At 34.5% G+C, this 72,089-nt stretch overlaps 2 protein-coding genes across 5 annotated transcripts; both read left to right on the forward strand.

The window, feature by feature from the left end:
• The first annotated feature begins 8,534 nt into the window (after positions 1-8,534).
• On the forward strand, positions 8,535-48,118 carry LOC105051345 (uncharacterized). Of its 2 annotated transcripts, XM_010931718.3 has the most exons (20): positions 8,535-8,766; positions 8,862-8,948; positions 9,674-9,742; positions 10,161-10,293; positions 10,388-10,434; positions 14,183-14,269; positions 16,363-16,424; positions 21,652-21,694; positions 21,887-21,967; positions 27,988-28,104; positions 29,206-29,311; positions 30,045-30,108; positions 33,561-33,603; positions 34,452-34,718; positions 34,795-34,956; positions 36,292-36,426; positions 39,123-39,275; positions 42,701-42,787; positions 47,729-47,797; positions 47,881-48,118. In XM_010931718.3, exons 1-20 carry the CDS (start codon positions 8,635-8,637, stop codon positions 47,986-47,988), a joined length of 2,052 nt encoding a protein of 683 aa, XP_010930020.3. In that variant the 5' UTR covers positions 8,535-8,634; the 3' UTR covers positions 47,989-48,118. The 2 variants fall into 2 exon arrangements, with proteins under 2 accessions (XP_010930020.3, XP_073099356.1); XM_073243255.1 differs by lacking the exon at positions 14,183-14,269.
• An 11,532-nt stretch (positions 48,119-59,650) lies between these two features.
• LOC105051344 (protein WVD2-like 7) lies at positions 59,651-63,359 on the forward strand. 3 transcript variants are annotated; one of them, XM_073243480.1, is made up of 10 exons: positions 59,651-59,907; positions 60,175-60,778; positions 60,867-61,271; positions 61,360-61,418; positions 61,667-61,741; positions 61,847-61,946; positions 62,108-62,179; positions 62,338-62,448; positions 62,546-62,656; positions 62,889-63,359. In XM_073243480.1, exons 1-10 carry the CDS (start codon positions 59,873-59,875, stop codon positions 63,051-63,053), a joined length of 1,737 nt encoding a protein of 578 aa, XP_073099581.1. In that variant the 5' UTR covers positions 59,651-59,872; the 3' UTR covers positions 63,054-63,359. The 3 variants fall into 3 exon arrangements, with proteins under 3 accessions (XP_073099581.1, XP_010930019.2, XP_019708305.2); XM_010931717.4 differs by having other exon boundaries at positions 59,652-59,907; positions 60,194-60,778; positions 62,889-63,358; XM_019852746.3 differs by lacking the exon at positions 61,667-61,741 and having other exon boundaries at positions 59,653-59,907; positions 60,194-60,778; positions 62,889-63,358.
• Positions 63,360-72,089: the final 8,730 nt, after the last annotated feature.

The following is a 72,089-nucleotide window of genomic DNA, read 5'->3' on the forward strand; positions in this document are numbered from 1 at the left end:
CTCTAATACAAATATCATTAGCACGATCATTATCTAATGTTAGTATAAATAACTTATGATTAATATTCTAATTTATCATATTTTTGATAAATATATTGCACAAATTGACTCCCGTATGTCTCCCTTTTATATATATAAAGTTAATTATTTTATTTTTTAAATTTTAATTATCATTAATAAAATATATTGTCATACATAAATAAGATTTATTTTATTTAGAAGTTCATAAATCTATAATTATACTTATCCGATAAGAAAGTAAACTGAATATATCATAGATCTTTTTTTTCTCCTCTAAATATATCTTCATAATCTCCTTTTTAAGAGTTGTGTGACTCTTTAATTTGAAGGATGGCGCAAGGGTTTAATAAAATCAATAAATCTATTATGCTCAATCATAGAAAATAAATATTCATGCATAACAAATATTTATATAAGCTTTTTATGGCTAACCTCTTGATCATATGTATGTCTGTCCAAGAGCAAATATGATTCTCTCTTTTCAATGATGTATGTAATATTTGTTGATCTTTAGTGGTAGTATTTTTCGAAAATGGATGACACTTATCAAGATGGATTTTTAAATGTATTATTCCTAAGCTACTAGCTTGAATTATTCTTTTGCAGTGGTTACATTTTGCTCCTTCTTTTTTAATAATTTTTTTATCTACTTTTTGTAATTCATATTTTGTAAAATCATTCCAAATTTTAGATATTAGCTTTTCTCTTTTATCCCTCTATTTGATTTGTAGGCTCAATTGATTTACTATTTGCATCTTTAATTGTCCTACTAGAAGATATGATGTATAACAATTATATTCAAAATATAAAAAAATTATCTTATATATCAAGTTATGATCAAATAAAGTAAAGAATAATTTTTTAAAAAAGAATAAAATATCTATGTACAAATTATTAACTAATAAAATATAATAAATTATGTAATACTAAAAAAAATACAAGATACCATCATATATTAACAAGATCCATGTTGGTGTCGTACAGTATCATATAGTTTACATCGAAGTCTTTGTTATCCATATTATAAGCATATCAATTAGTGTTAATAGAGAGTGCTAATACTAAATGTTAGATATTAATAATTATTTCATGCTATTGTATTGATAATAAATGGCATATCAACATCACATTTATGTAAAAATTTTTATTTATGTAAACATATCCAAATTGATGAAGCATTAGGTATTATTAAATTTCAATGTATAGAATACATTTAGAAGCTTTCACCAAGCTCTTTTTTATTTTTAGAGTAGTGGCACTAAAGCAAAACAACAATAGATATACAAATATAGGCATAACTTGTTTCGATTATTTTTCTTCTAAGAGAGAAAATAGTTTTAATTTGTAATTACCTGTAAAAATAACAAGATTATTTTTTTCTTAAATTTATGATGATTTATTAATATTTATCATACTTTTATGAAGCAGTAATTTGTTATTTCAACAGGTATACAGAAAATCTAAATCTAACTTATTAATCAAGAAAGACAGAAAGTCTTAGATTAGCTTAGTGGCATCTTTTTCCATCGAAGAGAATGTGAGCTTGTGTTGGTGGCAAGCCCACCATATTTCTCTAATCTCTTATCCAACCAATAACACTGACACCACTACCAATAGCAATAACAAAAATAATAAAAATTGCTATCCATGGTAGCACACGATCAAAGTCAAAAGCAATAATCTTAAGATTTTAAAAACTCATAACTAATTAATCATGTGAATATCCATATAGATTCTAAAATATTAGAAGAAAAAAAAATTAGCATCAGATCTGGCAAAAGATTTCGATACTTAATCAACATATAAAAAAATAATGATTAAAGATCTTGGAAGTAAAAAAAAAATTCAATTGATTAATATAAAAAAAAAGTACATTACAATGAATCAGATCGAACTGATTAAGAAAATGAGAAAATCTTTTAAAAAATCATACCTGACAATCATGAAAGATCCCAACAAAAAAAATTTTACTTCTTGCTCTTCTCTTCTAATATTAGATAGTGATCATTAAATATGTTAGCAAGTAAAGACAATCATCGATTGCCGATTGAGGATCACTAATGGATCCATTGAAGAAATAAGAAAGAAATCCTAGCCACCGCTCTCACCTCTCAAAGCTCCGAAAGGATCGTAATGAAAAAGGGATGAAGAGTCGAAAAGTCACAGTCACAGAATGGATCGATGGATTTTAGAAAAGATATAGATGCAGATGAAAATCTGAGATGAGATGAATAAGGACTCCTATCATATAGATATCTAGAATCATATCCAAAAAATATAAAAAATTTGGATTCGTATCCATATCTGACTATTTTTTATGCTAAATATTCGAATATGTATCTGGATCTGATCGAACCAGATAATATACATCTGAATTCGGATCAATTTGAATGTGGATATGGATGTGGTCGGAGTTTATCCGACTCATTTTCAGCCCTAACTGAAATGCAACAACTTCTTTCTTTTAATACATATATCATTTATTAATAATATTTGAGTAATAATATATATGTGTGCAGAATATCAATCATCTTACAGTTTTCTGAAATAGGCAAAGATCATTCTGTATATAAGGATATCATGTGTTTCGAAAAAATTATATGTAAGAGTCATGTACTCACAAAACTACAAGACTTCAAACTTTCGTTATTTGTTATGGAATTCAATATGTGTTTTATTAGTTTCATGCATTTGAATTTTATATAATTTGAACATATAACATATATAGACTTTCAATTGCAAATCGTCTAATGCAAATAGCAACTAAATAAATTACTGAAGTCAGGTTCTATAATTTTAATATTCTACTCTCAATGTGGGAAGTATATCTCTAACATATCTTTCTTAAGAAACAATCAAATATCAGCAAAAAAAATAAATAAAAATCAAACATCAGCAAGAAGCATTTGTAGTTTGTTGGAATAATTACACATCACAAAAATTAATATATTCAAATCCAAAACTACTGATAATACATTTATAAATTGTTGGAACAACTATACATTACAAAAATTAATATGCTCATACCAAACTACTATAAATAATCTAACCAAACAATCACAGTACCAAAGATAATCATAACTAGCAAAATAGATATCCTAACTATGACTCAAATCAAGAACATCTAATACATGATATTTTCTCAACCTCTGAGGTCATAAAAAGAAGCAAGTCAGATTTATACTATCACAAGTAATTATCAATCCAGCTTTAACGATTAACGACTCATGTAGCTCTAAATCTTCAATCTCAGTTATTTCCTCATAAATCTTCTTCAATTCATGATCATCTATAAAGAACTAAAAATAATCTGTCAACTTATCAATACCTTTACTTGAAGCTTTATATATTGCTCCAATATTGCTTACAGTTTCAATCAAGATGTCTATAAGAGCAACTTCTTCCTCATTAGAAATCTTTCTTTTTCTTGACCTTGACTAGTTCTGAGATGAAGATGTACTCTGTTGAGGATGACCAATAGGAGTTTGAGGAATGAAACTATTACTCTCAAATCCGATAGGATCTATAAATTGAATTTTCTCTTTACTATTCATTGCTTCTGCAAAAAATTCAGTAGCTGCATCTACAGGGTCCTCAATCCTTTGATCTGTTACTCAATCTTTTCCAAATATGATCGAGAGTTTCTTTAAGTGTAAGAATGGTTTGTTCCAAAAACTAGATATTTGCGGATAACTTTATTATACAGAACCAATATAAATTGAGCAAATTATACCTAAAGCATCAAAAATTAAACAAAAATAGAGAATTAATTAAAATATTATGAATTTATCTTGATCCAGTTGTCTCATATATTTTGATCATAAGTAATACATTTTCTCGCATCATCCCATCCATATTCTGATATATTCAATATATCATAAATAGCACCATATTGTTGTTTCAACAATTTGAATCTTGAAAAGACGTGTCACTGAGCTTTGATGCCACAATTAGGTATTTTGTTTGCCATCTTATTCTCCAACTAGAGTAAGAATCCAGGCTTGAAATTGTCACATTCTTCTTTCCATATAGGATCATTCTTCAAATCAAGTATACATCCAAATATTATAGCACTTGCTCCATATTCTATTGATGCTTCTTTCTGTGGTTTCTTCTTTGACTTGAAAAAGTATCTATATCTAAAAGATGATTATTTAATACAAAAGATAAGAGATGTTCATATTGTAAATCTAAATGATAATAATAATAAGTTAAATAAAAAATTTCAAATGATAGTAACAAAGTTCATATCAAGATAGACAATCTAAAAATAATATTCAAAACATAAAATATTAAAAAAAATCTTAAATACATCAAATAGTAATACAAGATATAAAATATATAGCAAAATTTACAACAATATTGAGCATTTCTTCAGATTCTGGATTGGTTCCACATTTCTTTCACAAAGTCATCCCTAAATTAAGTCCAAGCATTGGTACTCCCAATGTGATCAATCATTTCTCCTTCATTGTCATTTTCTTTTATCAGAAGGACATCAGGCACCTCATTATTAATCAAGTCTGTTGACATCTTTTTTTTTAATATGATTATGAAGAAAAGCACATACATTAACAATTTTTGTTTGCATTTTTACTGGATAGAATAACTTTCCTCTAAGAATTGCCTATTTCATTTTAAGAAATCCGAAGCATCTTCAATAATATTTCTAGCGGATAAGTACCTATAGTTAAAATATTCTTATGGTATTGTCAATTGATGATTTTATCTCCAATCATTCAAATGATATCGTTGACACTTATATGGAGTTAAAAATCCATCTCCATTTGTGTATATATCATCACACTTGTAATAAAATCTAATATAAATAAAAATCATATTAGAAAACAAGTTCGACATATGCATCAAAAAGTAAGTTCGAAATAACTAGAACTATTATTTTATGGTACTTTTAAACCACTTCTTTTTGATAAAGCATCCTTAGTACTCTATCATCTACAGCTGATCTTTCCTAATCAAGTAAAATAGATGAATTACATATCTTAACTGCAAACTCTTAGAATATTCATAGCTATTTTACTTTGTTCTGTATCTTGACTTGTCAATGTCAAGGATAGTACATCTAATGTATATCCCATTTAAAGCACCTAGATAATTCTATAGCAAAACAAATATATTATTGTTATTATTATATTATTATAAAATATTTTTTAAATAATTTAAAATTAATATAATATTTATTCATCTAATTAGAAAATTTATCTCGAACCATTTTCATCTATAGTCGGTTGAGTTATCATATACGAGCTCTGATTTTTTGAGTAATATTTTATGGTAAAAAAGAATAGACTTCAATATAACTGTAAACTGTCCACTAATTGTCTCACCAATCTTTACAAATTATCTTTTAATTACTCTACTCTTAGCATACTGAGTATATATATGCAAAAATATAGCAACCATCTCCTATCTATGCGCATATTTTCTATACATGCCAGTTCAGAATCAAATACAATCCTCCTTAAACTAATTTTATTGATCTTATGTCTATTATACTTACCAAGATCGATCATTCTTCTATTATTTCTTCTTCTAATCAACAAATAAGTATAATATATATGTAATACATCAGCTAACAAAACAATGGCCCTATGAAGATTGATGTATATTGCAATGATAGATGCCATTATTGGAAGCAACTCCTCTAACAATCGATCCATCTAAATTATAATATTACCATAAGAAAAATAATATGTTTTAATGATAATTTTTAAGCACTATAACAAGTATTAAAAAATCTAGCAAAATATTCTAGCAAAAATATTGAGCAAAATATTTCAGCAAATTACATGTTAAAATATGGAGGCAAGTAAAAAAAGAATTCATTATAACAAATAAAAATGGGGCATTGTTAAAATCATAAAGCACCAGCACTGGTGCTTTGTGATTTGTGGGAGCATCAGTAGGTTGGAGCTCCTACACCAGCCGCCTGCACCCCTCCACGAATGGTACTGTAAATGCCACCATGTCATCATTCACTTTGAAGTACCACCAGTACCAAAACCCACAGTCCTTGGAACTTCACTCGATGAAGGAGCTTGCCGGGGTGACGCTCTCATTCGCCACTTGTGAGAGCACGAATGTCATGTTTACCACTAGGGCCTCTCCGAGCTCGCACCCCAATGCAGCCCCATCCAACTCCACCGCCCTCTGGCTCACGGAGACAATCGACCCCCAAAAATAATAGGCTACAGTGATAAAAAAAATATGACTTATCAGTCTAAGAGCAGTCACCGATAATGAGTTGAACGACGGTGATTTGATCGAAGGTGACATGAGAGATAGAGATTTAGGTGGCTAGGATTTATGATGAGGTTGAGGGGAGAAAAGGAGCGGCTTTATGCGAAGAAAAAAGAGGAGTTTTGTTTGATTTTTTTGATGAGGATAATTTTATCTAAAAAATTTATTACAAAATTATTAAAGATGTGATAATCTAAATAGCCACCCCTCTCCAAGACTATCTAGATTGCCTTATAGGAGGCAATGTGAACAGCCATCCAAAAAGCATATCAAATGTAGCAATCCAGTGGGCCCACTTTAAATTATCAGCAATCTGGATAGATTGCTAGCTACCAAACGCAACCTTACTGTCCATGGGTGAGGTTATATGAACTTAAATTGGTCACGGGGAAAACCTGCTAGTCTACCCTAAATTGGATTGGGAGATTGAGTTTAAGGTCTCAAGCTTAATCCCAACCTAATTGAACCTAATGCAGTCCAGCCAAATACACTAATGAATAATTTATTATTTATATTTTAAGATAAATTATAAGAACATCCTCTCAATTTTAGCTCATGTACTTTAAAAAATATCAAATTTGTTCTTCTACTTGTCAAAATATTTCAATATGGTTTTACTGTCTATCTCCATTAATACAATGATATTATTTGACTATCACATAATACTATTATTTATAAAATATCCAAACTATCTTTAACATCAAACAAACCCTAAATTAAATGAAGAGGAGAAGAACAAACCTTAAATCAAGTAGGGAGGAAAAGGAGGGATGTGGAGGGAGAAGGAGACCATCGAGGCATCTTAATCAAGTTCTTCTATTTTCTTATCTACTTGGAAAGGAAGCAAAGGGGAGGACAGAGAGAAGAATACATATACCTTCGTACCCACACTAAACTATTCTCCTTCTCTTTTTCATCTCTGTCTCTCTCCCATTCTTCCAAAAATAGAGCAAACAGAGTAAGAAAATAGAGAAAAAGTTAACGAATGAGATAGGAGATTAGATGGATTTATGTGGTTTATCTTATTCTATGAGCTAGATTTTGAAATATAAAAATGACTGATCTTTTTTCTTTGAGCTTCTGAGGAATAAAACTTCTGAAATGGACTCTGGTGCTAATAAAAACTCTAAAGGAAATGGATAAACTTTATTAGCTAAAAACAAAAGATTTCTCTTCATTGACATCTTATTTTAAGATTGAGAGAAATAAGATTCCTCAATTGAGCCAGCTAACCCTCGCATCAATTTCTGACCATAATATATGTTAGAGACAATTCTATCTATGATTGAGAACTCCACAAGCAATTTTACTATTAGTGGTTGGACTCTTATAAACTTCTTATGTTTACCATTTGAACGAGCTAAAGGCATTTAAGAAGCATCTGAATCACTATCCTTGTTCTCTTCTTCTTTCTTCACAGACACAAGTAAACTATTTTTTTTCTCAAGTGCTAACTCAAAAGCAGATTTGAGTTTAGGGAATATTATAACTGGTCAGATTAGTGGAGAAGAAAACTGTCTGATCGTGATCTACCTCAAAAGGAATATCCTAATTGTCCTAACTAGTGATATGTTTCAACTATTTGTTCATGAATTGCACGATCCTAACTGCAAAAAAAATTTACATCTCCTCTGAAAATACCAAGCATAGGAATCCGCTAGATATAGAGAGATATATGAATACAATATTCTCATACTTCTGTCTTTCATCTCTTCTATTTTCTCTCGAAATTCTGACTGACTTAAGCATTAGAAGATCTCCAATTAGATATGTCCTGATGATTTTTTGATCATTTTTTTATGATTGTTAGTCAATTTTAATATTGTGTTATGCTCCTTCAACTCAATCGAGCAAAATGGCTCGCTTGTTAACTCATCTGCCAATCGGGCAGCATTTTGAACGACAATAGTTATATAATCTTCTTTCAAACTAACCGTTCCAACTTTACACTATTGGAACAATAATTTAAAATATATATAATTTAATTTATCTAATTAATTTATTTTAGATTTAACAAAAACAAAATCCTCAAATAACACTAAAATATTTTTTTATTTCAAAATCAAGATTTTCCCTATCTAACTAAAATACCCTCTTGCTCGGTCTTGCTTTTTTTTTTTTTTTGTTTCCAATGCACTCCTTCCGACCCAAAGCCAACCCGGCCCACTTGCAAAACTAATATGCCGACCCAGATCTAGCCGACCCAAAGCCAACCCGGCCCACTTGCAAAACTAATATACCGACCCAGGTCTAGGTTTTTTTTTAACCAGTACGACGAAGAGGAGAGCCGGCAGAACTAAGCCGCAACTCTTCTCTCGCTGTTCCCGAGCAACCGAAGAAGAAGAAGAAGAGATGGGGAAGAAGACGAAGAAGCCGGGGAGGGGAAAGGAGAAGACGGAAAGGAAGACGGCGAAAGCCGAGGAGAAGCGAGTCCGCCGGGAGACCCGCAAGGTCTCCGCGGAAGACGACATCGATGCCATCCTAGTAATCTCTCAAACCCCTCCTTAAGCCCTAGCGTCTTTCCCTCAATCCGACCCTAAGTCTTTCGCTACTGTGGTTCTCCTTTGGTTTTGGTGCAGAGAAGTATACAGAAGGAAGAGGCCAAGAAGAAGGAAGTCCATGTGGAGGAGAACGTTCCCGCCCCTTCTCCTCGTTCCAACTGTTCGGTGAGTTGAGTTCTGGTGGAGAACATGGTAAAAAAGAGAAAAAGTTTTCGTTTTGAATCGACAGCAGATGCCTTTTCTGTATTTGTTGGCTTGAATGACCCCTCTTAGTGAATTGTTTCGTCAGAAAAGCCAAAGAAATAAAAAAAAAAATTCTTTTCTCTTCTTTTGGTGTATCGCTGTTCTTTGTTTTCTTGGACTCAAAAATCTGTCAACTTGTGAAGACTCGTGAAGCTATGAATCGTGAGGCTGAGTTCAGCCGGTACTTAAAACGAACTTTTTATGAAATTTCGAGTTGTTTATGATATAATCCTGGAAGATTATAGTTGAAAGCAAGGATTCAGGTTAGCGCCCCACAGTAGCGGTCTAAATCGCGGTTCAATGAACTTGCGCACACAACGCACACACAAAGCCAAAGCCAAATAGTGGGGATAAGGTTTATATATCCCTTCCGTAAGATTTTCCGAATGTATTATATCCCTTAATAGGCATAGTTGGCTTTGTGACCCCCCTCCTCTTCCGAAAGATTTTTTGAATGTATGATATCCCTTAACAGGCATGGTTGGTTTGTGAGGGCATTCACAAAGCGAAAGCCAAATAGTTGGGATAAGATTTAGTGGTTACGTATATGGTTATATGTATGTATCTATATATATGTATGTATATATATTTATATATAATAGTTGTGTTTTGTGATAGACCTAATGCTTTTGTTGTCCTCCCTGTAGTTGACAATTAATCCATTGAAGGAGATGGAGTTGATTTTGTATGGTGGAGAATTTTACAATGGTAACAAGGTGAGAATTTGTTATTAAGTTAAATGCGGTGGAATTATTTGGTTGTGTATTCTTAGCAAATCTTAGTAGAAGTACAAATGCTTTATCAAACATCACCTCTCTTAAAGAAATGAAAAAGTGACATAGATTTACTTGTTTTTCCTAGTAAGTGTTGTATTCTAACGCAAAAATGCTACCACTTTCCCTAAGATGTTTCTCATGATTAATTTTCGTGCATTTATAAAACATGCACACTTTCTTTCCTCTATCTTCTTCACATGATTCATAATTAAGATGGTAATCAACCACAGAAGAATTTATACTCTTTCTTAGCCTCTTGATATTTCCCTATTTTTATGTCCAAAATCTTTTGGTAATAACCTGAATTTCAAATATTAGAATTTGTGCCAAAGGTTAATTGACTAGTTTGTTGCTGCAGACATTTGTTTATGGTGATCTTTATCGCTATGATGTAGAAAAAAATGAATGGAAGTTAGTATCAAGTCCTAATAGTCCACCTCCTCGTAGTGCTCATCAGGCAGTTGCATGGAAAAATAATATTTATATATTTGGTAACCGACTTAAGCTTGGCATTTTAAAAAAAATTAGCATTAATAATCTCATTGACCAAGTTTTTAATTTGGCATATCTATTTCGCCTTTTCAGGCGGTGAATTTACTTCTCCAAACCAGGAGCGTTTCCATCATTATAAGGTACAATTTTGTCTTAGCTATCCTTTTATACCATAGTCATTTTATCATTTGTTGTTTGGCATTCAACATTTTGCTGTTCTACTTTAGAGAATGGTTTGGAAAGTGAAGTGTTCTAATATAACTTCATCATCTAACAGCGTTATATGGACATGGACCTACAATTTTGAAATTTGCCTTGGAGAGTTATATTTTTGTTGAGGAAAATGGCTTGTTGTCAAACTAGACTGTATGAATGAAATTTATTCATGCTTTTATATATACAGCGTAGATGTGTTTATGTGTGTGTATATTTGTGTATATATATGTATGTATGTATGTCATTTTGATTGCACATATCTCTCACTTTGTGTGTGTATATATGTATAAACATAGAGAGAGGGCCTATCATGTGGTCACATTCAATAGTTTCGATCTTTGTTTTGGAACCTGCATTGTTAAAATGATGATGGGATTTGAGACCAACTTCGATAGATGTGACAGTAATTTGCCCACCTTTGCAGGTGTATAGGCAGATAACATAATATGTATATATATACATATGCATGTATGATTGCCCGTTAATATACATGTGTGCAGATATGTGTGCGCGCATGTGCATGCGTGCGTGTGTTTTTATATATACATTAGTGCATATATTCAGGTGCAACTTTGCTGTACTGATCTGTAGTGCCTACTTCGTTAAGATACTGTATGATGCTGAGACTTGGTTCGATGTACGAATTGAAACGGTTCATACCAATCTGAACGAAGTGGAACCCTCTGTACTACATGGTACCAACTCATATCGCATGGTTTCAGGCGTATCGTGGCTAGGAGTGAGAAAAAAGTGTCGGGAGCCTATATGGGTATCGGATATGTACCATTGGCTTCATACTAAATTGATAGCATAACTATACTTCCTGATATCACTTTTGTGGGCATTGCTTATGGGTGTATATATCTAGGATTGAAAAAAAATGATCAAATTAGACTTTATCGACTGATAAGTAGTACCGACCTTGTGTTAGCTGATATGTACTTTAATCAGCCTTAAGTTGGTATGGTAGGGACTAGCACACCGCACTTCTTGTAGAATTGGGCCAGAATACTGGAATTTAGGTGTACTGGAGTAGATCTGCGCAATGAGGCCTGGAGTGGTCCATTATTTATTGATACTATATCCAAAGTATTTTTTCTCGTTCGGTCTTGTTTTTGTTCACCATTTGAAGGTTGGAACGACTAGGTAGCAGGCAACCTATTGAGAAACGAACAGAGACTCTAAATACAAACTTATTTGCATAATACATTTAAGTAAATGTCCATTTCTTAAGATATTATATAAAGGATAAACCCCTATTTGAGTTCAATAAGAAAAATTCAAAAATCCAAATTTGTTAAGGATAATTCTTGAATTTATAACTTTTTTTTTTCAAATTCTAGATTTTTTGGCCGGGTTAAGATTTCAACTTTATTTCAACTTTTAAGGTATTCTGAAATCTTAAAGTATTATAAATTATATTTTTTCCCCAAAACATTGCAAAAATGATGATAGGACTTCAAGAAAAGTACGCTAAGAAAGGTCACGATCTTAGTTACCAAAGCATTTAAACTAAAATGATAATAAACAACACTTTGGGCTTCAAGAAATATTCATAGTTAAGTATTATGTGCATATACATTGGGGTGAAGGACTACATTATGTGTCAAAATTCAAAAAAAAAGTCATTGTTGCTCAATGAAATGATAAATGTACTTTTCCTTTGTTCATTTGTCAAAACAATGCTAGTAGTTGACAAATTCATCGTGAATGCCTTTAAATCTTCAATATCATTCATTAGTTTATTGATTTCTAGTAACCTAGTTGCATGTTATTTATTGATGTATACATAGCTTCCTGGTGTAGTTAACTTGCAAGTTATATACTAAATTAGACATAGAAAAACTTCAACACACATCAGATAGAATGACTAGGTAATTTAAATTAATACATTTACTATATTTCTGCAAAAGCTTAGCAATAAAACAATAGGATATAAGAAAAATGGCAAAATAATATTTTAAAAGGCAAAAATATGCTGCACTAGAGATATACCACCCATATCAAAGGATAGCAGTTGGTACCCTTTGTTGATGCAAATCATGATATGGTGCATTGCTTATCCGTTGGTGATACGATACCGATTGATGAGATTTGAATCTTTGTTACACATATCTATGCCCATGTATGTGTGAAAATATACATAAATTCATTTATGCATATATTTATGTGTGTGTACAAATATCTATATATTTGATATGTGCATACTTACAGGCTATAGATATCATATATACCTGTAAAGTATGCATAGATAGGCATAGATAAGCAGGCGCACCACAGACACATAGGCCTCATGCATATATGTATGTGTTTATGCTTGCATATGTGCATGTATATATGCACGCACGCATGCATGCATGAACCTGGCTTGAATTCTGTTTGAGTCTATTTAAAACACTTGGTGTCCAGTTTGTTGTGAAGATGAAATTGAATCCTCTATTGGATAAAGGCATAATATATGCAATCTCAGTAACCTTTGGCCCCTATTGCAAGTACAATATAAACATGTATAAAACATTGTCACATTATATAACAATCTTTCTTAGGTGCCTTTCAAACTCATTGTTGATCAACCATTCAGAAATTGTCTAATATATAACCAAGATGTTCGTTATCATGTCTTCAGGAATATGTCTTGATGTGCTATGTTAGATCCAAAAAATTCGGTAGTAGTCTCATATAGTTGTTGGGTGAATTGTTGAACACTCTTGGCGTGATTTGCTTGTTTATGGGCAACCAAGTTAACAGCAATATGGATATTAGATTAGATTTGTTGGTATGGTGGAAAGGCAAAGTCTAGCAAATGAGATAATCATGTTGACCTCTAAATGTGATTCTTACTACTATTTCATGTAGGGCAAGCTACATGGGATATGTATCATGCATATCCAGTTTAAGCATTGTATATAGTTTTTGTGTTTTCTAATCGTGTATTGCATTAAGCTATTACCACATTACCCAGTTATGTTCTCAATAATCTTTGGCATTTTTTACAAAAAGTGGCTGCCCCAGGACTCGAACACATGCCACCACACATATCTGCCCAAGCCTTTACCACTGAACCAAGCAATGGTCTCTTGCATCAAGCTGTTAAGATATCCTTAATGATTTTTATAAAAAGGGCGAGGTTTGTGTTGATGATAGGTTAAGATATAATTATCTTGATATGTAATTGATTTGTTTTGTGAACATGTCAGCGTATTTCATTAATGTAGGCCTCCATGGGGTTATATGTCTGATATGGGTCAACATTAACATGTTATGACTCTATTGATCCAACTTGTTCATGCTGGCTAGATAATTTAATGACCTCTGCTTTAGAACTTTGTAATTTTTATATGCCATGCAACCAATGTTTGCAAGTGCATACACACATATATCAGCTCCTTTCTTATTCTCATCTTGGTTGCATACTTTTTAATCATTGCATTGTCTATGTTTGTTAGATGCAATTCTCTTAATTGCAATCATTGTTATTCATTATGAGACATGGGTGGTACCTCTAGATGTATTATTATCTAAAATCAGAAGTACATTAGGTGGGGGTACATCTTGATCAAGCCCCACAGATGATAATTCTTTTTATTGAAGCTCTCTTGTTTTTTGATAATCACAAAACCTGGAATAATTTTACCATTATAACTAGCTCCTTGATTGAACTTCATGTTGCAGGATTTTTGGATGTTTGATTTGAAAACTAATCAATGGGAACAACTACTTATTAAAGGATGTCCAAGTGCACGCTCAGGACATCGCATGGTATGCTTCAAGTTCTAATTTCTTTATGATAAACTTTATAACAAATAATAATCCTTTATGTCCTCACTCTCCAAATAAAAAGAAATGAAAGGAAGTAAAAAAGAGATTTTTTGCATTTCTTGATGCTAGTAAAATTTAAATTGCATAGGTGAATGGAGGTAAAAAGGTTCCATGCATGAAGAAGAAATGTTTAGAGAGCCAACAAATGCTAGAGTAAGCAACAGGAAGAACAATTCCATCTAACTACTATATTTTACCAAAAACTTTCATATCCTTTTTTTTTAGGAACCAAGTTGGTTCTAGGTCTAACAATCTCAAATTACTATTTACTTATAATTTTTTAATGGTTTTTGACTATAGCATATATTTTGATGTATGTAAAGTATATAATTGTTTGTATATATTAATGTTGCACAATAATTCATCCATTCATGTATAGTGTACTCTTATTCTATTTAAATTTGTAATTCTAAAACTAATATGGTCAAAATGAATCCATCACTACCCATGTTCTTTGGCTTAGTACCGTACCCTGTATATGTAACATACTGATATAGGCAATATATAGCTTGTCCCCTTACAACATGGGTCAATATGGCACGCCTTCTTACCAGTATATACTATATAGTATTTTGTGCAGTTGAGACAATAGCTGTGTGGTACCAGTAATGTAGCAGATCAATAAGGTGCAACCCTATATTGGCTGGTACAGGTTGGTAATGCAAGTATTGATCACTACTACAACATACAATTTCTTATATGGAAGAGGCTTAAGGTGGTATTTGATACCATGATAACTAACTAATTGATTCCAAAAGCTTAAGCTGATAGAGAATGGGTCACAACGTATGGTAGAATTAGCAATTTTGTACAGGGTAAGTTGATTATTTGGATTTTAAATATTAATTTAATATGAAGATTCATATTTTTATTTTATTTATTTATTTTTTATACTTGAAATCGCTATATCAATCACAGATATTGCTAAATTTTAAATTGGATTAGCAATTTTATATATCATCTTGTCACGTGAAATATCAATATGAAGTATTTAGAGTAATATTATAATGCATTTTCTTGTCCCTAAATTTATTACATTTATTTTGAATTACAGTTTATCTGAAGTAAGTTATATCTTATATGGCATGAATATATATATATATATATATATATATATTTAAATCTACAATGTGTCATATATAACTTAATTTTAGCAACTTAATTATATTGTATGCAAGATTATAAATTAGTGCATTAGTTGTTTGGAATGGTGGAGGAAGGGCCACGTAGATTAGAGGAGAAAGATTTTGGGAGGGTTTGGAGAGATTTTAGGAGCAGGAATGTTTTTTTTTTTTTTTTTTTTTGTACATACAGGCAGTCACACCACTCTGGTGTGAGAGCTGGAGTGTTTACCGATAGAAGGTTGAGGAGAAAATTGAAAGGTTCTTACTAATAATTAGTAAAAATCTTAGAAGTGGGAAAATGCTTATTTATTTTCTTCCTATTTCTATGCTGTGTACTTTATTTGTGAATGAAAATTGAAGCGAAAATAACTAAATAAAGCAATAGTCAAAACTTGCTTTCTTGGCATGCTCTAAATAATGATTTCAGAATCTTGAGAAGGGCATAAGAGCTTTCATTCATTCGATAGTACATGACAAGCATAGCATTGCTTTGTGCCCACAAATTTGCACGGTGCATACATGCAGTCACATTATGTGCGTTCAATCACATGCATGCCTGTTTGGCATGGACATGCATGCTTGTATGATTGATGACATGGGTAGGCAGCGGGCATGGCAGCTGCTTGGTGGGTCAGTGTGAGTGTGGTGGCATGTGTTTGTGGTTCTGCAAACACATTTGGGTGCAGTGAGTTGTCATTGCATGTCTGTTTGTGTGTGCATGTCTCATGTATGCTTGCACATATCCATGCTTGTTACATTGTGTGTGCATGTTCGTGCTTGTGCATATGCATGACAATCTGTTAACTATGTAATTATACATGTGTTATTAATGCTTGTTATATGTTTCATAATTCATTAGCATAATATATGTACAACAATTCTCAGTCTCAAACCATTTCTTCTTATCAGGTCTTATACAAGCACAAGATTATTGTTTTTGGTGGCTTTTATGACACTCTTAGAGAAGTGAGGTTGTTACTTGGTTCAACCATTACAGATTTTACAGGTCTTGCTAATTTGATTTATTTTTTTGCATGATGACCGTGCTAGTCTGAAAGTTGTTGGTTTTCAACTCTCTAAGTTTTCTTTATATTTTTCTTGTTGTACTAGAGCTAGTTGTGAAAGGCTTGCATGCATTGGTGGTAACGTGCAGCCGTGCACATTATATAATTGATAATATATCATTTGTGGACATATATTAATGCAGCTCATTGCAGTCTTTCCATTTGATTTATTGAGGAGGTGGTACACTTTAGGAAGGGATTCATACAAATTCTCTATATCTACTTGATCAGCCAACTATATCAGCAGTAACTCAAGGGTCCTGTTTCAACCAACCCTGGTGGATGCTTGGCACATAGAATTTCTTGGGTGCAACAAGAATATGGGCTATAGACATGATACTCTACAGATACATCAATATGACGTATATCAATGAATATATATGTATTCCATACAAAGATACACGCATACAGACATAATGTACAAATGTATGTGAATGTACGTATATAATAGGCTATTTAAAATGACATTGTCCATACTTGTACGATGGTATCAACTTTTACAAGGTCATCATTTAGTTATTATTCAAATCCATAGACCCCAATCTGTACTTCATATTTTAATATTAACATTATAGGCTCTGGAAAAGACCATTCATGCTTGAAAGGTTAGCAATAAAAAAAAAGGAACAAGAAAATGCTTTTTCTCCTCATGTTTGGAGGTATCAAGAAAGTATCTTTAGTATATCTGGAAGTATCCAGTGTGTTTTATTAACTTTGAAAAATAGATATTAACACAAGTATGAAACATGTTTTGAGAAGCATTCAACGGGTATCAATATCCGATATGTATTTATTTTGGAAACATGAAATGTGATTTGAACTATACATGCTTCCTGGACAACAGAGAGAAATTTTTGTGCGCGCACACACACATATAGAGCTTGCAAGAACTCCTCCCTTGAGCCTTAAATAGGATCACCTAATTGCCAAATTTCTGCACCTTTTCAGCCAATGAAATTGTTATTTGATGACCTTGGCATGTCCTCTGGTTGCTCCCAAAAACTCTTAGGAAACAAATTCCTCAATATCATATTGGCTTTCATAAACTAATAGCTTAAGAACCTTGAAGTATTTCTATAGAAACACCTCAACATGGTTCTGCATTTCCAAGTGTCAATAGTTAGGTCGCATGTTCACAATCAGAAGATTCTGTTTTTATTTAGTATAGCATCCTTTAAAGGAAAAAACATTTCGTAATAGTGGAATCTATTTGATTACTTGCTTTGTTGATGTTATGAGATACGTATTCGAATGTTGTGAGAACACTTAAATGCAATCCCACTCGTTAAAAACAATCTAAATTTGTTAATGGAATGTCACTCTCATTTAGGAAATGTGGCTTCCTATATCATTTATTTCATATCTTACTATCATAACCATAACCATCAAACCTCATCCCACCTATTTGGGGATAGCTTTATGGATCCTCATTCCCCAGGAGTTCATATATAAAGCTCCCCTGACATGACTCTTAGCTTTTCCATTTCTTTCCTTACAACCTTTATCTAAACCACTTTAGGTCTTCTCTTTTACATCTTTAACAGAAATTAAAGTACATCTTCCTATGAGTCCCGTCAGATGTTTGTTGTACATTGTTCATATATCCAATGGATTCTCCATCACTTTGCTCTTAGTTTGTGCAACTCCAACAAGTCATCTAATCAATATTTGATGAAGTCATGCATTAGGAGTTGTTCTCAATGCGGTTTTATTTGTTTTTATTATCTAATTAGGGGGTCAGTATATTTGAGATAATTATGTATGACACATGAGACTTAGTTGGTAATTCAGTCACTTTATTGTTTCAGTTTGTGTCTATATTAGGAGTCCTGATGTGAGTCTAATAATGAGCTGGCTACTCGGTTAAAAAATGTTTTGGGCAGCTATTTACTTTAGGTTCATTTTCATATTTAAGAATAAAAGATGTTTAAAGTAGGGGCTGCCGGCTATTAGTGGGTTTTTTTAGAGTTGCATGTGAGTTATTTTGAAAGCAATAAGAGATGCAGCCATCTTTTATGTTCTTCTCTTTTCCATTTTTTTCTTCTTAGTCTTCTCAGTTTCCACCTCATTCTGCTGCTTAACAATCTCTCTCCTGCTGTGTTCAAATCCAGCAGATTACCATTGTACTCAAATCTGAATGGGGCTATACCAAGAACTGACCATACGGCATTGTGGTGCATTTATCATACCTAGACATATTGAGGCAAGGTTCGCCAACTCAGAATCAGAACTGTGCTGGTTGGCTGATAGTATGAGTCAGTACAACCCCATATCAGACCGTACCAGGCCCAAATTGATATGGAGATAAGGGTGAACCAGGGAGGAAAAGAGAGAGAGGGGGGAGGGAGGGAGGGAAGCAAAGGTAGGCCGATGAAGACGTCGCAGTGGCCATGGAGGGCTGCGAGGTTCTAGGGATTTGTGGTTCTCTACAAGAGGAGATAGAGAGATAGGGGGAGGGAGAGAAATGGAGGAGAGGAAAGAGGCAGGGAGGCGTCGGACGGCTGAAATCGATTCCATGGATACCATGGGTTGCCTGTTCTTTGCCTTTTTTTCTTTAAAATTCGATACACAATGAAGCCGACAAACAAGCTAGCAATAGATTTGCTAGCTTCACTATGCATCATCTTAAAAAAAAGTGATGAATAGGGGTAGGTCATCTTCGTTTTGAATCCGCAGCGTTCGTGGGGTCAATTTTGGCCATTTGGCATACGATGGCCACCCACGGCCTCCGATAGTCTCTCCGTTGTCTTCCCCTCTCTCCATTTCTCTCCTCACCCCTCTCTCTATCTCTCTCTCGAATCTCCTCTTGAGGGCGACCACGAAGCCTCGAAGGCCCTCCGACGGCCTCGATGGGCCATCACCGGGCTTTCTCTCCTTTCCTCCCCTCCTCTCTCTCTCTCTCTCTTGCTCCATTTTTGCTGACGTTTCGAATCGAACACCTGAAAAGCATTGGTTGGCCATTACTATGGTTTGGCATGCCTCGAACACTTGGTTCGAGGCGGTTCAACATTTCATGTATATGTGCCATGTGCCATACCAAGGTGTATCAACGAACCATACATTGATATAGGAGTATATTGTGTTAGAACTCACCCTAGGGACGTGGAGACTTGGTATTCAACCAGAAATAAGGAGAAAAAAGCAAGATGGGACGTCCAAGACCGTTGGGAGGCGGCTTGGTGTGGGCTGCCTGCTTCTAGAAGCAAGGAGGGTGCCTTCTCAAACCCTGGAATCTGTGGCGTCAACCTATAAGATTTATTGTTTTTCTAATTTCTTCTCTAGCCGAATGTGAGAGATTGCAGGGATTTATGGATGGAATCAAATATGTAGTATTTACAGAAAAAAGTATTTGGTTATTGGGGAACAATCAATATACTTCTAATGTCGAATCAGGATTAACTAGGAATCCTGTCGTCTACCGCCAAATTCATTAGGAACTGTTTTCATTTTTGGAGGGGAGATTCCTTCTCCTGTATGTCTATGTACTAATCATATGTAACCGCGGTACCCCCATATTGCATTACCTAAAAACTTTAAATATACTCATTCCTCAGTCTAGTTTTACCATAATCCATCTTAACATTCTTAATTTTTCTACTTTTTTTCCAGAACCCTCTAGATTGCCAGCATTCTGAGCCATAAAACCAGTGTTTGCCATATCGTGTCGAACCGACAGTACACTCAGTATCGTATTGGACTGGCGGAAAATCGGTATGATTCGGTCGGTAAATTAGGTACACCGGCAGTATGGAAGGAAAAAAGTGAGAAAGTGAGAAAGAGAGAGAGAGGAGGAGAGAGAGGGAGGTGGGAGCCGTCGGAGGCCGGCGGTGGCCGGCTGCGGCTGTCGGAGGGCTTTCAGCCCCGTATCGCCCGATAGGGCTTTCAAAAGAGTAAGAAAGAGAGAGAGATCGCTCGGGGGGAGGGATCTACGGACGGACGGCGTCTGTCGCGACTCCCGATGGCGGCGAGCCGACGCCGACAGCTGAGGGCGGTGGCGCAGCGGAGCCCCTCCGTGGCTTGCCCCCTTCTTTTTCGAAATAGACGGTTTGTTTTGATTTTTTTTTTTGTTTTAAACTTATGAAGTCGACAACTGCGTTGTCGACTTAATAGATTTTTTTAAAAAAAACAAAAATTATGAAGTTTGCCGGCTTCACTTAAAACTATTTTTTTTTAAAAAATTACGAAACAGGAGCGACGCCTCTGTTTCACGCCCGCGGCGCCGCCCGCACGGACTGCACCCTCCGGCGGCCCGTCGGCTCCTTCCCTCCCTTTTTTCTTTCTTCCTCTCTCTCTATTTCTCTCTTTCTCTCTTTTTCTTCTTTCGGTTCGGGTTGCCTTCGTCGGTTCGGTACGATACGAAACCATACCGAACCGTACCGTCGGCCGGCCGATACGGCCGGTACCGGTTCAGCATACCTTGCATAAAACATTAGGCCTTATTGCTATAAAATTTTCTTGAGGGCTTCAAGGTTTGTTGATCATATAGTAATAACATAGAAGCTCCTTACCACCGCATCCAACCTGCTAAAATCCATTACATATCTTAGGATCCAAAATATATGATGTTTAGTCCAGGAATGGTGTTTCTCTACTTAGATGCCACTAACATGTTGTGCATAGAGCATTGATACTTATGAGCATCATATATGATGTACATGTTTTTAAATAATGCACATGTATATCCACATGTGCTACTTATATATATTTTGTTTTCAATGGCTGTCCTGGGCAAAAAATTTCTCCTTTACACATGTCCATCTCCCTTTTCCTTTCATGCAGCAAAAAATCGATGCTTTTAACCATTAGGAAAAAATGGATTCGGTTCTTGATTTTGAAAATTTAAAATTTAGTTAGAATATCTACATGCATGTGCATTGCGAATCATGCAGAAGCAAATGCCCATATTGTTCAGTTCCTAAATTATGTAAAAATAAAACAAATTTACTTAACAATGTCGTCTTTGTTCTTGGATTTTATTCTATATCTGTGTTTTTGTTTGCCAAATCATCCAAAATTACCATTCCTATAAATGTCCATGTATCCTTCTTAGAAGTTCTAAGAATTTATTAGTTTCTTGTTATTGCGTATAGAATCATAAAATGTAATTATATCCGAATTTGCTATGGTTTTGCAGGTATTTTAATGATTTGCATGTTTTTGATCTCGATCAGTTCAAGGTGAATGTTACTTGAGCTTTTGGTCAATTGGTAGCATGCATTAGGTTATAGTTTATATTTTATCTTCAGCTTGTTTTTTTATGGGCCATCTTTGCTTTATTAGTACTTTGCATTAGGTATTTAGGTTGGTGGTGGGCCTTCTCAATCTGTTTTATCTATGTATATAACAAATACATGCATTTCTAACTGTAGTGGCAAGAAATAAAACCTCGGCCTGGATGCATGTGGCCTAGTGCGAGGAGTGGTTTTCAACTTTTTGTTTTCCAAGATCAAGTAAGTCAACTAGTAGATTATCTTCTTCTCTTAAACTACATTTGTTGCTGTATGCTGATCTTTGGATTGTTTATTATTCCTCTTGCTCAGTTGATCTATTCATATTGAGCATCTATATTAGGTGATCATGCTGTATTTCATGTTTATATTGTCTAATTAATCTTCATAAATTTTGTATTTGAAAAACTATAATCTTGGCTGCAGCTGGTACATATTTTTGGCTTCATACTGCTGCATTCGGTAATTAGTAACATCATTCTATAACTTCCCCTTATATTGTGTCGCTTTGCTAGGTCACAATGGTGCTAAGACCCTAGTGATGCAACTGCCATGGTTCATCCTAGCCAGGATGGACTAGGATGGCCTGGTCTACAGAGACCTGTGGTCCCAAGATGCATTCTAGGACCACATCTCTCTCTGGTTCAGTACAATACCGCCAGGATGGACTGGGCCTAATTGCTGTTTTGCAAATCTAGTATGGAAATATTAGTGTGGTTTGGAATTTTCCGTAATTATGATTTATGACCATAGCCATTGGACATATGAGCTCAGATCCTTCATATATCATTTTTATTAGGACTACATTTAGTGTCCCTGCAACTTTCTGTATCTCTTTTTACACTTTTGTTTGTTTTACTGTGGGTCTTTCCCTTCTGTTTCCTCTTATTACTGGTCCAAGTACCTCTATATGATAGTGCCCTTTAGATCTTTTCTATGTGCCTTTCCTGTCTTCATTGGCTCTCCCTAGCTTTGTGATCATGTGTTGCACTGTTATGCCTCATCTAATTTTTTATTCCTCAGCTTGTTTTCCTAGTTCTAATGGTCATCCATGCTTGGGTTCTTGGTTTGTTGATTGCCCAGCATTCATTTTTTGATACCGACACATGCAAGACATGAAACTGATTACATTGTATTACCTCTTAAACATATCAATTGAAGTTTCACTTTCATCTCCATTCAAGTTTGAATTACACTATTTGCGCTACCTTTATTTTTAGACCCATATTCCAAGGATATTCTTTTTGTGGCATTTCTGTTTCAGCATTCATTCCTATCATTTTCTCATTAATTGACACATACCATCGTCAAATGGCATATGTCATGATTTATTGTCCTGAATATTGGCTATGAGTTCATCTATGGCAAGTATAAAGAGATTTGGGCTTAGTTTTGACTTTTAGATTAGGCTTGATGTGATGAGACTTGGTACACCATAAATTATTGTGATTGTTATTGTCTTATTGTACATATATTGAACAAGTTTAGTGTACCCTTTATCTGTTCCTTTTTCTTTTCAATGCCTATTTGGTTACTCATTTACCTGGCGTGAGACTCACATCAATTTGCCAAATTGTCTTTACGAAGATTTCAAGGAATTGCTTATGCAAGAAGACACATTTCGTAGCGATCCTCTGGGCATAAATTTTACAATATGGATAAGATTATTTTCATTTTTCTTGAATTTATTTGATTAACATCACCTTTAATTCCATAATGTAGTTCATCTCTTTCTTTTCTCCTGTGGTAAGTAGTTGAATTTGTAGGTTACTTTTGTTGCTGTATGTCTGTATCGCAATCTGTTGGATTTTGCTTGTGTTCGAGCTAAATTTTTACTATTTTGCAAGCTTAATAAGTGGGTGCTTTCTTATACTGTGCATCTACTAGTAAAGAACAATAGTAATGCAATCCTAGTTATGTACATGATATACCCACAAAGTTACTTTATGTTCAAATATTCTATTTCTTTAAGGATAATTGAAGTGTTGAATATGATGCCTTCAATTAAGGTTGGCCGCACTGGTATTGGGATCCATATCGGTTGTCTAGTGGTATGGTATAGTACAATATAGATATCATATCGTTCTAGTTTGTTTCGCGCCCCTTTTTTTATTTTCAAATTTTGAACTAAAGTCGGCATATGGTTTGCCGTCTTTAATTCAAAATTCGAAAATAAAAAGGAGGGAGAGGGAGAAGGGAACACAAAAATGGGGAAAGTGAGGGAGGGAGGGGATGAGATGGGATGCCGAATCACTTAGTCCAGAGCCCTTTCAGATGCAGTCGAGAGACAGAGAGAGAGAGAGAGAGAGCTACCTTCTTCAGCATCGATAGCATTTGAGAGAGGTGAAAATTGAGAGGGCCTAAGGTTTCATTGGGAAGAACCTTTGAGAGAGACATGAGATGCTTTGAGAGGGGGCAATTGGTAGAGGCTGAATTGATCCAACGGGTTGAACCAAGGATTGCCGAACTAGATTTGGACCTTGTTCTGGCGACGTGGGGTAGGTTCGGTATGGGTCCATATTAGTCCGTGCTGGGTTGAACCGACAAGGCAAAGAAGGGAAGAGGGAGGAGAAAGAAAGGGAGGGGGATAGAAGGAGAGGGAGAGGAAGAGAGGGCCTTCGGTGGCCCTCCATTGGAGGCTATCGGAGGCCATCCAAGCTCTTGCCGAGCTTGTTAAGAGCGGAGGGAGGGAAGAAGAGAGGAGAGATGCTTACCAGGTCACCGGAGGCCTTGGAGGCCTTCGGATGGACGTCACCGCCGCTGCGAGGGAGGCTGAGGGCGACCTAGGTTGTAGGAGGGCAGAGGCCATCATCCATGCATTGTCCGCTTCACCCAATAAAAAGCAAAAAAAAAAAAAGAAATAGGGGCAAACCTCTGTTTCGAACTAGAGGAGGGTGGAGGCCCTCCTCCGGTCTCGGTTGCCCTCAGCCTCCTCGGAGCCGGCTTGCCAGCCATCGGAGAGGTTGTGGCGGCATCGCCGTTCATCTAAAGGCCTCTGAGGGCCTCTAGTTGTCCGGTGAGCATCTTCCCTTTCTCTCCTTCCCTTCTTCATCCTTACCAAGCTTGGCAAGAGCTTGGATGGTCTCTGGCCATCGGAGACCCTCTCTTCCTCTCCCTTCCTTCTCTCCCTTCCTCTCGTTCTTCTCCTTTCCTCCGAGATGGCCGATGTGCTATTTGTTCATCGGAACCGGATTAGTATCCTGCTGGTACAGTTCGGCATGGCCTGAACCATCTGGTTTGGGATGGTTCAGTGAATGCCGGGTTGAACCATTCTTGGTTGGTGTTGATCCAATTCGGTACGGGCCAAATCACTGGTTCGGTAGACCTTGCTTGCAATGGTTACATTGACAAAAATACTTTTACCTTGTTGTCTTCCAACAAGATTTGCCATATTGTGGTACTGAATAGGTATATCATTCCTACTATTACTAATATTGAATCGGTATGCCTACCATACTGACACTCGTCTCGCCGTCTTGTAGTGTATTGCCTCTCGACACTATAATAGAATGGTACATTATGGGTTTGATATTGAGATGGCGAACCTTGCTTCCAATATATTAGCATATAATGACAAATAGCTTTGTCAATTTTAATTTGAAGATAAATAAATATTCATAAGAAAAATAAATTATTTTTATTATAGATTTATGGTGCTTTTTTAATAATTGATGTGTATAATTTACCCCGTAAATGTATTTTTGGCTCTTACTGTTACATCAGGTAATGTGTATGTAAGTATAGATGGTAAGGACTACATGCCTTCCAATTCCAAAATCAATAATGGGGCATCCAAATTGAAGTTCTATACCATTGATCATGAGCTGTATCATAAAAATATCTAGAAATCAAAATCATATATTTTAGTGGTCTGTAATATATATATCATGTGGACACAAATATGGAAGATTTCTATTTTGCTAGTATGCTAAAATACATGATGAAGCATTTAGATTGAGAATCGACCTTATTAATCATGATTACACATGTTTAAGTATATATAGGTTCAAAAATCAATAGATCTAAATAATGCTAAGAAAATAACAAAACATGATCTCATATCATTTTAACAGTTCATTTTTTGTCCACTTGATGCACCGGTTAGGGATGATCAAAACACATGATTTTTGGTTTCTAAGCATTTTCAATGGTGCAGATTATAATAACTGGTGTAGATCTTCAATTTGAATATCCCATTATGAGAAACCAAAATAAGTGGAGACAGCAAAGAGGATATTAGTAGAGCTAGACTGGCCAAATAGATAGCTGCCACCACTTTGGTTAAAGTTAGCACATCTTGAAACACATTTGGACTAATATTTGTGTTGCCACGCATCGAAATAATAGATTACGTTAGTCATTATCTTGTTATTTGATATTGTTAAGTGGGAGTGTTAAATCTATTGGTATGAAACCCTCAAAGCATCTCTCTCTCTCTCTCTCCTCCTCTCTGATTGCAAGACTTTTAGATGTTATGGGCTTGGAGGTGCTGATTCCTTGTCTGTATAATCAAAACTTCCATTCTGTATTACTTTCATTGGATTTGGACACACTTGTCATTCAAATATAAACATGTCTATGGGTAAAGAGAGCATGCGTGCCTGCACGACAGAGAATTTTAATAAATCCTCCATTGAGAACTGGAATGCAAATTTTATTAGTGAGAAATTATGAGACACACCACTTTTATTGAAACCGTTTGTGATGAGCTGCACATCTCAGTTCACATTTCAACCAGATTTCAACAAGTTTGAATATTGACAAACAATGGATTAAATAATTTTATCTCATCTTAGGACCTTTCCAAATTATCAATACTTGATGCACATGTAAGAGAACTGTAAAATGTTTGTTTTTTTTTTATTTGTTACTTTATAGGCATATTAGTTATTCTATCATGATCGTTAGAATGATTTATATTTGTATGGTTTACCGTGTAATTTTTGCACTGACAGGATTTGTTTTCTATGATTATGATTCTTGTTGAACTCTCTCTTTCCATACTTATATGTGCATAAACACACTGCCTCGTCGGTCTTATGTAATTGTTTGAATTGTTTTGCTGTTTATGAATTCTCTTTGACTTGATTAAGGGATCAGTGGAATTCTAGGAGAGAGGTGCTTGTCGAAGTGATAATGAATCATAATTTGTGTCATCCACCTCAGTGTGAACCTTACATTAGAGGAGTCAATGAACTTATATGATTTTTGTCATATGAGCCATCAAATGATGATGAAATTGAAATTGGATATCATTTTCATTTTTTTTTGCTTTTTAAAGATGAGGAATCCTGAGAAAGAAATATGAATTAGTGGTCAAACTTTTTTAAAGGGTATTGGGTTGTGAGGCTAGCTCAGTGATGCAATTACCCGGTTTATTTGTCTAACATTACTATGTAATATTTTGTCAAAAAAAAAAAAAATTCTAGGCTCTCTTGACCATGTCTAAGTCAATGAAGAGTTCCTGTCTACTCAACTTTCAGGCATATACAATATTAATTAAAATATCTGTGGTTGTTCAAAAAATTATTTTACATTCAAGTTTCTCAAGTGGAATCAGTTGAGTAGAGGAAATTCGACTAGAATACCATGGTGGATAGTATGTGGGGAAAACCATCAGGGATATTTTTGGTTGTGCGCAATGTATGACGGAGATGAAATTGGCAGGGAGGGGGTCTTAGGAGTTCTAAAATGTCAGGAAATAAATCACAAAAGGCATGGATGGAAGTAGCAAGAAGTATTTTGTAGAAGAGCAAGCCTTGGCTTGCAACCATCGAGTGTTCCTGATTTCTATTTACTTTACCCACATTCATGTAATATTGTTTCTTGCTTAGGTCTTATAGTTTGATTTATATCAGGTAACTCTCGAGTACTTGTGTTTGTTCTATGCATTTTCATCTTACAATTTATAACTGTCTTTTCAATTTATAACTGTCTTCTCAGTTAACTGTGATCATTAAGCTACCTTGTAGGTATATTAACTAATCCATCCTGGTTGTTAGTTTGACCTTTTAAGAAAACCATATGCCTGAATCTTTTTTCCTAAATTTAAGATCAAATTTTCTTCTTCCATCTGAACTTTATGGTTTTACCTTCCAGATATGCATAAGTTGTTCTAGTTTGTATTTGCAGTTGTTCCTTTGTCTCAGTTCAAGCATCAGTTGTCTTCAAAAAAAAAAAAAAGAAAAAAAGAAAAAGATCAAGATTGTCTTCACTTTACTGAAATTAGTTTGTATGGACAGATATTTCTGTATGGTGGCTATTCAAAAGAAGTTGTATCTGATAAAAATAGCTCAGAGAAAGGGAATGTTCATTCAGACATCTGGTCTCTTGATCCTCGGACATGGGAATGGAGCAAGGTCCTTTGCTGCCTAGTAGTTTTACCGATTATATTTTAATCATATGCTTGCACTGTAATTGTCTGGATATCAAATTTTTAAAGTGGGCATTTGCTTTATAGTGCAATATTATTGAATCTGAATCGATGATTTATTTGGGATTTTGTGGCTAATTTCTACTATTGTTAGTCCATGATATAAAATCATTCTGTAGCTTTTTATTCCTTTTCAGCAGAAATTCTCATTCTTTTCCCTACTGGTTTTAATCTATGGTTGCTTGCCAGATACTATGGTAGCACTTTGAACTGCTACCGTATATGGCTATGGTGAGATGACTGCCTTTAGCTGGTAAGCACTACCCACCGGCTGATGATGGGTAAAAACTGTAAAAGTATATGTGAGAATAGGCATATGTGCAAACTTCAGCACAAAGCAGATGTTTTTTTGGGGAAAGGCATACTTTAGAAATATAATTGAAAATTGAGATGCTGTATTTTTCATGCTTATATCCAACAAATATTTCAGTTGTATAACTTGGTCACATAATTAACAAGAAACCCTTGTCTGAGAAGAAAATAAATTTGTAAACAATGGCTTCGATCTCCATAAATGAATGATTTGACCTACGGTAAAAAAATTTTGGCAGAAAATAAAATGAAATGGAGACATGACTGAAACTAGCAAAGGCTTCACTTATGCAAGAGGGTGAGCAAGGACTATTAACTCCAGCTAGGTTCCAAACCATGAAACTTTTGGCTGTCTACAGAGCACAAGATTCACTAGAAGTAAATGGTGCTGGACTGTTTTTTTTTTTTTTTTGATCACGATGAGCACTGGAGTTCAATGTTTACTTCATTCCTGAAGGACATGTAGCGATGACTTTAGTTATCATATTCAGACAGTGTGAAAATAATATAAAAAGACTGTTGTGCATATTTTCAGTATATGGATCCAATTGCCTCTGGAACCCTTAAGTTTTGAAGCTTAACCTCATGCCTAGTACTTCCTCATTTTCTTTTTCTGTTTTTTTATAGTCTTTTTTTTTTTGTGTCATTTCCTTTATTCTTCTTCTTCTTCTTTTTTTCTTTTCGAAAGGTATATTTTATTTTAATGTATTTGTAGGTTAAAAAGAGTGGGATGCCTCCAGGGCCTCGTGCTGGGTTTTCTATGTGTGTTCACAAGAAGCGGGCTCTCCTTTTTGGAGGTGTTGTTGATATGGAAGCTGAAGGTTTGTCTTATTTTATGCTGCATATACTATATACTCTTCTTTTCTTGTTATGGATTTTTCTTTTACATAATGTTGGACTGTCCATCCTTTTTGCTTTAGACTTTTATATAACATGTTCAGTATTAAGTTAGAAGTATTTATTTCACCAGGTAAAGCAAAAAATGATGCTGTCAAACTGTTTATTTGATTTTCCTTTAAATTTAACTGTGGCCATGTGTTGTTTCACTGGTTGTTGTGGTAGCCAACTATTGGTCATCTATCATTATGCTTATTGGCAATTAATGAAAGTTTGACAATGTCAAAATCAAAATGGTCTTGCGAATATTTCTTTTCAAGCGAAAATGTAAAAATGTTTCCATTGCAAATGGAAGGTAGGTGCAGGAGCAAAACATAGGGTGTGAACCTCCACCTCCCCCTCTATGAGGCTGTGAAAGCCTATTGAGTTTTCCTGTCTTGGTTTGATGCGAATATGCCTTCTCGTGTGCGTTGTTCTATCTGAAATCTGTAACCTAATTAAGCTCTTCAATCCTGTGTTTTAATTTTAATTAAATGCAGTCTTTCTTATCTCAAGCAATCCTTTTGTATTATGTATGATAGAGATTTGCAATTGTTGCTGCTGCTAGCTTTATTCCCATGTTCTTCTTCTTTAACATCTTCTCAGTGTTGGACATTTGATTTGTCACGAAAACTTATTAATTTTCACTGATTTTGCCCTTGTGCTTTACTGATGTAGGCGATGCACTTATGAGCTTATTTATGAATGAGCTCTATGGCTTTCAGTTAGACAGCCATCGGTGGTACGTTCATCTTATATATTTACTGATTTACTGATTGGTCTATAGACATTGAGAGGGTATAACTATTAAGTTTGTTATGACTCTCCTTTTGGATTCTTATGGTGAGATATGACTGTATAAATTTATTTCTCTGCAAAGTGTAAGGTTATTTCTTGGTATCTTTCATGCTGAGCAATTGAATACTAAAAAAGTGAGCATTAGCTTAATGCTAAAAGATAATATGCCTATCAGGTGATATGAATGTAATAGATTTTATTATACAGTTTGCACACATTGGTAATTTTCTTATATAGAGATTTACTAATGTGGGGAGTTTGCAAAGTTTGAGAAATCGGCAATTATTGTAGTTCCTAGAACAGAAATACAAAATTCCTAAAATCTTTTAAAAGACCATCCATCAAGCTGTAACCACCTACATACAGCCTTGGCTTATATCTTTAGTTACTTCTAAGATGTCAGCCAATATTGGTGTAGAAGCCTTAGGCATTCTTTAACTTGGAAGTTCACAGCCTCATTGATGTCCTTGAGTTTTAACGAAGTTGATAAAAGGTTGTTAACCAATTTTTTAGCTTTCCACTTATGCTTTCACATACAGTAATTTATCTATAGACATTTTTGAGTTTATATATACAGGCATTCGTGTATAGGTACATAACCTTCCTGCTCTCCGATCATTGTCTCCTCTTATTGCTGACTGATTCTAAGCATACCTTAGTCATCATTGACATTAATCTTCAGCAAGAAATTGATTGTAATCATAAGAAGCGTACTAGTGAAGTGATAAAAGCATGTGCTAGGTAAACTTCTTGGTTATCTGAAAGAGGCAATGAGTGTTGGAGAAAGTTCTGGTGTAGAAGTGGGATTCCGAGCTCTCAAAGAAAGAAACTACATAAAGTGAGTGTAGGAGTGAGATTCTCAAGTCCAATGTTGGTGCAGCATCCTTTTGTTAGAAGATTCTAGCTATTGAAATACACCATAAGCATGTTGATGTCCATAATCAGATAGTGAATTTGCAATAGACATTGATGGGCCCATGGATGCAATTTCTGAATTGCATTAAGGGGAGAGAATAGATGCACTAAAACAGAGATTAATGGTCCATTAATTTGGCTAGCTCTTCATCTTGTATTACGATGCATACCAACACCAGTCAGGGTGTTCGGCATTTAGATGACAAATTCAAGATATTGTACATTAATAATGATGTTTGTTTTTAAAGCCTGTGCTTGCTGCACTTCATTTCCATGGTAAGACAGATGGTATCCTATGAGCATCTTTGGGCTGATTGAAGTAATATGCTAAATTGAAGTAAAGGAAGAGAGTAGGTGAATTAAAGAAGAGGCCAGATTATAGTTTAGCCTAGCTGGATCTTTTTATTGTGTGAATATGCCCAGTTTCCCACCAATACTGTTGTAGGTGATTCGTTTACTGTGACAAATATAGGACGACATCTCACAGACCAAAAAAGGTGGCAAAGGCATGGAAGAGCTCAACCAGGCTTAGTATGAAGAAGTTGGAATTTAGAAAGATACAAACTCTTAAGGTCACAACCCAAATTTGAACTTGTTTGAATCCCAAAATGTGACTGTTGTAATGAATAAAATGGATGCAAGGTTGCAATAACATTAAGCATTTCTTTAACAAACCATATGATTAAAAGAGAATATAACTAAGAACTGTAATACAAAGCATAAGTCTTACTCATAGATGAAATCCAGGTACAAAATTTGAACAAAATCCAGTGCATTTGATGCTATACCTTTAAGGTCACAAACAATGCTTGTCTAATCTACTATATGATTGGTGCTGCCTCAATGATCACCAGATCCCAAAATGCACATCCAAAAGCCGAACCTTGCTGATTCATCTTTACTTCTGCAATCTAGTCCAACTCTCACTAATTACTCCAAAAAGTTCGATAACAATGATGGGATTAATTTGCATACCTAAATAAGCAACTTTATTTTATTCATCTTTATTCTAAAACCTAGTCCAACTCTCACTGGTTACTCAGAAAACTTTGATAACAGAGATGGGATTGAGCTACATAGCTCGATAAGCATCTTTTACATAGTCCAAGGAATTTTAGCCTTGATTAAAAATAAATAGTGTTTAATCACATAGAGAGTTTTGTAGAAACTGTTCAAGCAAAGGTTCAGTGAGAACATAATAAAGTGAATTATTGAAACCAAAGCTTTCTAATTAAAGATTCAAGCAATATGAAAAGAGCAAAATTCATCAGTTCTTAGTTGATTTGTATGATATACAGTTTCTTGATTTTTTTTTTTTTAGTTTTTGATCCTAGAGGTAACATAAATCCTTCTTGCTATTGTGGATGAGGCTAGATAAAATCATCATTTGTAAAGTGGATGGGCCATATGAATTATTGAGTTCTATGGAAATTCTCTCAATAATTTGAACGAGGCCAAAAGTGCAACTACCTGGCTAGAGGTCCAGGTGTATGTATGTATGTATGTATTGCAAATTTGCAACTATCATATTGTATTTAGTTCTGAAAGAATTTCATGAATACAATATAGAAGATTTATTAGAAAGCTCCAAAGGAAAGCCACACATGTATAAGAGATTCTTGGGAAGACTGATTTGACTTAAGTATATATACGTAGAAACCAAAACATTGTTTCAAAGTATCAATTCCTGAAGAGCAAATAAATAGGATTTTCAATTGAGCATAAATTTTAAAATGCAAACCAACTTTGAAATCTGGAAACAATAGCTTCCACAAACAAGGAAACCCTAAGTTTTGTGAACTAATTGTCTCATGTGTTTTCAAAATCTTACTTGGAAATGCCTAGACAACAAATTTTTTATTCCAAAATTCATAGGCAAAATAAAACCTGGTTTCCACGATTTCAAAGCGCTCCAAAAGTTTGCTGAATTTTAGAGTTTCAAAGGGATATCTAGGCTTAAAAATTTAATACCAGCAGTACATACCAAGCTAACTAGTTTCTTTTCAGGCTTGGTTGACATTAGGTTCTTTATGCTCTCAGTCAAGTTCAAGTAGATCCTTGGACCATGGAACTTGAGCAACAAGAATTTGACAACAAGTTACATGTTGTACTCCACAAAACTGTGGTGAACACCCAGGTGTTCTAATTCCCTTTCACGTGTGTTGCATGAATACTATGCATATGCTATAAACTATAAAGTGTGTACTCAGTATAATGTGTGATACACATAAATAACTCAAACATGAAGTATGATAAGTAAAGGAATTTGACAGGGCTGATGGAGTAATGACTGCCATTTTACTTATGTGTAATGTATAACTTTCATGAGTGGATCTGTTTCCAAAAGATATCTTTGTAGATGGTCTAGAAGCTTGTTAACATCAAAGCTATAGCATAAAAGAACAGTTCATAAGGTTGCATTCATCGATAATTTTCATTTTGTTCCTTTGCTTGAGCTCATTTTCTTGCATTATTCTGTAGGTATCCTCTGGAGCTACGGAAGGATAAGTCTGCTAAAGACAAGGTATACTTAGCAATTAGCATACTTCTAAAAGTTCATTCAGAAATAAAAGTATGTGCAATTGTTTTGTCTTAGAGTTCTCTTGTTGATGCCTTTTGATCTGCAACACTACTTTAATCGTTATCTGAAAAACACAAGTCACTGAATGTTATGATTTTTGTTCTAATATTTTCTTCTTTAATGATTTTTTTTTTAATACAAAAGAAAGTAGCATGTTGCCTGCTTGTTGTATAACCTGGTAGAAAGCTAGACCATGATAATGTCCATTATAGCTTTTATATTATAGCTATTATGTGTCACTATGTCAGTTTCTGTGATGAGCCATTATATTGGCTAACAATTATGACTATGGTGCAACAATAATTGTTAAAAACTGTTAATGTTTTAAGGGAGATGACTATTTGTTAGAACATTGTTATGGGCTCAGCCATATGGTTTGTGCTTTTACCTGTATGAAAGCCATGATGGGGTTACAACTGTTTCAGGGCACTCATTATGCATTAGTTATATTTCATGGTTTGATTGTTAAAACACTAACCATTGTGCCAAACAAGTAAAAATCTGTAGGAGCAATTATTTCTTGTTTTGATTAGTATAATGATAATAAAGGCTTTTATCTTATATTCCTGTTGTTATTTTCTTCGATCTGGTCACATTCCTCATGTTGCAAATATTATAACAGTCACAAGATTGTTCTTTAACACCATGACTTATTTTCTGTTATAGTGGTCAACAATGTCTGTTAGTTTCAGATTTTAGTTTCTGATTTCCATTCACCATGAAGAATGTGTATTTTGTTGGTTAATATTATGCTAAACTTGATTGTTGTATGTTGTGTAATTTTCTTGTAGGTAAAACGTTGCAAAAGAAATGAACCCATAAAGGATTCTGCTTCTTCCGGCAAGGACAGTCGAGATGATATAGAGATGTCTGAAGCAAATGATGGGGATGAGCAGGAGTATTATGAAGAGACATCTGATGTACAATATGGCACCCAGGATGTTTCTCATATGACCAGAACTCTTTCCCTTGATGATGTTGCCTCAACCAGGGTATCAGATGTAAAGGTACAGGGACTGGGCTGTAATTCTGATCTGCAAGCATGCAGCTCATCAGAGGTTGGTTGCTCACACTTTGAAGTCAAACCTCTGCCATTTGCTTTTTTGTGTTTACTGACCATGTTTTGGGTTGTAGACAGTAAAGCCTTGTGGGCGTATTAATTCTTGCATGGTTGTGGGAAAAGATATGCTTTACTTGTATGGAGGAATGATGGAAGTGAAGGATCGAGAAATTACACTCGATGATCTATATTCACTTAACCTCAGCAAACTTGATGAGTGGAAGTGTATAATACCGGTTAGTTTCATTTAAATCCATAATTCTGTGGTGTGTCCGATTTTCATTAACTCCATGGTTTTGTATTATATTTTTCTTTATATGACCAAAACATTTTATGTTAAAACAATATAAAAATTGAATCATGCATGGTTTGCTGAACTGGCCCGAACCGGATGATTCGGGGTATGTCGGATTGTATTGGCGGCTAACCGGTGTGGTTTGGGTGTTCGATTTAGAACACCGGTGAAAATGGAGTGAGGGAGAAGGAAAGAAAGGAAGAGAGGGGAGGGAAGGAGAGGGAAAGGCCGATGGTGACCAGCTATGGCCCTACAAGGCCGCTGAGGCCTCCGAGGCTCCGCGTCAGCAAGATGCAAGAAGAGAAAGATAGAGAGAGGGGGAGAGGGAGAGGAGAGGAGTGAGGAAAAGGTAGCGGGAAGGCCGTCGGAAGGCCCAAAAATGCTCCACGGTCGTCGTGGATTCAAAACAGGGGCAACGCCCTTGTTTCATCATGTTTCTTTAAAAACACGATAATAGTAAAACTGGCAATGGGTTTGCCAGCTTCATCCATTGCGGCTTCGCTATGTATCATGTTTCTAAAGAAATGCGATGAAATAGGGGTGTCGCCCTTGTTTCGAACCCGTGGCGATAGTAAGGCATTTTTGGGCTGTCTGGCTCCCACGGTAGCCATTTGGTGGCCTCCTTCTGCCTTTCCATCACTTTTCTTCTCTCCCTTCGCCTCTTTTCTATCTTTCTCTACTCTCATTTTCTCTCGCGAGGACGCAGAGCCTGGAAGGTCTTGGTGGCCCTCCGGTGGCCTCCGCAATGCTTTGGTGACCACCGCCAGTTTCCCTTTCCTTCCCTCCCTCCCCCATCTCTCTTTCTCTCTCTTTTCGTCTTCAGTTCATCCCTTATTCCGTGTCAATCCAGGCCTGGTACGATCTGGTATGGGGGCGTCCCTTGTACCATCGTCTGGAATCATGTGTATAATACTGCTGTTTTTGCATCATGTTTTATAAGTCAATTGAGCCTTTTTATATTATTTCTAAAAGACAGCATATTGCGTGAAGAGCTAGTAAAATCATAAGAAACTAGGGTATATCTGGATGCACACTTGGTTATTTCCTATAGTTATGAGCATCTATCATTTAGATATTGAACTGCTATAATGATACTTGATTTATCTCAAGTGTTATATTCCTTCATTTCCTTTTTCTTAAATTTTAGGTTAAACTATAAACTTCTTGATGAGACAGTATTCCAAAGACTTTGTCATAGATGCACTATAAGTCATCCATGTACCTCTTGATTTGAGTATAGCTTTTGTTAATTGCTTTTGCAATTTTAAATGTACAGGCATCTGAATCTGAATGGCTGGAAGTTTCTGAGGATGATGATGATGAGAATGATGATACTGAAGATGAAGAAAGCAATAGCGGAAGTGATAGTGATGGTACAGAAGATGATGATGATGCCGACGATGATACAAGGGTAAATTTCCTACACTCATCACATACAATGCAGATAACGATACTGTTTTCCTATTCAGCTTCACTGTCTTTTCTTTGAAAGGCAAATACAAGACTGAATAGAGAAGAAATCAATGGGCACATGACCTCCTCATGTCCGGAATATCTGAGGAGGTGACAGGAGGCAATAACTAACTATAGGTCATTCAGCATACGCAGCCACAATGTGATTGTCTGAGGAACACATCACCCATGTAGGTGCATCAGTGTCCTTGAACTGTCCAAGTGGACCTTCAACAGTTAGAGGGTTCATCCTAGCCTTAGCACGGTCTGGATCGAAATGAAACTGATGGTATTTCTGCGGGTACCCTGACCATGTTTCTTCAGAACCATGATGGAAACAATGGGAAAAAAAAACATTCATCTGATATATTCAACAACATTAAAAATGTTGTCAATGAGTCTGGACATGTTAACTTCATCTTATTAAACATTGTAAAACCTTTATTGGAAGTATGTAAGAGTCATGGTATAAATTTTAAAGTGCTGTTGTGCTTTGTGTCGATTCTTGCTGCATGTCATTGTTGATGCAGGACCAAAGTTTGCCGAACCAAGGCCAAAAGTCATAGGTCAGTGACTGTTTTGGTGCGGTACAGGTCCCTACTATACTGTTCCGGGGCGTTCCAAACATAGGGAGAGGGAGAAAAGAGAGGAGAGAGGGAGAGGAGAGAGAAGGGGGAGGCCAATGGAAATCCTAATCCTAACCTTTTGGGGGGGGGGGGGTTTAATAAGTGTACCATGCTGTTAGAGGCCGAACAGGGGGTTTTAATAAACAGAGGTTTAGTAAGTGTGAACCAGAAGTCAGAGGGTGAACCATGTTGGTCCTCGACTGGGCTGGTTTGGTACGGTTCGGCCATCCTTGATTCAGGTGATAGATGGACATGGTATAGGCATGTATGAGACACCATATTGCCATGCTTGTTTATTTCTAAGTATATCTTTAGGGATTAAAGTTTGCATGAGAACCTTCTGGTGTCTCATTTGGTTTCGGCATGTGAAAACATTTTCCACTAGCCAAATTGCCCATTTGAGCCAATTGCTGATTTTGGCAACGAATCAAGCTCGAGTATTCATCTCATGATGAAATTGAGCTAGCATGAGAAGGAAACAACTAATAACACATTTGATACATGTTTTCTTCTTTAATTTTTTTTGGGAAAACTCCGTTTCTTTTAGATTAAATAGAGGAGTTCTGATAAAATGAGTCTCATAGGTCTTTGTATCTGTGTTATTTAGACTCTCTTTTTTTTGAAAGTGTCAGCAATTTTGGACATTTGGACATGGCATGGCATGGCACGTCACTCAGATGTATCATTTCAAGTACTGAACCCTTTAAACAAAGTGCCATGTTTTTAATATAAAATTATCGCTGTTATTTATCGAGCATCTGAACACATCTCCCCTAAAAAAGGGGTATCTAAATACATTTACTATATTATTATGGGAAAGGCACAGAATCCGACAACTTGCTATAGTCTGGAACCTTTGACATAATATTTATGGATGAATAGGCCCAATTTTGAAGGTATTATAGATTTCTTCTTTTGGAATTATGGCTATATTGTGGTCACATGTCGGTATCCTATTGTTAGCACCAATCATATCCTATACTCAGATTGTTAGCACCAATGTTCGCCAAACTATCTCAAACTGAATTGAGCCAAGTGGGATGGTTCCTAGGTTCGCTTCAGGATACAAGTAGAATCGATCTGAGCCCCTTAGTTCAGCCTAAATTTTAGCAGCATTGACCTTGTTCACTCAACTGTGACCGACTTGCCTATAAGACTCCCTCTCGTCTTTGATGCTCAACTCAACCCCGCCCTCTCTCTCTTCCCCTCCATCCAGTGGATGACTGCTCAAGCTTCGCTTCCGAGACTGTCTCCAGACTACTCTGCATCTTTCCAGCTTCAGTACCTGCTCAACTGGTGACCCTTGTCTCAGGGCTGTTGACGCCATCTGGCTGCTTAGATCCAACGCTGTGGTAGCTACGAGCTCCACGCATCCACCTCTATCTCCAATGATGACCATTGGCAGGACCCAAACCCCCATGCCTCCCCCCTCTAGATTTAGATTTTCACTGTGAAATCCTAGATGGGGCAAACCTGGCAGTTGACCGGCACTGACATGTGTATTGTGTGTCAATACAATGGGGTACTGTACTGTATCAACCTGGTGCATGACTGCTGCAGGTCACAGGACCAGCTAGCACTCTTGTGGATCTCCACCAAGGAAGCATGAATCTCTTTTGTGAATGTCCTAGGCATGATTGTTTGCAATGATAGTGAAACTAAGCAAAAATGGAGAACCTATGGGTAAAAGAATGAAATAACCAATGCATGCAGAATACGGACACACTTATATACATATAACAGACATACATTCAAGCATGCATGTGTACAAATTCAGCACATAGTATTATTGTGTATATATTGCCACCAGTAACCACATGGATAGCACCACCAAATTTCTCTTATTCAGGTACATTCAAACAACTGTTGATGCCAATTTGCTCTTTAAAATGCACAAGTTTCAATCAATTCAAGTTGTTGTACTCTATCTCACTTTGTGGCTTTATCTAATCGTTGTCGTTTTTCATCTTCCTTTTAGAATCAATTACATTCATTCATTATTTATTTATTTGTGTGAATGGATGGATAGTCTGGGGATGGTGGTGAAAGGACTCTAGACATGGGAAATGCTGTTTCTTTGTTAAGGGGAGAGAAAAAGAATTTGCGCAGAAAAGAGAAACGTGCCAGAATAGAGCAGATCAGAGTCAGTCTTGGTCTTTCAGATTCTCAAAGAACTCCAGTGGTACTTTTTTTTTCTTTCTATATACTGATTGAAATTTCTTTAACTTCATTAATCATATACATAACGCACATACTCCAAGTGTAGAGACTTTCTTTATATGTTTATTTCAAAAAAAATTCTTCAACAAATTATGTTATTGAGAAGGAATAATTGTTAGACACATTACATGATCCAATTATCAATATGTTATGAAGTAGACATGACAAACTTCTAAAATATTCAACACAATAAATCTGTGGTGGGCTATGTAAGGACATAAGCTCCTAATGTACAACTGGTTGGGCCAACTGCCTTAAAACAAACTACTACTATCAGGAACATTACTGGAAAGATTCCTAGAAGTAACAGCTTTGGCTGGTAGTCTCAACTCTCAGGCATGTGCATAGGAAGATGATGGCATCATCATTTGGCTACATGAAAACTTAAATAGCCACCAAGAAGTCTTTGATTGGGCATCTTTGAAGTGTTTGAGTAACAGTTTTGTAGAAGTATGTGGAACTCATTTTGCCAGAGGATAATTAGCTGTCAATCTAATTTATACAGCTATGATGTCGATATGTTAACTGATGACATGTTTGACTAGCAGTCTCCTTATATGCCTTTATGCATTTCTTGGTTTCTGTACTCTTTTGTACTTGCAGAATGATAATTGCTTTTGGTCTTACCATGCATCAACATGTACCTCTTGACACTCCCAGTCCAATTTTTAGGCGTGCACCCAATAGTGCTCTAAACTATGTAAAGAACTGTGCTAGTTCAATTGATGTAATTCTTTATACTATTTGGTGGTTCTCTAAATCCATTTAATTTGTTTTTTAAAAAAATATGACTTTATAAACCACTTGTTAAGAGAGTCCATCATTATGTGGATATTTTCTGTTAATATCCATTGCTTAGTCTCTTTAGATGCTTTATTAGTATATCTAGTTCCTATATTTTAAGTGTCATTTTCTTGCTTCCAGTCTTCCATTATTAAACTCGCTTCTGCATCAACTCCCATTTTAGGTTATTAGATTTCGTTTCCAAAGCAGTTGACAACAGGTTTAAATATTTAAGTAACTATTATATATTACAAAAGTAAAACAGAGTCCACTGATTGATTATAGTAAACACTTCACCACTTTTACTCTCCATTATACTGATTCTGGGTTAATAGGAGAGAAGAGAAACACCTGTTGCAGGTGTAACTTGTATAGGATTTGCAGGTGCCTAAGCCAGAAGATTAGCAGCTCAACCTCCTTCAATATATATGCAGGAATCTGAATCTCTAACTTATATAGACCATGAAGGATGGTTTCCTGAGTTGGATCCACACATTTAATTGTCCAACCAAACACTTTAGGATCCATCTCCAACTAGTCTTATCTCATGCCCTGACCAAGCTGATATACAAACTCTGATATGGGGCTGGTAATTCCTTAAGTTCCAGGAAATGAATGGGCTACTTTTCTAAATTTTTGAAATTAAATTTAGCTTTACCCATTGTGTTCTCAATTATTCGTCCATAGCTGTCTTGAAAAGGCTAAGGTGAGCCATCTGGAAGGGCTTTGTTCCCCCCAACAATGTTCCGGAGCTTTAGAAAAAGAAGCATCCTTCAAATAGAAATTGCAGTCGCGATTGGCCGGCATATGTAAGTTTCCAGAAGAACTTTGCATGGTTAGATTGAACACACTGAAAACCTTGGCCTTGGAATAGATCCATATAATCAGCCTTAAATAGGTGATTGAAAATTTGAAAATATTTTTTAATAATAATCAGTATACAAGTATGATCTAATAGATAATTTTATATATGGAAGAACTAATGAAGAAGAGATATTGAATAGTAGAGCGCAGAAGGAAAAAAGGAAGAAAGCGATAACTAGGAGCGTGAAGAGGCCATGGTCTGCTGATGTATGCCAAGTGCTGGTGCATTTGTTGGTAAAGATTAGGGCATGCCTTCTAGCCTGATCTAGTGAACAAGATGTCCTAGGAAGCACCTAGTCATTGCAATGTGGAACAATTGTGTGGTCCTGTCCGCATGAGTCTGATTTATGTTGTCAAGGTAAATATGTATGGGGTGTTTGTGTCTCGCCCTATATATTATGCTTCGTGTGTGGTTCGCCTTATTTCATCCTCCGCCATGAAATAAAGTTAACCGGGTTAGGTTGCTTTTTGGATCATTTACCAATTAAGTTTAGCGTATCATTTTGGGCTCTTGTTTGTCTGGTGAAACTGCTAGCACAACTCTAACCATCACACAACCAGCATCCAAACAGAGCCTAGGTTATTACTTGCATGTTCATTTTTGTTGATGGTTATTCATTCTGGAATCCATTTCTAATATGTAACATGCCTTGTTGGATATATATTATGCAAAATTAGCTAACTATATGATGGTCGTAGATGTTGTTTGTCTGAAATACATTCTAGATGCACAATGGTTGTAATATTAGATGTCAGCCATGAGCCTAGAGGTGAAACGTGTGTTGTATTATTTTGGTGGATTCTAGAATGTTTCGCATGAAATGTTCCACAAAGCAAAAGCTAGGACTTAAAACGTTCTGGGAGCTTAAGAAGTTTGCTACTTGGTCATTTTTTAAAGTTTTGAATGTTATTTTGGTGGATTCTAGAATCTTTTGCACGAAATGTTCTGCAAAACAAAGGTTAGGACTTAAAAGATTTTGAGAGCTTAAGAAGTTTGCTATTTAGCCATTTTTTAGAGTTTTGAATGAAAAAAATCAGGAATATCCTTGAGGTCTTCTGGCTATATATTATGATCTATGAAGTTTTTTTTTTTTTCTGTCTGTTTTGAACTTTTTAATTCTAGTAGAAAGGGAAAGAATCATAACTTTAATGATGCACTTAACAGTATCATGGAGTCTCGTGACATTGATATAAGAGATTTCTAGAAGTTGAATTGTTGCTCAGCTGAGTTCTCTTTGCTGTCCAATTAGCTGTTTAAAAGGTAGGATCATCCAATCGTCTGTAAGATAAAGGGATATTATGTAGCATTTGGTGTGAATCTTTTCTTTCTGATGGGTTTTCTAAACATAATTTGTTACATTTAAGCACGTAAAGATTGGTGACTTGTTTGGAAAAAGAGCTGCAATTCTGTTGAAACAATATTCTTCTTTTGAACAAAGATCACTTAGTTCTTCTTACTATACATCATGGCAATTTAAGCATTCAAACATCCTCTTATTTTCTTTTCTTAGTCAATCAAGTGGGATAACATTTCTTAATGCTTATACTTTGCTTGCTTGATGCTGCAACACAGACCTTCTGTTTTGCATCTGGTCTTAATGCTCTGTAAATAAATAATAAAATCATGATTATATATACGTCTGGTTGCTGCTGCATGTTATCTTCCCCTAGCATCTAGCACTAATGTGCCTACCACCTGGATTTGTTCTCTAACCTTTTTTCTCTCTCACTTCTATAAAGCCTGGAGAATCTTTGAAGGATTTTTACCAAAGGACAAATATGTATTGGCAAATGGCAGCATATGAGCACACCCAACATACTGGAAAGGTCAGTTTTAACTTATTGTCATTCTATCTTCAGATTGTCACATAATGGATGCTAACAAAAAAACCTTTCCTTTGCTTCTTGATACAGAATCTCACATTAGATATTTTTTGAAGGATGCTGCACTTTGGGCTTTTAATAGAAAAACCAAAAGCTGTACAACTAAAAGGCAACTTAATGTTTACGTGATTTCAGAAAAGAAAAAAAATCTTTTTCTAGTTACAGAGAATATCGTTTAGACTTTAGAGTAATAACAAGGTGACCAATGTATAGGAAAAAGATTACTTCAATATTTGTTTCTGTCCAGGTCCAAGTCCTCAACATTGGAAACCGTTATAAAGTCCTCTTTCACAATTCCATATTAATATTATCCAATCTTCTCTGTACAATTCTAGTAATGAAATTTTAGGCTTTACATATTGTTTTGTTCCCATTCTGTATTATCGATGCCCAGGATTTTTCAAATTGTTCTCTTCACTTTCATCCTCTAATAATGCTTATCCTGTGCTGCCTTTATATTATCTGGTACCTTATGTCATTATTTTTCCAGATATCTGGCTTAACATTTGGCTATTGACATGGTCCAACATTCTAATACATCTTACATACTGTATATTTTGTGTTTTATTTATTTTAATGTGTTTTACTTTCCGGTTATGTTTTCCTTTGATTGACTTTCTAATGGTGCGCATCCACTTCATCTGCCCTAATTTCTATCAAATTTGATGCATCCCGTCATCCCACTGTCCATACAATATTGAGAATCTTTTTACTTTAGTTCTAACTGCATCATGTCTCATTGAAGTTGTACCTCATGCATTATGCGATTCTGACTGAAATTGAAACTTTTAACTTCACTTTGCTCGTTGAAGCCTTTTTAACCATCAATGTATCATTTGTCTACGACACCTTGACCTGCACCTGAGGGACCTCTTGCCTTAAACTATATAGAAGTATGAATAAAAATCTTGTAACCACTGGTGGTGATCATTAGGTGTAATTAGCATCATCTTAGACACCCGAAGTCTTAGACTTGAACTAGCTTATCTCTTAAATATGGGAATAGCTAGGACTTATTCACGTTAACCTATTCCACTCAGGCTCATCAGGCAGGATCTCTCTATCTAATATGTCATGTCCAAGAGACTTTACTACTCTTTCCCACATCAACTTCCATGATCTCACTTGGCTTCAAACTATGCTTCTGACATCAACACTGGTAAATGGTGATTAGTGGACAAAGGAGATGGCTACTTGGAGCCCTGGCCATCAGTTACACATTAGTATTTTAAATCCCCCTGCAATCTTTACTCAACTGCCTCAAGCCTTGGATCAGCTCTCTTCTCCTAGTATTTTCCCATTATTTGCTGAAAAGAGAGGAGTTACAACAGTATCCCAAACCATCTAGATGTATTGTGGGAGCCAAGGTGTAGCATGGAGACACTATATCACAAAGACTCTCCAGGAATGACATTTTGGTTGATATACATCAGCCAGGAGGGAAAAGTTTATGATCTTTTAAACATGGAAGAGTTTGATCTCTTGGATTAAGTTTAATTTTGAAAAGGAAAGAGTTTGATCAGTTATAGCTAAATCAAGAAAAATCAGGTGTTCATCTCATGGGACTTGATACCAGACCTCTTTAGAGACCTTGCATGTTAGCAGTTTGTTGAGATAGGTTTGCTCTTTCAATAAGTAATAAAAATATTAGATAACTTTTTTTTTTTTAAAATACATTGACGGCATGTGCAATCTAAACTGGATGTCTTCTATCACGAAATGTTATTTTTTTAATATATAAATTTGACAAAATCATACCACTAAATTCTCTCATTATATTAGTTACTAGCTCCACATGCAAATTCGCTAGTTTATTATAAAATGCAAACATTGTAATTTCAAATGACAAGGTTGGGACTTGGGACCAAATTCTCTCTTTCATATGTATGGTGAGGTATGTACTTTCTCGCCAGCCTTTCTTTCTTAAGCTAGGTAGATGGAAAAAATCGAAAGAGTAGAATATATCATAGAATCTTGGTTGGCTCTGTAATTTTTTTTTTTTTGAAGATCATTTCTATAATTGAAGGAGTTGACTGATCTAATGATTTGCAACTTTCTGGCTTGGATGGGTTGACCAACCCGACCCATCAATTGTGAAGCGATGCAGGTTGGCTCAAGCTTGGACTCGGATTTTTTAAGAAAGCACTTTGAACTATTGAGCCAGATGGTTTGACCGTTTGAACCATATTACCCTTGTTGAAAAATCTGCTAGGCCAAGTATATGTTGTTAGAGTAGAGAAAAACAATCCCCTGAATCTTAATCTGATTGCTTCATTCTCTTGCCTTCTTTATTTGGTTCACTCTCTAGTCCTTGATGACCTTGTTGTCACCTCCATGCTCTCTCTCCTCTCTATTCTCGACCTCTCAGTCTCAAGATTATCGCAACAAAAACCCCTCATTAGTGTCCATGCTGGGAAGGAAGAACCTAAGGAACAATTCATCATGGATCATCGGTCATTGGTCTCTGGGAATCTTTAAAAACCCCAAAAGCCATTCTTCCTCTCTTTGCAATGCCCAGCTACTAGCTTGGATCCCTCTCAGCCATGAACAGGTTAAGTCCCAAGGTTTCTCAAAATTTTTTTGCCCCTCTCCTTTCACCATTTATAGGTTGTTTTTCCTCATTTTCTAATCCCTTGAGGCCCGTTCTTTTATGGATAAATATTATGATAAAGTTGGTTAATTTTTTCGTTGACTAATTTACCTATGTTCTCACACTTCTCTCTAAATGATAATCATTTTCTCATGGATGGCATTTACCCATGAAATGGGGAAGTTTTACCACTTAGGAGGTGGATAAGTCATTTTTCCATCAACCAAAAAAATAACTTTTTATTTATTCCTAATATACCACTAACCCTATAATAATAATATAATAATATATAATACTTCTTATATATAATATAATATTATTTTCAAACAATAATATTAATTATTTTAATATAATATAATATATTATTTTATTATTTAATATAATATTATTATATTATTATTTAATATTATATTTTATTATTTTATATAATTAATTATTATATTATTCAATATAATTTTATTATTAATTAATATAATATAATTATTTTATTATTCTGTTATTTTATGAATATATATTATATAACATTATATATTATAACATACAAAATATAATATATTATAATATAATATATTATACTATATTGTTATATATAATAAAGATATTATGAAAAATATGGATAAATCTTAGCAACTTATCAAGAAATTAGTAATGCAAAAGAATATGGCTAATAGATTCTTGAGCCATTTTTCAATGCATAAAAGGACATGGTTTAATTATTTTTCTGTGTAAATGTTGTCTAGGAAATACTTATCCAGAAAAATATGGATTTCTGAATAAGTTTTTTACCCTCAAAAGGATGGGCCCCAAGTATTGTCTGATTAGGAAAGATTTGAGACAGACCTTGCTAGGGGCCATCATAGAAAAGATTTGCTGGGAAGAGGGCACCGCCCAGCATGCGAGTTGCAATTGGGGAAAGGGTATTAGGTTAAAGTAATTTGGTCCACTGTCAAAGGCTCACCTTGTAGTTAACCTGTGGTCAAACCATTGAACCACGACTCAGCCATCATGCAGGTTGGTGTGGGTCAATGGTTTAGAATACGACTCCATGCTATGGCACTTTCTTCTATGTTCTTGTTTAAGACATTAACCAAGTTTCCCACAATTATAAAACGACATGTTTTTCTATCTCATAACAGTTAATGCAAGATTCTAAATTATATCACCTGAATTCTTATCGTTATGTATCAGTATGCTTCTCCAGTCTGTCATCATTTATTTTTCAATTCTTATCAAGCTAGTCTAATTCTTGTTGTATACATTAGTCAGCCAAGTTAATCATTATTTCATCATAATTTTTCAAGCACCAACTAAATTGTGTCAGCTCTGATATCTAATTCTTTGATATCCCTTTCAGAACTTGAAGTTTTAATTTTTAACATTGCATGATTTTGCAAATACTTAATTGTGATATTCTTTGTTTGATTTCATTCACATACTTCTGGAAATGACCTTGTTCTTTCTTAAATCTACCTTGTTTAGGAAAAAAAAATCTACTTAATAGTCTCTTTTAACTAAATTTTAATTATTGATGTTGGGGGATATCAGTTATCGAGCAGAGTGACATGTACTGCTTGTTCTATTGTGCTGATGCAGCACATGCTAACACTATGACAGGTCCAGTGAGATGCGGAAAGAGGATAGATGGACATGGGTTTCCTTTTGAGTCTTTTCTTGTTTTTGATATTTTTAAACATGATTTCATATTAGCTAGAATGTTTTTGATGACATTGTTTTGTTCTTGACAGCATCACACAACTAAGAAAGTACATAAGCTGCATGTTGGTGCAGCATGTCTATCAAGGGCTTGTTTTGATGCTGGGGTCACTTATCCAGTAATAAGATAAGTTTTACCGGAGAGTATGGGGGAAGCAAGTCAAAAGTAAGTTTTAGCAACGTGGAAGGGTTATAAACTCCATTACCCCTAACACTTTGGGATAGGATAAATCATATTTTTAACCAAATGAGTAATCCAAAGTACCGGGTTTTGGGCGCATTTCGGCAACCCATAGATATTTTCAATTCCTCTCCCATGTGACTACTTTGCTCCAGATTTTTCAATTGAGTGGGGATATTTTGTTCAGATAAATTGATCCAGCATCTAGGTAGGCATATAACATCATAACAATCCATTGATGTAGATATTTGAAGGTAACAAATAATGGCAAATTCAGAATATGATCTATATTTTTTTTTTTTTTTTTTTGTTCTCATTAAATTCACATGTTTTTCCACTCTGAAAAGCTTTATTCTAAATTTGTTTTTTTTTTTTTTTGTATTTCTAATGTGAACTACAGGAGCTTCGCAAAGATGGTTTTGATCTTGCTGAGGCTCGGTACAAGGAGCTCAAGCCCATACTTGATGAGGTTCATCTTCATCTCGGTTTACATGTTGCAAAATACTAGACTTATGATGTGGTTCACTGATATTATTTGATTATTTTCTGTAGTTGGCCATACTAGAGGCAGAGCAAAAGGCTGAAGAGGAGCAAGGGGCAGAAACTAGTTCAAGGAAGAGAGACAACAAGAAAAATAAGCAGAAAATTCCACAGAAATAGGCACCATTTGATAACTGTCATGCATCTAGACTGGTTGGTGCTAAATGCGGGAAAATAATTTAATAGTTAAATGCTGTTTCCAAATTTGAGTAGGTTTATTTATTTATTTATTTTTTTTGTTGTTGGTTTGGGTTGGGGTGGGGGGGGGGGACCTACCTTGAATAAAGTTTTCTGAATACCTAAAGATATCAGAAATTCATTTTGATTAAGTATGCGTGTTAAACTTGAAGTTAATATTAGACAATAAAAATTCTGAGTAATTTAATAGATTGTATAAAATAACGCAGGTGCTAGCAGTTGCCCTAGAGGCATTTTTTTATTGGTTGCCGACTATTCTTGGCGAAGAATCACGCCTTTTGGTTCCACCATCTTGCTGTTCATTAAGCTACCGGGTGAAGGAGAGCAATTTTTTGTGCACCGCGCGTGGTGCAGAGTGCGGTGATTCGCTACGCATGCGGCGTGCAGTTTTCTGCTGCACAAAAAATTTCGCGGGTGAAGAAAGAGGCACTTTGTGGGCCACGGCTCGCGATTACTCATCACTAGCTGTTTATTTTATTATTTTAATCAATTTTATAATTTCCATAACAATACCTTGCTATCTTTATATTTTTGCCTCTTTGGATTTTTTAATTACAAGAATTGCCAAATATGAAATTTTTAGGTCTTATTAGCTCAGGCAAGATTTTAAATTCTAAAGAATTGGGCTGTTTCTCCAGATGCTCCACTATTCTTCTACATCCCAGTTACAGTTCCGATCTATGCCTCCTCCACAGCCACCCTTCGTCTCTTTCCTCTTCTTCTTTTTCTTTGTTTTTTTTTTTTAATTTTTTTTAAATTTTTTTTCTGCCTTTTTTTTTCTTTTTTTCTTTATTTATTTTTTTCCTATTTCTTATTTATATCCTCTTTATTTACTTTTTTTTTCTTCTTTCTATTTTTTTTCTTTTTTTTTTCTCCTCTTAATTTATTCTATCCTTCTTTTCATTCTTTTTCTTCTTTCTTTTTTTTTTTTATTTTATCCTCATTGCATAAATGGGTTTTAGGTTCTCAATTTTTTTGAAGGAATGGGATGGGATGGTCAAGATGCTTTCCATCAGCATCTTTTTGATGGAATTTAAAACTTTGGGCCTTGATATTACAAAATTAGTATTTGTACTCATCATTGAAATAATATGTTCTTTCAGTATTAAAATATGTTAATTTGTACAAGAATTATTTGCACAAGTTATAAATTTATATTCATTCAGCTTGACTTAAACATATCCCTTTAGTGTATCAACATTCAACAAGGACAAATATTTCTAGAAGTTCTAAATCTAAGCTATATAAAGTGTGAACAAAATTTTTCTCCAATGGAATTATAAACTATGAATAAAATTTAGAAAATCTTAACCATCTAAGCTAAACTTTCAAAGAATCTTAAGATATTAAAATTTCAAAAATCAAAAAAATGTTACTAAATTACAGCTACAGCGTATGGTTAATTTTTTTACAAGAAAACATTCAAATTTTGTTAAGCATGTGATATCTTTAATAAAACATCTTCTACAAGTCTAAAGTCATTAAAATTTGATTTCTATAAAAAGTTATAAATTCCAAAATATCTGTTAGTTTTATATATATATATATTATATTTATAGATCTCTAAATTCTGCACTATCATTGGGCATGTTCAATCAAGACGAGCGGATAATATCATCAAGAAATGTATATACTTCTCTCAACCCCAAATAAATGATGGACATTTAAATTGAATATCTATACAATTGATCACGCAATGTACAATTATAATACTTACGAATGAAAAATTATATAATTTGGTGGGTTTTTGATGCCTGTGTCAAGTGGATCAAAAAAAAGGATGGTTCAAAAATACGAGAACATGCTAACTATAATCTAAGCATTAATAATTTTCATTATATTTGTGCGTGTTGATCATGATCAATAAGTTGATTCTCTATTTAAATATTCTATTATGTATTTTACTATACTATCGTGATGAAAATCATCAATTTTGCATCCACATGGTGCATATGTTAGAGACCATTAAAATGCATGATTTTTAGTCTTTAGATATTTTGCCTCTTTTGCTTCATGTTGTTTAGCCTAATCTCTCACAAACTTACCATATTTGTTATAATAAGAATCTTAGAACATGTCTCATGGAACCATATATGCAAGAAGATAAAATTTTAATGAGGAAGATAAAATTTCTTCCAATAATAATACATATATATTGGTCTAGATTTTTTTCAGAAAAGATGGTCAAACTACAACTTTTACTACTTTATTAAGGTTGCTCGAAAGGCCAGAAATAGCAAGCTCTCGAGTAGCAACATCATCAGCATTTTCACTACTTTTGTTTTGTATTTCAAGTATGATAAAATTATTGAGATAAATTCAAATTAATTAAAGAAAGCACTCAAATTAGAGTACCTTGTAATAACTCTATGTTGAACATTTTTAACTTTTAACTACAATTATAGCATGAATTTTGTAAGAAAAATATAACCTTAGATGATTTTATGTGACACTCACAAAATGTTCTCTTCCAAGACATCCAACCTAAATGAACAACTCAATATTAGCTAATAATAATATTTTAGAGACTAGAGCTTAAGCCCTTTCAAATCAATCTCTTGGTCTAATAAGAACTATCAAATATTGTTATGAAATTGAGCATCCTTAACTCCTTATTGGGTTTTGGACATCAAGAGATAGGTGTCATGCCCCAAACCCCATACTTGGGTTGGCCACGTGGTACGACCACATATTTTTAAGAATATAATTCTAGAGTATATGCAAAGTTTGATAAACTGAATCAGAACACTTAACATTAAAAGAAAAATAATTAAAACAAATAAGTTGTTGTGATTTTTTTATAAAAATTAAAATTATCCAAAATATACGGTTCAGATACCATCAGTATTAGATATAAAAATTTAACTATTACTACCTCTCACCAAAAATTTCAAATCAATTCTATTTAGGTTGGTGCGGCTCTAAAAGAAAAACAGAAATGATAATATGAACTAACAGCCCAATAAAAATTTTTTAAGCACACACACAAGCATAAAAAAAAATAATTCTTTAATAAATATACTTGTTAAGAAAATAATGGTTTAGATCTCAACAATTAACAATTAAATATTCATAAGTCCAACTCAATAATACTATCAGGATGTTCATCAAGTTTCAATATATAACAATTTAGATGTATGCTATACTCCATTAATAGCAATTCTGATATGCTTATCTTATCTAACCAGATCAAAAATTTTATTTGATTAAGATGTCATTTTGAACTGCTATTATTTCGGTTAATATTATTACCAAGCTACTATTCTCATTCATTATATTATTATAATATGTGTAAAGTGGATCGGACCTGAATTTTCAGTATTTGAATTATTCATGGTCACGCTTCTGTCCATGACTAGCCATACTCAAATATCACGTTCCTCTCCGTGGTGAGGTCATACTGATAAAAATGTTACATTCCTATCTGTGGCGAGACCATACTGAAAGAAGTATCATGTTTCTACCCATGGTGAGGCCATACTGAAAGAAGTACCATATTCCTATTTGTAGCGATGTCGTTCCGAAATTTTGATTAGTCTAAATATTTTAATTTTAAATCATTAAATTATTTTTTTAATTTTATTATCATTATCACTTTATAAATTATTTATATATACTTATACTTTTATAATTGACATAATTTAGAATCACAATGAATCAAAGCTTACAATACATGCAAGCTTACAATGTTATAACTTCTAGCATATGATACCAAATATTTATAATCAATGTAGGTGGTTGTGATTAGAGATTCTTACCTTCTGCAGTAACAAAATCCAACCGACATGCCAACTCAATTTGTCACACACTTAAAACATTTGGGTAACCCCAAATCAATATTCGATACTTATAAAATTTAGAAATCATTATCTTTTCTAGTTTACATAACTATAGCCTAATTTCATAAATTTTTAATATCTAACTTATCAACTCTATCCCCACAGTAATTAACTTAAGAGATTAATAAACTAAATTTTATCTCAATCGGTGCGCACAGGAAAGACTCCGTACTGGTTCTCTCCAATCTCAAGTTGCTGCTCATCTAAATCAATTCAATTTCAAATTAAAAAATTAGAAAAAAAATAAATTAAGATTGATCTTTGATTAACATTAATCATCGGCATAAGATGCATCGTTTGGCTTAATCCAAGAAATATAGAGATAGAAATAGCCATATTGTGCCCTCAAACAATTGACCACTTTGTCAGGATTTGTTGGGACAAGATAATCCACAGCCACAGCAAAGTTAACAAGCTACAACAAGGTTTGAACTAATTTCTAATAAATTTTTCAACCTTCTTAAGTCTCATTTATCAGAATTTCACTATCTTGGGAAAGAATAAAGAAAGTGAAGAGAGGATACAACATCCTCTCCTTCATTCTTTCCCCCAACAATAGCTTCAATGCACTAATTATTAATCCTAGCTAAACTCATCAAAAAATTCTCAAATTTTATCTTTAAGTTGGCCCATAAGTTAGCAATCTCTAGTTAAAATTTTAGCTTAAACCACCTAGCCATCAAGGAGATAAAATTTTTAGATTAAAATAGAGTAGAACCAGTTCGCCCTCAAAACTTAACATCTAATCTTCCAATTCTCTTAAGGTTTTGCTCTCATTAACATTCTCACCTCCCTTAACACTCATTCTTCTCCTAACTGCCCCTTCCCTTTCCTAGCCTTCTATTTATTTCAATGCTTAAAATTTTTCTTTTTACCCCTCTTTCCATTCTTTCATCCATTACTTATTTTATAACAGAAATTAACTACCTACAAAGAGTTCCAATAACTACTCATTAATCTTTAATTGAACTCAATCCAAATAATACAAAGGGGATGCTTAATCTTACTTACTTTGATGAAGAGCCTACCCATGATAGCAGCCACAACCCACGGCAGCGAAGAGAAAAGAAGAAGAGGGAAGGAGAGAGAGAGAAGAGAAGAGAGATCATGTTTCCTCCTTTTTTTTTTCTTTCTTTTTTTTTTATTTTTCAACCCACTCACACACGCAGAGATAGAAGAGGCAATGCAGGAGATGGAGAGTGAGAGAGAAAGAGAGAGATTGGGACATGGAGAGCAGGAGAGGAGGCATGGGAGAGGAGGGGTGTTTTGTTCGAAGTCGGAACAAGGAAAGGTTCCACGCCCTTTCTTTTTTGCTTCTATGATGGGTTGGATGCGACTGCACCCACGAACGGCCATAGATTCGTGACATGTGGATCTCTATGTGACATGTGAGAAAAGGCCTTACCGGATCGGGTCTCACATTTTTCTCTTCTTAAATAAATTTCCTTCTTGAAATTTATACCTTCCGACTCAAAAATATTTCAGATCTCAATTTATCATTACTAAATCGATACTATTAATCACAAGCTCTACTAATAAATTTTATTATCATTGCTTATATACTAGTCTATAGCTAAGATCTTAATGGTGATGATATTTTTAAGATCTCTAATTTTTAAATTTATTATAGTCTTTACAAATTTTTAAATATATTTATAGATAGTTGGCTTTACCAAACTTCGCATTAACTCTTAAGGAACAAGGATCATCAAATATTTAAGACTCAATATCTAGAATCATTAAATATTTATATATATTATTATCTAGCCTTAAGTATTTTTTTATTTTTATTTTTTTAATTAGAATGCTAGATAGCAATCACTTCAATATATTAACCTAGATTATCTTGATCATTTTAGCATTTATATCACTATAGTATTCCTCTCTTAACTATCATAATTCCAATTCTAGCATTTTCTTCTACTATCAAATTTTTCTTCAAACTACATTGCCTCTTAAAATAATTTAAAAACATAAGTGGCGATTTTTTCCTCTGATCCTTGTTATTCTACTCCGCTCGGCCACCACCGACTTCCAACTATATGAGATTCATTCCTTCACTCACCATAATATTTACATATAATCACACATATTGCTCAAACTGCCCTTTATATTGTTCACATACCTATACATAGGTTCAAGTAGTCCTAGATTTTTAGTTATCTTAACTAAAATAATCTTCTTTGGAGATATCTTGACCACCTTTATTGCCTCGCAATTACCACTACAGAAAAATTAACTATATAAAATATCTATTGTCATATACATATGAAGATGAATCCTATCTAGACTATAAATATGTACAAAATGGTTATCTTTTTCTAAGGTTCATCATCATAAAATCATATATCATAAATTTTCATATAATCTGTAAGTTATAATTCCACCACACTTTCGCTGTGCTACTCTGATCTATTCATCTTGCTACATGTTAAATATTATCATTTTTATCTTCGAATGTCCATATCATATATGCCAATACTATATCTTAAATATTTGAGTTTTTCTTATCTTCTTTTGCCTTAAAACTATAAATTATAACCTTGCATATTCATATTATTTTGAAATTTTTAACATATTATAATCCTTAATAGTTGCAACCTAGTTCTCTGTTTATCGACATAAATTATACAAACCATCATCTACATAGGAGTATTATCCCAACTTCCACCAATTATTAGACAACATTCAGTATAACAAGAGAGTATAAATATTCATATATTTTGCTTATCATGAGAACTATCAACAACGTAGGCATACTCGCTCAACTTATACTCGTTAGGCAAAATACCAACAACTCATAACCATTCAAATTGCTTGAATAATAATTAATAAATAACATCCAGTATGGTGATGAAATATGACCATAAGGTGACTTTCCATACTATAATCATTAATATTACTAACAACCTTTATAACACTATTGATACCATTATCAATTTATACTAAAACATCATAAAGAGTTTATTGTAAATACCAAATAAATCAAGATGTACGATTACTAAAAATTCATAGTGTCACAAGAAATTATATCTTAATTTCTGATAACTATTTCGCTTACACTCAATATATATCATATTTTAGGATCTAAAAAAAAATCCTTATAATTGAACCTATTCCTTCCAATATTACTTGTGCCACAATCTTTTGTAATCATAAATCCAAATTCTAATATTACTTCAGTCACAATTCCTAATGATCATAACCTAGGCTCTGATATCATTTCTGTCACGTCCCAAACCCTATACTTGGGTTGGGTATATGACACGGCCGTATATTCTCTAGAGTATAATTCTAGAATATATGCAAGGCTTGATAAACTGAATCAGAATACTTAACATCAAGAGAAACAATTAAAACAAATAATTTATTATAAATTTTTTATGAAAAGTGAAATTATATAAAATACATGATTCAAATATCATTAATATCAGATAAAAAAATTTAACTATTACCATCTCTCATCAAAACTTTCAAATCAGCCTTATTTTGCTAGGTGTTATATGGCTCTGAAAAAAAATCAGAAATGATAATATGAGCTAACAGCCAGTAAGAATTTCTAAGTACATATACAAGTATAAAAAGATAATAATTCTTTAATAAATATACTCGTTGAGAAAATAATAGTTTAAATCTCATTAATTAATAATTGAATATTTATAAATCTAACTCAGTAATGTTATCAAGATGTTTATCGAGTTTTAATATATAATAGTTTAGATGTATGCAATACTCCATCAATAGCAACTCTGATATGTTTATCATATCTAACTAGATCAAGAATTCCACTCGACTAAGATGTCATTTTTGAACTGCTATTATTTCGATTAATATCATCACCAAGCTATTATTCTCATTCATTATTTTATTATAATATGTATAAAGTAGATCGGATTCCAATTTCTGGCATTTGAACTGTTCATAGTGAAGCTCCTATCCATGACTGACCATACTCAAATACCACGTTCTTGCCGATGACGAGGCTATACTGAAAGAAGTATCATGTTCCTATCCATGGCGAGGTCATACTGAAAGAAGTACCACGTTCTTGCTCATGACGAAGCTATACTGAAAACTTGACTAATCTAGATGTCTCGATTTTAAATCATTATAAATCATTCCTTTCATTTTATTATTATTATCACTTTATAAATTATTTAAATATACTTATATTTTTATAATTGACATAATTTAGAATCACAAAAAATCAAAGTTTATAATACATACAAGTTTGTAATGCTATAACTTCTAGCATATGATATCAAACATTTATAATCAATGTAGGTGGTTGTGATTATACATTCTTACTTTCTGCAATAGCAAAATCTAACCAACATGCCAACTCAATTTGCCGCACGTTTAAAATATTTGGATAATCTTAAATCAATATTCGATACATGTAAAATTTAGAAATTATTATCTTTTTCAGTTTACGTAACCATAGTCTAATTTTCTAAATTCTAATATCTAACTTATCAACTCTATCCCCACATAGTAATTAACTTAAAGAGACAAATAAACTTAATTTTACCTCAATTGGTAAGCACGGGAAAGACTCTGTACCGATCCTCTCCAATCTCACGTTGCTGCCCATCTAAATCAATTCAATTTTAAATTAAAAAATTAGAAAAAAAATAAATTAAGATTGATCTTTGATTAATATTAATTGTCGGCATAAGGTGTATTGTTTGGCTTAATCCAAGAAATACAGAGATAGAGAGAGCCATGTTTTACCCTCAAACAATTGACCACTCTATCATGAGAAAATTTCCTTTTAGTTTGTTGACTATTGTTTTTCTTTTCATTATGAGAAATCTTCATTTAATCTGGTTTACTTACGGCCATTCATCTCCCATCTCGAGCGTATAATAAACTATCGGAACTTAGGGGTTGGGGGGTTTATAGGCCCAACTTTATCCTTTGGGTCCACTTCAGCTACGTATCCAAGGACCGAAAACTAGGCCTGTACCGCCATTTAGGTAGAGTATTTAGAGGCAAAGCCCTCTTCATAGTTAAAGCAGGTCTAGTCTTTGTTAGTTTGTATATATAAAAATATTGTTTGGGATCTTAAAATGCTAGAAGTTTTGAGTTGTAATTTTGGGAAAAGATTGCTATTTATGACTTGTGTTGATGTGTATGAATATGCACGATATTTTGTTTAATAGTTTAATTATTCTGATAATTGTTACTGTCTGTATATGAATTGTACGATTTTCAGATAATGTTGGATTGATTGATATGTGGAATACCTCACATATTTTTAGGGCCAACCCCCGTGAGTATGTGGCGATTGTAAATTTCTCCGATTATGATTTTGGGTCAAGGGCAAGGGCATGACACTTTCCATTTTAAAAGAAAGAGATTGATCCTTTACTTTTATCCCCTTCTTTCTTTCAATCCTTTTCCAGAAAGGCAAGTATGTTTCACATGCTAAATACTAATATATATAACAATCATCTCTAGAAGACGGTTGTTTAACATGTGCATGAATTTGCGCACACTAGAGACATCCTGGTCTCCTTTCCAAGAAAGGCACGTGCATTGTTCATGCTAAATACTAATATATAAGATAAATTATAAAAATTCTCTAAAATTTATATTTATTACAATTCCACCCATTAGTTTTCAAAATCTACACTTACACCCCTAAAATATAACGATGTTATTCAAACCATTTTAAAAATATAAAATGATCAATTTGTCATCCATTATAAAAAAGAATCAATCCAAACGTCTGTAATTGTCTTCAACTGCTACGGTTGAGGAAAAGCGTGGAAAGAGAGGTAGGGAATGGCGAGGTCACGCACGAGGAGAACGAGCAGGTGTGTGAGATAGAGATGGGCATCCTCCTGGCTGACGATACCCAATGGCCCGCTTGCCACTATGTTGATCTAGCGGTTGGAGCTCTTCATGGTGCACTTGATGATGCCCCTCTTCTTCTTCTGCAGTGGCTTGGTTGGGAGGAGAAAACCGGCAGCGGCAGTCCTTGCTTGAAGTAAGGTATCCACGTGGCTTCCTTGCCCATGGTAGTTGAAGAGGAAGAGAAAGGGCTGGTGGCGGCACTATGGGCGGAAGAGGTTGAGAGTGTCGAGGAGATGAAGTTGGAAGAATTATTTTTAACCTTTTGTTTAAGGTTATTTTGGTCATTTTAAAAATTTATAAGGATATGGCAATAAAATTTTAGTTAAAAATTAACGGACTGTTTAATGGTATAAGTTTGACTGTAGGATTGATTAAAATGTTAAGGGTGTGATGGTAGATTTTGAAAACTACTGAATGTACTCGTATTTTTTATCTATTCTCAGAGAGATTTTTATAATTTATCCTACTATATATAACAACTATCTCTAAAAAACAGTAGTTTAATATATGTAGTGGTGGTTTAATGTGCATGAGTTGGAAAGAAGTACACACGTTCCTAGCCTTCATCCATGTAAGGCAAAGGGCATGAACCAAAATGCCTGCTAGACTACTTCTGAATTATTTTCATGGCCAAGTTACCAGGGTGCATCTATTCAAAATTTTGCAAATGTTTTATCCAAGTTTGGTCCATTAATTTTTTCTACTTGAAACTAAATATTCAACTGGTCATGTCCTTTTGCTTATATAGTCTTATCTCTTTGGGTGGAGAGAACAGGTATTAGGCTTTGTTTTTTTTGTATTTTTTTCCCTTCTGTGAAATAAGGAGGGGATACCCATCCAATTCATTAAGACAATGAAAAAAATAAGTACTAATAAGCTGACTATCTGATCTCCCATGTCATCCTATGGGTTCTCATCTACTTTGAAGGATCTGAGATGGATGATCCCCACTCTATGGTCATTAAGAGCCATCCATACCTTCAGGGAGGCAAATAGGGCTGTAAATTATATAGCTTCATTTGTGGCTGACTATTTGGATGCTTTTGTTTGGAATAGTTGTATTTATTCTAGTGCCATATAATCATGCTGGCTAAATAAAAAAGAAAAAAGAAAAAGCAAATACTACATCTTATAACATGATGGGTAAGTTGACCCAAAACATTCAAAGTCACTAAAAATACATCCAACATAAATCCTCAAAATTAAAAATAAAATTCAAATCACATCTCTATACAAACATGAAACAAAATTCAAAATTCAAGTTTTGAGCTACCTTGCCAGTGGAGAATTTGCTGGATAGGAAATTTCTTGCCAAACATGCACATATATTCCAATTTTAACAAATGACCCTTCCATACTCACCCTTAGAAAAGGATTAAGAAAGAAACTGAACTAAATGAGAAATATATTTATTAAAAAAAATACTTCATATGTGTCACCACACCTATCTATTTCCTACAAATGCAACCATTACAACAATTGCCGCCCCCCCCCCCCCCCAATTTCAAATTTAAATTCTCTTTCATTTGGAAAGTTAGAAAAAGGAATGCTGCCACTCCCCAACTTTCCCTGAGGTCTCTGAAAAGAAACAGGATTCATTCATCAGGGGCTCCCCTTTTCTGGCTGATAAATTTCATCCCCTTGCTTCACCTTCTTTACATAGATGGAGGAGTGGAAAAGAAAAGGACCAGCACGATGGAGTGCATTTATTGAAAAAGAGTGTATGGATATCAAACGCCGAATTAAAAAGGCTCTCCCCCTCCCCCCCCCCCCCCCCCCCCCCCCCCCGGCGGAAAAATAGACGTTGGGATTTGAACGTTTAAAACCATGGAGCCCGCATTAAATAAATACTAAAAATATTCAAATTTCAAAGGAAAAGGAGGCACTGTCACACCCACCTGAAGCCAAGTACTGTAACGGAAGCCACAAAAAGAAGCTTTTCATATAGTCTCCAATCTTCTCTTTAATCTCTACACTCCTACTGGATCTATCTCTTGGAGCCATTTCGGAGAAGAGGAGAGAAGTTTGGGGAGGTGAAGCCATCTTGTCTCATTTCTTCTGCCAGGAAATGGGAGACTCTTCTTGTCTTTTGCAGGACTATTCTCATGCTCCTGAAGCCTCCAATCAGGACAGAGATCAGGTAGAGAAAGAAAGAATACAAGTCCTTTCGGGCTCTTCATACTTCTGTGGATTGGTTTGAGATTTGATACACTTCAATGCATGATCTCACTGTTTCTTGCTGCACTTCTTTCACGAGTTCTCACTCATGTATCCCATCTCCTTTAAATCATTGCTGAAGTTGTGACCGTTGCAAGAATGCTTTAAAATTTGAAAAATCTTCTTCCTGTGGAACCTTTTATATGTGCTGTTCTTCAAAATGAGTTTCTGAGACCAGATTATAATGTAGGAAAATTCTGGTGCCGCAGGTGAATTTAGCTTCAGCACTAGGGGGATCGATCTCTTTCGGGAAATACTTGTCGGAGTCCTTGGACTGGGGAAAGTGGTCATCCTTCTCTCACAATAGATACTTGGAAGAGGTCGAGAAGTACTCGAAACCGGGCTCGGTTGCTCAGAAGAAGGCTTACTTTGAAGCTCATTACAAGAACATGGCTGCTCGCAAATCAGTCTCTGTTCTGGAGCATGAGAATGCCATCACAACTACTGCCCATGAAAGAGAAGCCAATGACGGATTCAGCAACGATGAAAGCCACATCGACTCTTCCGATCCAGAAGTCGGATCAAAAGAAGTTAGGGACATCATGACTACCTCCGAAGCACAGGAAATTGCGACGGCGGCTGTCGATGCTGGTAGCTCTAGCTCAGGTGGAGAAAACCATGTGGCAGGAACCGGACAGGTGGAAAAAGCTGGTCAAATATTAGAAGATGAGATTCTGAAGGGGTCCTGTTCACAAATTGAATCCTCAGATATTGTTGAAGATGTCGAAAACCAGAACAAAGTTTCGGTGATCGAGCCCGATACAAGCAGTCCTTCTGAGAAGCAACCACTAAAGGTAATTTGCTTTTGTTTGCCATGCAAATTGTTTTTTTTTCTGAAAGTTGTGGTTTTGAAATCTATCATGACGAGTTTGGTTCTTCCAGGAAAGTTTTGTCACTAATAAGGACAGTGTGGACTCAGTTGAAATGAAATCAAGAGGTCCAGTTTCGAAATCATCAGTTCGTAGATCATCCAGGCTCCCTCCTTCCCCTGCAACCAAGCTTCCATTTTCCCCGGCAAGAACAACGCCATCTATTCATCGAATTAAAGAAAACAATACCACTCCAAGCAGTGCTAGGAAACGTGGCATGGGTTCGACAGAGACAAAGAAATCAACTCCAAAATCATTGCATATGTCCATCAATATAATCCAATATCAAGGTGGAGCAACTACTACTTCGGAAAGTAGGTGTCTGTCGATGCTTGAGAAGGTTGCGAACTCGAAAGCTGCTGGTGTTATACCAAAAGTATCTCATGAATGCTCACATCATTTTAGAACACCAACAAAGGTGCTTTTCTGCCTACTAGAAGAGTTCTATATGCAATGTAAGATGTTTAATTTATATGCTAAGCCAGGCTTTTAGTTATGCATTGCAGGCATCTTCAAATGGAGTGACAAAATTGGTTTCTCTAACTCCTCTATCGGAACATGGAAGGTACTGTGTGTGTCAAGAAATGATTTCATGCTTTTGCACAACATTACTCTGTCCACATTTGCTTTCTAATCTTTGGAAATTGGAAGGAAAAGTTTCTGTAAATATTCTAGATCAATATGTTCTGGTAATTTGACCAAAAATTTTCTTTCTTTCATGTATTGAAAGATTTGGCCCTGCATGCCACACTGATTTTAGTACTGGTAACATCATTTTTCTGCATGATTCATATGCTTGATCTATGATTTCAGGACCAAAACACCACCAGAACAATCATCTTTTAAGAAGAAAATAGCAGATTTAAAGTTGCAAACACTCTCTCTCGAGTTAGTGGTGTTTCAACAAAACATTGTTTAATTTTCTTGTTAGGTGATAATACCTCTGAATGATTAAAAAGAATGAATTCTAATGAATGGCTATCCATGTTACAGTTATCCAAAATCTTCGAGTATTAAAGGACACAGACAATGTAGCCCACTTGCGTCTTCTTTTAGCTTCAAAACTCAGCAAAGAGCAGAAAAGCGGAAGGAGGTAAGCCTTTATCGAGAAGTTTTGAATGTCCTACATAGCAGAAGCCTGCCTATAATGGTTCATCTGGATTGCTTAATTGTACACCCAAATGCTTCATCTTTGTCTGGCTAAAGTCTAGCAAGTTTATAAGGTTTTGATTCCCCTGTCTGCAATTTTGTCAGCTTTTTCATAATTTGGAGGACAAATTTGACAAAAAGGGGGCAAAGAAACTGCAACTTCAAGAAACATCCAAGGTCTTTTCTTTTAATTGTGGATTTTTTTTTTTAAATTATATCGAAATGATTAACTTCACTATGTTTGAACTAAAACAGTTATGGTGCTGCCTCTTCTTTTAGCTTGTCTTTCTCTCCCCTTAGTCCCACTAAATTCTATGACGACCTTTTATGTGTAGGAAAAAGCTGAAAGTGAATCAAGAAAATTACGACAAAGTCTGTGCTTCAAGGCCAGGCCGTTGCCAGAATTCTATCGCAATATTGAACCACCAAAAATAGAGAAGAGAAAGGTACTATTTTTCCTATACTTAATACCATGTCATGCATATTACCACAATTTTTCTTCCATCTCATGCAGTCACTTATGTGTTTACCTTATCTATGCAGGAAAATGATGAAAATGAATTGAAAAAATTACACCAGAGCCTTTGCTTTAAAGCCAGACCATTGCCAGATTTCTACCACAATATTAAACCAACAAGATTTGACATTAAAAAGGTATAATTCTTTTATTATTGTTCTACCAAGCTATGCAGCTTATTGTAACTATCTCTATCGATAACAAATTTCTTATAACTGCAAGAAGATAAAATTAGCTAGCCCTTACATTTGCTGGAAGATAAGATGCTCTTTATTGATTTCTTGATGTTATATGAGCTTACATTTATTTGTTGTCTTTGCTTCCTTGAAACCTGCATTCTAGTTTATGATTGTCAAGTATGCTATGCAGATGCAATTGGCACAACACCAATCGCCCAAACATAGAAGGACAAGCAATTCGAAAGCAGATTCCGAGCTTAGCAATGAGCCTCCTTCGAAACCTTCCTTCAGGAGCAATAGATCAATCAGTATAACAGAGAAGAATGACCATAGTGAAACACCAACCAATTTGTAGTTCCACTACCAAACAACATGACTAAGAGGCCACTGTCTTGCTAGAGTTTAAAACTTCATGCGTTTCAGCATTGTGTTCTGTAGGCTTTTGTGAAAAGAATGTATATTTCAAAGGCTCATTATGATCCCTGATACAACTTATTAGTCATGTGATTTAGTCCTTGACGTAGTCTCTTACTGTTCAATTCTAGCTTGTTGTACTCTAGGCTTCATTTTGCATTGTTAGAACAATGTGAAAAGTTTTCTTCATGAAATTGAAGTCTGTAATTCCATGTATTTTAATACATACTAAAACATGTTCTTTTTGCATTTATCTTTTTCTATTATTAATTTCCAAAACTTATAGGGGAACATTTGGTTTCTGAAAAAGAACAGTAGAATAAATGAAGATTTAGAGAGGGAATACAAAGAAGAAAATACAGGGGTGAAATAAAGCTTAAAGTTTTTCTGCTATTTTAGTGTGGTTTTTCCAAGGAGAGCCTCAAGGATTTCCCATGCATCTAAAAAGCTATGAATGGGTCTTTATAAATGGTCACTAGTCCTACAACAAAGTGAGTACCAGAAGGTTATGGTTGTGCCAGGTGCTGACACATTTTAAACTAGTAGAAGTGAAAAGAATGTTGAAATAAATAATCATCTCACTTCCATTTGTGGTTGCAGCAACAAGAAAAATGTCAGCATTGAACAATTTACCTGGTTAGGCCTTTTTTAAAAAAAAAAAAAAAGAATGTTGAAGTGAAAAGAATGTTGAAATAAATAATCATCTCACTTCCATTTGTGGTTGCAGCAACAAGAAAAATGTCAGCATTGAACAATTTACCTGGTTATTTTTTTTTTAAAAAAAAAATCACAACTATAATATAAACACGATGAGGAAATTGTATGATTAGTTCAGAGAAATTGCCTAAAGTAACCTTCTTTGATAGCAGAATGTGAAATAAGAACCAAATTTTATTATTTTGATATTGTGTAAATTTCATCACAAGTCTATACATCTCTTTGGTTAAATTAAGATTGGTATTTCAATATCTTGCAAAATAGAGAACGAGTCCAGAATATATTCCAAAGCAATCCAAGTAAACAAGCCAAACATAAACAACTGAAATTAAATATCTTTGCGAGTGGGATCAACCTATCAAAAACTTGCAGCAAACAATAACTTAACTTTATGCGCATTGCCAGCTAGAGAAAAGTATTAGAATAAAACAGAGAAAAGTTGTTGACCAGGTCTTCCCCATTAGCAGATCACTCAAAATACACACACACAAAGGTCCCTTGTCATTGCTGGATCCAAAAAGCACTTCTCTTTTATCTTCAGAAAAGATTTTATACCATTTGAAAATTAGAAGCAAATAAGTGTGAGTAGTACACAGCCAACCCTTTTCTTTTGTCTGCGGATAGGTCTGCATGTATGGGAAATCCTTTGTGCACCGTAGGCGGTGTAGAAAATCCAATGTAGAGTACATCGTCTTGCTTGATTGGTCTACGTAGCCACCACTTTTCAATGCGTATTTAATGCCTATAGTTTTACTTTTTTATTTGAAATTTTGAATGACAAAAATTTTTTAATATTTTGAAAAAATTATTACATCCTGTGACATATTATGACATCCTGTGGTATATTATGACTTTCTGTATGCAAGATATCATAATATGACCCAAGAAATTATGATATTCTGTAGTATATTATGACATTCTGTATCAAATTATAACTTTCTGTATGCAGAATGTGATAATATGATTGGAATGTCATAATATGGAAGGGACATTTTTGTCCAACTACTTTCCGACATGCATTTAATGCATGCAGTTTCATTTTTTTCTTTGAAAATCTTGAATGACGAAAATACCCCTACTCTGAAAAAAATTATGATATTTTATGGCATATTATGACATCCTGCGTCAAATTATGACTTGCTGCATGGAGGATGTCATAATATTGACATAAGATATCATAATTTTTTTCAAAAAATAGAGACATTTTCGTCATTCAAAATTTCAAACGAAAAAATAAAATTATAGGCATTCAATACACGTTAAAAAGCAATGGCCACATGGATCAATTAAATAAGATGATGTGTTCTACGTCGAATTTTCTACACCACCCATGGTGTACAAAGAATTTCTCCTGCATGTATATAATAGATGGGTGTAATTTTACATATTTGTAACCACTATATTGGTTATAAGAGACAAAAAAAGAAAAAAATTCATGAGCATTTCCTCTCTCTTTTGGCACTTTTAGAAGACGAGTGATTCTTCTAAAAAAAATGCTTATGGTTTGTCTTCAAACAAGAGTAAGTTAGATCAGACTTATATTGTTGATTCATTTTCCAACAGCAGCTTAAGCTTTTGAAGTTAGGTGATTTCTTGAGAAGTGAGAACTTAATTTAGAAGGAATATATTTAATTTGCTTGACTTCCTACAATTATTTCAACATGCACCGACTTTTAATTTTATTCTTGCTTCAAAATAATATTTGGTCGAATATACAATCATAGAAATATCTTTGGAAGTCATAATTTGAATAGTATAAATTATGAGTGATTGCTACCTGTTGTCCAAAGAAATAACTTGAAAAGAAGGGTGAATTGAGTTTTCTAAAATTTTTTAAAACTTAAAACAAATACGTGCTTGAAGTAAGTCTTTTTGAAAGTGCAATGAAAGCAATGCATGAAATAGATAAATATGCAAAAATAAGCTGAGTAAAATAGAAGTAACACTTGGACCGGAGTCTTGCAACAACACTCTCCAACAAAATACTCTCCAACAATATCTTAACTTCATGGCCTACCATTTGCATTACACACACACACACATGCTTGTTTACGGTCTAAACTGACCCAAGCATTCTAAGGTTAACATATTTTCCTATATTCTAGGTATTGGTTGAGCAGACATTCTAACACTCAATTTTTGTATAAATCAATTTATAGATGAGAATTAATTGTTTGTCTACAGTAAGAACAATAAGATTATCTTACTATTCTATTTAATATGGAATTCTCATAAGCTTCTCTGCGATATTTAAGGCATGAACATGTCATTTCCTATAGTCGTTTGCTTGCAAACTAAAACCCTAGCTAGTCAATACAGTTTGTGCTTTGCATTGAGTTCTTTCCATTTTAGAGATTCTTCTTATTTTGGTCATATATGAGTTCTGGATATTTTGCATGGACTTCACAATAGATTCTATAATAAATTAGTATTGAATAAATAATTGTAGTCTTTTTGCGTTAGTTATATACAAAAATATTGTGTTATATGAGTTTTATTAAATCTATTTGCATCATAATATTTATAAATTTTATATATAAATAATTTTAAAATTATTTAAAATATTTATCTTTTTTGACCATTCTGTCTCATTCAAAAGCAATTATTCAGTTCACCGATCAAACATACAGCAAATAACTTTTACAGCGTTCAATATATTTTTAAATTTTGACAGCCACATGATTTTACAGCAAAAATTACTTCATTCTAAATCAGTTTTTGAGCTCGAAATACAGTCTTCACTTCAAAACTATTTTTCAACCAAAAACTACATCATTCTCAAATATATTGTATATGTACTCGTTTTAAGTACTTGGGCTCATTAAGTGGATGTAGGCAACCCTGTCACTGAGCAGCTGATACGGATGACAAAGTGTGGATCCATATGGTCCCCAGCAACCATGGCAGCGCTGTTGTGCTACAGGATTCAGGGCATTGACTAGGGGGCTTATTGTCAAGAGCAATTAAGAATGTCCTTGTTGATGTCTTTGCTGTAGTAGTTAATAGTCTCTGCACCAGGACTTCAAGTGCCAGGACATACGGTGCAAGACTTGATTTTGGAGTTGGATGCTCTGCATGCATTAATTAGTCAACAATGTAGTTACTTTTGTCCCAAAAAAAAAAAAAAAAAATGTAGTTATGACATACCAAACAAAGCGGAGTTGTAAAGAAATTGCTTTATAAATTTGGACTTGTATGTAACTGCAGAATCCAACCTATAAATAAACTGTGGATTTGTGTACAACTGAAGAGCCCCCAGCTTTATACAACACAATATTTATATGACGTGGGATGTAATTTGCTAACTTGACTTGAATGTAGTCTGCCATCTATTTCTTTAAGAACGGGTGCCACCCTTATATTTCCAATAAAAGGAATGCTAATAGACGATAGATTTGTAGTATTGTGATGAAACTTAACCATATGATCTCTATGTACTCGCTAGAAGTTGCTGTCAACGTATTTTCTTAAGATATATCAACCAAACTAGTTTTCTGTATTGGTTCATGGAACTCAAGTCAAGATCTTTGTTTACTTGCTAAAAATTCTCGACTATATATTTTCTTAACGTAATCACCCTAATTGTGTATCCTACCTCCTTTTTGGTATCATTTCAGCAGGGAACTAGTTTGATGAATAAAAGAAAGAGGTCAACTAACATAACTATGGTGGTTTTTTTAGGATGCTCCACTGAGTGACTCATCAAGGGATTCTAGAGTGCTAAGTTGGATGATTTAATAATACTTCAACTTTAATTAGACATGTTAAACTTGGTGAAGGTTATTATTTTCATGAAATGACAAGACATTGATTTGAATATGAAGCCTGAGTTTTGATAAGTGGAAAAAAAAAAAAAAAAAACATTGCTCAAAGGCAAAGCGGCAAAGATGCCGTTCTAAAAATAGCTCTATTGAATTTGGTACAAGAGGATCGATGCTATTCATTAGTTCGACGGTATCTCACGACTGGCTTTAAGAAGCCAAATTTGTTAAGCTACATTAGAGAGAAATCGCCATTCAAACCTATCATAAGCTTTTTGCCATGTCTAGTTTTAGTATGACATTGTTACCTTAGCATTCCTGTTAATTTCATGTCAGCTCCCATGCTAATAAGAGATATTCTCGATAATGCTTCACCCACAAACAAAGGCTCTCTGATATCATCAAAGGTTGGTTGCCGTTGGGGGGGGTAATAGTTGTGAGAAGATTTATGATAGGAAGAAACAAGGGTGCACCTCTATTCCAATAAGAGCGTGTCTCTATCAAGCGAGAGGGACACCACCTCATAGGCAAGCCCTGGTCTAAGCTGGGACTAGGCCATGGGCCCAAGTTTAAGGATTTTGGAGATAAGTAAATCTAGTTCTCAAATCCTATAAACAATAATGGTATTATTGTGGTGTAGATGGGAGGGCAATATTAATCCCACATTGGTGGTGAGTTAAGAGGGACTCTGACATATATGGGATGAGACATTCTCTTTTACATGAAGTATTTTTTAAAGGATAAAATTATGAGACCCCGTGCTATAGTATCAGAGATCAAAACGGATAATACCTCACGTACACGAGAGCGGAGACTGACCCACTTTTAGCGTAACAGGTATGTCGATGAAATTGTTGGTATCAGAACTGCCCTAAAAGTTCAACCAAGTCCAATTGACCCAAATTGAGCCCCATATCTGGATCTAATTCTCCAAAAGGTACGAACATGAGGCTCATGTAAATGGTTCAGCCTACCAAGAACTCACTTGATAGCACAAATAAATGGGTCACCTGAATTTCACATGAACTGGCTTACAAAAGCCTGTCTCATTATCCCTTAGATCTCTCCCCAAAAAGCTAAGCAAGGCAAAGGACCCCAAACCTACGGGAACTGAAATGGCTTGTTCCAAATTCGGGTCTCAGATACGGATATGGATCTTACAAAAACCGCAGTGGTCCACTCCGGTCCGGTCTGGTCAAACAAAACACTTGACTGGTCAATGTAACCTGGACCTACTTGTCCTACTCCTGTCCCAGAGTGACCCAGGTGTCAAACATTTCCCCAAGAAACACCAAGGATGCAAGCACCTAACAGCATTCCAGCGGGCTTGCACCTCGTTCTCCATAATATTCAAAAGCACAAGGTTGTCGAAATGGTCTTCCTTAAAGGGTTTACATTTATGTACCAAAAAAAAAAAGGTTTACATTTTGCAAAGCAGATTCTTTGATGGAATGAGACTGGTGAGTGCTAGATGGACCCCTAAACCTTGTTCCATTCTTTTTGTTCATCAGTTGAAAGCTTAGTAGCATGGTTTTTGGACTCTTAATTTCCCACAACTCTCCATTACATACCCAATTAAGATGCTTGATATTTTACATAAGCAGTGCCTGGTGCACCCATTGTTTGCAATTTCTGGACCCTGATCTTCTTGATCCAGGGTGGACCAGCATGCTAGTTTGGGGGTGTGAGGCTGGGTGTCATGAAGCGGGGACTATTAGTAAATCTCTTTAAGATTCTTTTCTTAAAAAAGAAATCCAAAACTACGTACCACTGAGACATGCCGTCCACATGCAGCCACATCGGTGTCAACCGGTCATCTCACAAACCAATGGGTAGAATGATTGTCTTAACAAAACCTACAAAATTAAACCTCCTAAAAGAAAGGTCATTAAAAGAAGAGAAAGCTTAATAATCTTTGGAGGATGAGGAAGAAAACTAGCATTCACTTTTATTTGAATATGACAGATATTTAATATAGAATGATAGGAGCCATATGATAGCTTAATCCCCTCCCACTTGTAGTTTGAAGTATCATTATGTTATTACTTCAAAGTGAGGCTTTGGACGCATTTCTAAGCTTTCCTTTCTTTAGGTGCCTCGGTACTCTTGCTATTTTTTTTCTCAAAAGAATATGCTTTTCAGTCCCTCACAACATTACAATAATCCCCCCTTCTAAACGCATGCAAGAAGGTAAAACTTTTATAGTACTTCACTAATAAAATATGCTGCAAGTAGAGAGACATAGAGGTACTGAAGAAAATATTAAATAGGATAAAGAAGGAATCCTACGAGTTTCAAGGGATGCTCTTTCTGGCTCTCGTTTAATGACAATTTTTACCTTCCTATGTGCTTTCTCTGCAAAGATTTCCATCATTTCTACCATGATGTAGCTCGAAACTGATGCATGCAGTGGAGGTGCAACTTGGCAATCGGTTAGAACATCATTTCCACCATCGAAAGAGATGCTCATCTTACTTTGGTTAGAGCATCAAAAGAAACCAGCATGGCATTTAAAAAGAAAAAAGAAAAGGGGACGAAAGAAAAGGCAATTGGAGAGATGGGAAAGGGTTGGTGTCCGAAGGGTCTAACTTTGCATAAACCAATATACAAAGAGCAGCCATTTCATATTTGGATTTATATTTGATCTGTTTATTCAATAGATCGTGCTAAATTTGTCTTAGTTTTGTTCGCCGAGATAAGCAATTGGAGCTAGTTTTGGTTACCCCACTCTAACTTAGATTTCATATTAAATGGTTATGATCTTGTTGGATATTATTTTCAATGGTGCCTGACACTTAAAGATGTTTATTTTGCCAGCTTGCAAAGGCGATAGATGTACCAGAACTGCATTAGGCTCTTTACGTCGTCATAATTGCGGGGGAGAAACGAAGAAGAATTATTCCTACTATAGGGCATGATAAATCCCTGCATACAGAAATAAATTAATTGAAGACATGCACGTTGTGCGGGATCAGATATATGAAAATAATTTTTTTTAAATCTAATTAGATTAAAAGAATATATAAATAATAAAATAATATTAATTCAAATTCTTAAAATCACTTTATATTCTCAACTACCTATATAAATAGGTTTTAATTATAAAAATATAATAATACTATACATTAATAATATAATTTAATATGAAAAGATGTTCTTTTCAGATGGCACAATAAAACTTATTTGAGAAGCTGAGTTGGCAATATTTCAATATCCCTTTACAGAATGTTGTTATATATATATATATATATATATATATATATATATATATATATGATGAACAAATAAATAAAAGGTAATAAATGTGTCAACCATATGGATAATTTAGGTCTATACTAAAAGGAAATGGTGATCTCTATCCGATCCGATCCAAAAGATCTGCTAAAAGTGTTCAAAACTCGATCAAATCTGAAAAAACTGGACAATCAAGTAAAACCAGCCAATCTGATTTGATTTGACTATTTTTAACCTAAAATTCTTATTCTAAAGTTGATGAGACTAGCCTTCTTCATGCTCTCAACCTGCCATTCTCTTCTCATCTTCTTGCAAGTAGTTGAAGGAGATCATGTCCTATCCGACCCTCGCCCACCTTCAGCACCTCCTCTTTGACTCCCACTGCAAATCTCCTCAGGGCTCCATCACTAGCCAATGGCATCACTACCATGATGTCCTTGACTAGGCTAGCCTCCTGATCAATCCCCTCAATGAGAGCCTCCAACATGAGCTTGTCTACTACAGCAATATTATCTAGGCCTCCTACTATATCTTCCGCTCCCACGCTGTCATGTCTTGCCCTATCGCCCTCTTAATCGCTCCTACCACATTCTCCAACTTTGCCCATTGCCTTTATTAAGCTCCCCTTGGATCAACCATATCATGGCCGCTCACACCACAAGTTTCTATTGTTAAGATTAATTTAATTTTATGTAAAATTATGTGTGAGGAAAAATTATAACTTCTCTATCAACAATATTCCCACTAAATATAATAATTCTAGACATTTCTAAGTACACTATTTACATAAAATCATGTTTATTCAAAATAGTGAAAATTATGTAAACTATTACATCATAAATATCATACCCAGAATTATTCTAGTTCATTCATATATATGCATATAAACTTTCAATAATGTTTCACATTTTATGCATGCATTTTTTAATGGTATAAACTATACGCACAACTTGGGATGAACTCAAGTTAATCCAATATACAAAATAAATTTTTAGACATGTCATATACCAATAATATCATCATTCATAGCCATAAAAATATTTTCATGTTCATATTTTTAAAAATAATAACAAATACTAATTTATGTATTTTCAACTTCTGTTTTATGTTTATAGCTAACATTAATTTAATTATAGAAAATTATGCCACGTCTCTATGTAGCATGCTAAAGTGAAAAGTACTTATATATCATGCAGAAATCACAAACAAGAGTCAAACTTTTTTTGAAATTTCTAAGTTTAACATATTATTAACATGATAACAAA

This window comes from Elaeis guineensis, chromosome 9, assembly GCF_000442705.2.
Source record: "Elaeis guineensis isolate ETL-2024a chromosome 9, EG11, whole genome shotgun sequence".
NCBI classification, from domain to species: Eukaryota; Viridiplantae; Streptophyta; class Magnoliopsida; order Arecales; family Arecaceae; genus Elaeis; species Elaeis guineensis.

Bases quoted from the DNA above. Each gene is read 5' to 3' on its own strand.
- LOC105051344 (XM_010931717.4), top strand. From the start codon at position 59,836: ATGGGAGACTCTTCTTGTCTTTTGCAGGACTATTCTCATGCTCCTGAA. The intron at 61,419-61,666 runs GTACTGTGTGTG...CTATGATTTCAG, and splicing joins CCTCTATCGGAACATGGAAG to GACCAAAACACCACCAGAAC. The intron at 62,449-62,545 runs GTACTATTTTTC...TTATCTATGCAG, and splicing joins CAAAAATAGAGAAGAGAAAG to GAAAATGATGAAAATGAATT.
- LOC105051345 (XM_010931718.3), top strand. From the start codon at position 8,635: ATGGGGAAGAAGACGAAGAAGCCGGGGAGGGGAAAGGAGAAGACGGAA. The intron at 29,312-30,044 runs GTTTGTCTTATT...TTACTGATGTAG, and splicing joins TGTTGATATGGAAGCTGAAG to GCGATGCACTTATGAGCTTA. The intron at 34,957-36,291 runs GTTAGTTTCATT...TTAAATGTACAG, and splicing joins AGTGGAAGTGTATAATACCG to GCATCTGAATCTGAATGGCT.